This window comes from Eretmochelys imbricata, chromosome 23 (genome assembly GCF_965152235.1).
Source record: "Eretmochelys imbricata isolate rEreImb1 chromosome 23, rEreImb1.hap1, whole genome shotgun sequence".
NCBI lineage: Eukaryota > Metazoa > Chordata > Testudines > Cheloniidae > Eretmochelys > Eretmochelys imbricata.
In genome coordinates, this window is record NC_135594.1 from 15,334,847 (window position 1) to 15,395,794 (window position 60,948).

The 60,948-nt window shown below is 65.3% G+C and overlaps 4 protein-coding genes across 4 annotated transcripts; all 4 read left to right on the forward strand.

Moving 5' to 3' along the window:
- The first annotated feature begins 8,425 nt into the window (after window positions 1-8,425).
- On the forward strand, window positions 8,426-21,724 carry PLEKHA4 (pleckstrin homology domain containing A4). Its single transcript, XM_077840197.1, has 20 exons — window positions 8,426-8,633; window positions 8,932-9,036; window positions 9,805-9,877; window positions 10,046-10,143; window positions 10,960-11,075; window positions 11,327-11,596; window positions 12,102-12,303; window positions 12,492-12,557; window positions 12,631-12,729; window positions 12,902-12,973; window positions 13,644-13,724; window positions 14,370-14,519; window positions 15,959-16,057; window positions 16,887-16,992; window positions 17,148-17,260; window positions 17,489-17,639; window positions 17,738-17,835; window positions 18,157-18,318; window positions 18,681-18,876; window positions 20,223-21,724. The coding sequence occupies exons 1-20, from the start codon at window positions 8,508-8,510 to the stop codon at window positions 20,837-20,839; spliced, it is 3,000 nt and encodes a 999-aa protein (XP_077696323.1). The 5' UTR covers window positions 8,426-8,507; the 3' UTR covers window positions 20,840-21,724.
- Window positions 21,725-21,989: 265 nt separating this feature from the next.
- HSD17B14 (hydroxysteroid 17-beta dehydrogenase 14) lies at window positions 21,990-28,044 on the forward strand. Its single transcript, XM_077840277.1, has 9 exons — window positions 21,990-22,140; window positions 23,493-23,537; window positions 23,854-23,954; window positions 24,214-24,280; window positions 24,497-24,588; window positions 25,756-25,860; window positions 26,246-26,313; window positions 26,668-26,764; window positions 27,541-28,044. Exons 1-9 carry the CDS (start codon window positions 22,053-22,055, stop codon window positions 27,688-27,690), a joined length of 813 nt encoding a protein of 270 aa, XP_077696403.1. The 5' UTR covers window positions 21,990-22,052; the 3' UTR covers window positions 27,691-28,044.
- Window positions 28,045-30,108: 2,064 nt separating this feature from the next.
- Window positions 30,109-46,344, forward strand: BCAT2 (branched chain amino acid transaminase 2). Its single transcript, XM_077840163.1, has 11 exons — window positions 30,109-30,219; window positions 35,439-35,519; window positions 35,774-35,974; window positions 36,817-36,927; window positions 37,347-37,466; window positions 37,795-37,958; window positions 42,886-43,028; window positions 43,554-43,639; window positions 44,934-45,074; window positions 45,337-45,411; window positions 45,740-46,344. The coding sequence occupies exons 1-11, from the start codon at window positions 30,175-30,177 to the stop codon at window positions 45,776-45,778; spliced, it is 1,206 nt and encodes a 401-aa protein (XP_077696289.1). The 5' UTR covers window positions 30,109-30,174; the 3' UTR covers window positions 45,779-46,344.
- An 8,657-nt stretch (window positions 46,345-55,001) lies between these two features.
- On the forward strand, window positions 55,002-56,422 carry FGF21 (fibroblast growth factor 21). Its single transcript, XM_077840330.1, has 3 exons — window positions 55,002-55,242; window positions 55,559-55,662; window positions 56,120-56,422. Exons 1-3 carry the CDS (start codon window positions 55,002-55,004, stop codon window positions 56,420-56,422), a joined length of 648 nt encoding a protein of 215 aa, XP_077696456.1.
- Window positions 56,423-60,948: the final 4,526 nt, after the last annotated feature.

A 60,948-nucleotide genomic window follows, 5' to 3' on the forward strand; every position in this document is an offset into this window, starting at 1 on the left:
ATACACAACACAGTCACAATCCCACACACACACAACAGAGCAAATACACAACACAGTCACAATCCCCCCCACACACAACAGAGCAAATACACAACACAGTCACAATCCCCCCACACACAACAGAGCAAATACACAACACAGTCACAATCCCACACACACACAACAGAGCAAATACACAACACAGTCACAATCCCCCCCACACACATCAGAGCAAATACACAACACAGTCACAATCCCTCCCACACACAACAGAGCAAATACACAACACAGTCACAATCCCACACACACACAACAGAGCAAATACACAACACAGTCAGAATCCCCCCCACACACATCAGAGCAAATACACAACACAGTCACAATCCCCCACACACACATCAGAGCAAATACACAACACAGTCACAATCCCACACACACACAACAGAGCAAATACACAACACAGTCACAATCCCCCCCACACACATCAGAGCAAAAACACAACACAGTCACAATTCCACACACACAACAGAGCAAATACGCAACACAGTCACAATCCCCCCCACACACAACAGAGCAAATACACAACACAGTCACAATCCCCCCCACACACAACAGAGCAAATACACAACACAGTCACAATCCCCCCCACACACATCAGAGCAAATACACAACACAGTCACAATCCCACACACACACAACAGAGCAAATACACAACACAGTCACAATCCCCCCACACACATCAGAGCAAATACACAACACAGTCACAATCCCACACACACACATCAGAGCAAATACACAACAAAGTCACAATCCCACACACACACAACAGAGCAAATACACAACACAGTCACAATCCCACACACACACAACAGAGCAAATACACAACACAGTCACAATCCCCCCCACACACAACAGAGCAAATACACAACACAGTCACAATCCCCCACACACACAACAGAGCAAATACACAACACAGTCACAATCCCACACACACACAACAGAGCAAATACACAACACAGTCACAATCCCACACACACACAACAGAGCAAATACACAACACAGTCACAATCCCCCCACACACATCAGAGCAAATACACAACACAGTCACAATCCCCCCCACACACAACAGAGCAAATACACAACACAGTCACAATCCCCCCCACACACAACAAAGCAAATACACAACACAGTCACAATCCCCCCCACACACATCAGAGCAAATACACAACACAGTCACAATCCCCCCCACACACATCAGAGCAAATACACAACACAGTCACAATCCCCCCCACACACATCAGAGCAAATACACAACACAGTCACAATCCCCCCCACACACAACAGAGCAAATACACAACACAGTCACAAACCCCCCCACACACAACAGAGCAAATACACAACACAGTCACAATCCCCCCCACACACAACAAAGCAAATACACAACACAGTCACAATCCCCCCCACACACATCAGAGCAAATACACAACACAGTCACAATCCCACACACACACATCAGAGCAAATACACAACACAGTCACAATCCCACACACACACAACAGAGCAAATACACAACACAGTCACAATCCCCCCCACACACAACAGAGCAAATACACAACACAGTCACAAACCCCCCCACACACAACAGAGCAAATACACAACACAGTCACAATCCCACACACACACAACAGAGCAAATACACAACACAGTCACAATCCCCCCCACACACAACAGAGCAAATACACAACACAGTCACAATCCCCCCACACACATCAGAGCAAATACACAACACAGTCACAATCCCACACACACACATCAGAGCAAATACACAACAAAGTCACAATCCCACACACACACAACAGAGCAAATACACAACACAGTCACAATCCCCCCCACACACAACAGAGCAAATACACAACACAGTCACAATCCCCCACACACACAACAGAGCAAATACACAACACAGTCACAATCCCCCCCACACACATCAGAGCAAATACACAACACAGTCACAATCCCACACACACACATCAGAGCAAATACACAACACAGTCACAATCCCACACACACACAACAGAGCAAATACACAACACAGTCACAATCCCCCCCACACACAACAGAGCAAATACACAACACAGTCACAATCCCCCCCACACACAACAGAGCAAATACACAACACAGTCACAATCCCCCCCACACACATCAGAGCAAATACACAACACAGTCACAATCCCCCCCACACACATCAGAGTAAATACACAACACAGTCACAATCCCACACACACACAACAGAGCAAATACAGAACACAGTCACAATCCCACACACACACAACAGAGCAAATACGCAACACAGTCCCAATCCCACACACAGACAACGTGACAGAGCAAACTCACAACACGGTCGCAATTCAACACACACAACACAATGGTGCAAATACACAACACAGTCACAATACAATGCACGCACAACACATCAGTGCAAATGCACAACACAGTCACAATCCAACACAGCATGCACACAACTGTGCCCAGTGCACACACAACAGAACCACAACACCACATACACAATAGAGCCTGCACACAACCATACACCCATTGCACATACAACCCAATCAAAGTAACACAATCCCGACCGACACACAACACAGGCAGCGCAACCACAACACGGCAACTCAGCACAATCACAACCCGCTCCAGGAGCCCGCCCAGCATACTGACTACGCCCCACTCAACAATACAACACAAAGCCAACACACACACACAGAACACCACAACCTAGCAAAACCCAACACAAAGCACCACCAGGCAATATAACACCATCACACAATACAACACAACCGCTGGGACAGCACAGCGCCCCCGGGAACACAGCACAACCTGGGGGTGTTCAACACGCCACGCAGACACACAAACACACAGTGCAACACAACACCCTTTGGCGGAGCTGCACAAAAGGTGACAGCGCGAGTGGCACACAACACAACGGGCACAATCCTGCGCTCCAGGATACACCACAACACAACCACCGCGAAACGCAACACAGGACTAAACACTGTATGTGTGAGCCGGGGCGCCCGGGTTCTCTCCCCGGCTCTGGGAGGGGAGGGGGGTCTGGTGGTTAGAGCAGGGGGGGGCTGGGAGCCAGGACTCCTGGGTTCTCTCCCCGGCTCTGGGAGGGGAGTGGGGTCTAGTGGTTAGAGCAGGAGGGGCTGGGAGCCAGGACTCCTGGGTTCTCTCCCTGGCTCTGGAGGAGGGGAGTGGGGTCTAGTGGTTAGAGTAGGGGGGGCTGGGAGCCAGGACTCCTGGGTTCTCTCCCTGGCTCTGGAGGAGGGGAGTGGGGTCTAGTGGTTAGAGTAGGGGGGCTGGGAGCCAGGACTCCTGGGTTCTCTCCCTGGCTCTGGAGGAGGGGAGTGGGGTCGAGTGGTTAGAGTAGGGGGGGCTGGGCGCCAGGACTCCTGGGTTCTCTCCCTGGCTCTGGGAGGGGAGTGGGGTCTAGTGGTTAGAGCAGGGGGGGCTGGGAGCCAGGACTCCTGGGTTCTCTCCCTGGCTCTGGAGGAGGGGAGTGGGGTCTAGTGGTTAGAGTAGGGGGGCTGGGCGCCAGGACTCCTGGGTTCTCTCCCTGGCTCTGGAGGAGGGGAGTGGGGTCTAGTGGTTAGAGTAGGGGGGCTGGGCGCCAGGACTCCTGGGTTCTCTCCCTGGCTCTGGAGGAGGGGAGTGGGGTCTAGTGGTTAGAGCAGGGGGGGGGCTGGGCGCCAGGACTCCTGGGTTCTTTCTAGCTCTAGGTGACACAGGGGTCCCAATCCAGGCCTGGTGGGGGGTGGCTGGGGATCCCCGTGACACCCCTGCGCGATTGGGGTTTCCCTTGAAGTTCCAGGCCCCAGCGCACTTTCACTGTTAGATTTCACTTTCACTTTTCCGTCTTATTTTTCTTCCGTTTTAAAACCGGGGTGAATGTAGCTTTTCCTTTGTTTCCGGCTCAGGCAGAGGAAGTGGTGGTGGGTTTTTTTGGGGGGGCAGGAGGAGGGGGCTGGGAGCCAGGACTCCTGGGTTCTCTATGTGAGTCTTGTCACCGCCCTGTGCCTCAGTTTCCCTGTTTGTGAAATGGGATAAAGACCCCCCTAGGGACCCACCAGGGACATTAACAGCGTCCCCTTTATGGATCCCCACTACTCAGGACGGACTTCTCCTGGCAAGCCCCTCCCCCCAGCTGCAGCGTGCGGCGGGGGGTGTGCGGGGGGGGGTTAGCATGGCCAGACATGCAGCGCCCCCGGGAGCCACGGGCAGGTGCAGGGGCCGGGACGCCGCCCCGTTCTGAAGGCGTCCGGCCACATGGGGGCGCCAGATGCTCAGGCCAAGTGTGGGCGGGAGGGGGGGGGGCGGAAATGTCCCTGTGTCTTTGGGGCGCATGGGTCAGCCCCCCAACACACACCGCTCCATCTCCAGGCACCTCTCTGGGTTCCCAACCCCCGACTCTGACCCACCCCCTCCCAGAGCCAGAGAGAGAACCCAGGAGTCCTGGCTCCCAGCCCTTCCCCCTGCTCTAACCACCAGACCCCACTCCCCTCCCAGAGCCAGGGAGAGAACCCAGGAGTCCTGGCCCCCAGCCCGCCCTGCTCTGTGTCCCCGCCCGGCCCTGGCGAGGCTGTGGTGGGAGGGGAGGGGACGGAGGAGAAATTCTCTTTGTCCAGTTTCCTCCGGGGAGCCGGGCAGTTACTGGGGGCCGGGGGGCGAGAAACAGCTGAGAGCGGGAGGGGGTGTCTGGGGAGAGGTAGACAGAGGAGGTGTAGGGGGATAGGAAGAGGAGTGTGGGGGGACGGAAGGCTAGAGGGGTGTAGGGTGACAGGAAGAGGGGTGTAGGGGGGCGGATGGCTAGGGGGGTGTAGGTGGACAGGAAGAGGGGTGTAGGGGGACAGGAAAGCGAGGGGGCGTAGGGAGATAGGAAGAGGGGTGTAGGTGGACAGGAAGAGGGGTGTAGGGGGACAGGAAGGCTAGGGGGTGTAGGGAGATAGGAAGAGGGGTGTAGGGGGACAGGAAGAGGGGTGTAGGGGGACAGGAAGGCTAGGGGGTGTAGGGAGATAGGAAGAGGGGAGCAGGGAGACGGAAGGCTAGAGGGGTATAGGGGAACAGGAAGAGGGATGTAGGGGGACAGGAAGAGGGGTTTAGGGGGACGGATGGCTGGGGGGTGTAGGTGGACAGGAAGGCTAGGGGGTGTACGGGGATAGGAAGAGGGGTGCAGGGAGACGGAAGGCTAGAGGGGTATAGGGGGACAGGAAGAGGGGTGTAGGAGGACAGGAAGGCTAGAGGGGTGTAGGGTGACAGGAAGAGGGGTGTAGGGGGACGGATGGCTAGGGGGGTGTAGGTGGACAGGAAGGCTAGGGGGTGTAGGGAGATAGGAAGAGGGGTGCAGGGAGACGGAAGGCTAGAGGGGTATAGGGGGACAGGAAGAGGGGTGTAGGAGGACAGGAAGGCTAGAGGGGTGTAGGGTGACAGGAAGAAGGGTGTAGGGGGACGGATGGCTAGGGGGGTGTAGGTGGACAGGAAGGCTAGGGGGTGTAGGGAGATAGGAAGAGGGGTGCAGGGAGACGGAAGGCTAGAGGGGTATAGGGGGACAGGAAGAGGGGTGAGGATGGGGATGGACGGAAGGAAATAAGGGGAAAGGAAGGTGAAGTGAGGGGGAGGAGGGTGAACAAGAAGTGGGGAGGGGGCAGCCAGCCAGACGGGGGAAGGGCTCAGGGGGGCTGGGCTGGGGGGCCGAGCAAAGAAAGGGGCCGGGGGGGGGGGGAGAGAAGGAGCCGGGGTGGGGGAGTGAGGGAAGGAGACAGGCACAGAGGAAGTGAGCGATTGGGGCGGCGGGCGAGATTCCCCTGGCCCAGTGGGGTGTCTCTAAGATCCCCCCCGACACCCCGCTGAGCAGCCCGGACCCCTGTGTGCCCCACTGGGAGCCAGGTAAGAACTGCCCCCCAACCAGCCCCCCCAGCCCTGCCCTGTCCCTCCACAGCGCCCCTCCCCATCTGTCTGTCTGTCCATCCCTCCTGGTGTCTCAGGGTGGGGGGGCACAGAGAAGCTGGAATCAATGGGGGGGAGGGGGTTGTGTGTCTGCCCCCCACCCAGGCCCGTGGGCGCAGATTCCTTAGGGGGTGCGCATACCGCGCTCCACCCCGGGCACCAGCTGGCATGGGGCAGACAAGGGGGGGGAGCTCAGGCTGGGGGGGTCAGAGGGCAAAGGGAGGAGTGGGGGAATTTGAGGGGGGTGATTTTCCCCCCTTGGGGGGAGCCCCACACCTGTGGGGGAGATGGGGGGCAGGGCGGCTGGGGGTCACAGGGGCTCCAGCCAGGGCACTGAGCCAAGGAGGAGGGGTGGGGGGGGGCCCTCTGGGATGTGGGGGGAGGGGCGGGGTGGGGATGCAGCTGCCGTGGGGGGAGACCAGGGAGTTTTGTCCTGCTCTGAATTCCAGCTAAATACCTCGGGCCTGCTGGAGCCTGGCGCTGTGAGCTTCCCCACAGCAGTGCCCACAGCCAGAGACCCTGACGCTGTGAGCTTCCCTGCAGGAGTGTCCCAGCCAGAGACCCTGGCGCTGTGAGCCTCCCACAGCAGTGCCGCCAACCAGGGACCCTGGCTCTGTGAGCTTCCCCACATCAGTGCCCCAGCCAGGGACCCTGGCGCTGCGAGCTTCCCCGCATCGGTGCCCCAGCCAGGGACCCTGGCGCTGCGAGCTTCCCCGCATCAGTGCCCCAGCCAGGGACCCTGGTGCTGTGAGCTTCTCCCCAGCCAGGGACCCCAGTGCTGCGAGCTTCCCCACATCAGTGCCCCAGCCAGGGACCCTGGTGCTGCGAGCTTCCCCGCATCAGTGCCCCAGCCAGGGACCCTGGCGCTGCGAGCTTCCCCGCATCGGTGCCCCAGCCAGGGACCCTGGCGCTGCGAGCTTCCCCGCATCAGTGCCCCAGCCAGGGACCCTGGTGCTGTGAGCTTCTCCCCAGCCAGGGACCCCAGTGCTGCGAGCTTCCCTGCAGCAGTGCCCCAGGTGGGGACCCCCATGCTGTGAGCTTCTCCTCAGCCAGGGCCCCCAGTGCTGCGAGTTTCCTCACAGCAGCGCCCCACCTGTGGACCTCGGCGCTGCGAGCTCCCCCCCAGCAGTGCCCCAGCCGGGGACCCCGGCGCTGCGAGGTGTCCCAAGTCGGGGAATGGGTTAAATCCAGGCCCGTCGGGTCCGTGACCCCGGGGTGGGGCCGAGCCGTGTCGGATCAGGAATTCCTGGCTCCCTGCGCCCCCGCAGGCAGCTGGTCCCTGTGTCCCAGCCGGCGCCGCGGCCGGGGAGCCGGGAACAGAACAAGCGGCTGCGTTGGCCGGGTCCCCCGCCCCCGGCTGAGACCCCCGCCCCGGGGCCCGCTCGGGGGTGCGCTGGCCTCCGGCGCCTCAGCTCCCCACTTGATTGATCTGCAGTAAGGGGGAGCAGCAGGGCGTGTTTTGGAGGCGGGGGGGAGCCGTGTGTGGGTGCCGGGGGTCCTCGAGGGTTGGGTTACAGTGTGTGTGTGGGGGGGGGTTCTGGGTGCCGGGGGTCCTGGGGGCTGGTGTACAGTGGGTGCGGGGGACAGGACCGTGTCTGGGTATCGGGGGTCCCAGGGGCTGGGGTGTAGCGAGGGGGGCGTGTCTTGGTTCTGTGGATCCTGGGGGGCTGGGGTATATCGGGGGGACAGGGGCTGGGGTATAGCGGGGTGAGGGGAGGGACAGGACCCTGTCTGGCTATCGGGGGTCCTACGGGCTGGGGTGTAGCGGGGGGGGAATGTCTTGGTTCTGAGGGTCCTGAGGCGCTGGGTACAGGGGAGGGGACGAGGCCATGTCTGGGTACTAGGGGTCCCCAGGAGATGGGGTGTCGTGGGGGGATGGGGCCATGTCTCCATGACGGTGGGTCCCTGGCTGGGGGCACTGCTGTGGGGAAGCTCGCCGCTTTGCACTGGCATTGCCATGGGGCCTTGCTAGCCCTCGCTCTCACCCCCTAGCACAGCCCCCCCCATCCCAGTGCCCAGGCCAGGGACATGAATGGCTCCATTCATCCTCCAGCCCCCCCACCCCACCCCCGGGAATCTGGGGCCACTAGCTCAGGTCCTGCTTTGTTCTCCCACCCACGCGCCACCCTGGACCCTGGGCGCCGGGTCAGGGGAGATGCCAGCCTGTCTCCCTGCGCTGCGAGCTTCCCCGGAGCAGTGCCCCAGCCAGGGACCCCGGTGCTGTGAGCTTCCCCGCAGCGGTGCCCCAGCTGGAGATCCCGGTGCTGTGAGCTTCCCCACAGCAGTGCCCCAGATGGAGACCCCGGTGCTGTGAGCTTCCTCACAGCAGAGCTCCAGCTGGAGACCCAGGTGTTGCAAACTTCCCCATAGCAGTGCCCCAGCTGGAGACCCCAGTGCTGTGAACTTCCTGCAGCAGTACCTCCAGCTGGGGACTCCGGTGCTGTTAGCTTCCCTGCAGCAGTGCCCCAGCTGGAGACCCCAGTGCTGCGAACTACCCCACAGTAGTGCCCTGATGCCCCAGGCCCATGTTCTGTTCCAGGCGAAGGTTGGGCCGGCCAGGAGCCATGGCCGACGGGGAACGTCCCAGGAGCAGCCTGAGCCAGGCCAGCAGCGTCCTCACCATCTCCTCTGTCAGCCTGGGGGCCGCCAAGGTGTGTGGGGCGGGGCTGGGTCTCTGCCATTGGGGAGGGGCCTGTGGGCCAGGGGCTCTGACCCACCACCCCTTGCCCCCCACATCCACCCCCTCCTCTTCTCCTGCCCACAGCTCCCACCTTAACTCCCACTAACACCTACCCCCAGACCTGTGCCCCCTAGAGGGGAAAGGCCTCATGCCCCATTCCCTGCCCCCCTGAGCCAGCCAGTCCCTGCCCTGGGGCTGGATGGGAGCTGGCGCCCCCTAGCGGCTGGTGTGTTTGTGGGGTATTAAGCCTTTCTTGTCTGTCCCCGCAGCCGTCACGCTCCCTGCGGAGGGTTCACACCTTCGGGAAGAGGGAAAATTCGATCAAGCGGGACCCCAATGCCCCCGTTGTCATTCGGGGCTGGCTGTGCAAACAGGTATGGGATGGGCGAGCTGGGGGGCTGCCTTTGAGGTGGGGACAGAGGCTGGTAGATTGGGGCAGGGGGTGTTAGGCTGGGGAGGCAACAGGGCAGGGAGGTGATCGCTTTGGGGCGGTGATGGGGCAGAGGGGTCTGGGAATTTGGGGGGGAAGATAATTGAGGTGGGCATAGGGCAGGGACACTCAGTGGGGTGGGGGGATGGTGAGGTGGGGTGCTGGGGGAGGGGCTGTTAGTGTGGGTGAGCTGTTGGCATGGGGGAGGGGCTGTTAATGTGGGGGAATGGGGTCATGGGGGAGGGGCTGTTGGTTTTGGGGGGCTGTTGGGGGCAATTGGGGGCTGTTAGTGGGGGGGCTGTTGGGGGTCATGGGGGAGGGGCTGTTAATGTAGAGGATTGTTGGGGGCATGGGGGAGGGGCCGTTGGTTTTGGGGGGCTGTTGGGGGGCAAATGGGGGCTGTTAGTGGGGGGGCTGTTGGGGGTCATAGGGGAGGGGTTGGTTTTGGGGGACGATGTAGGGGGCTGGCTCTCTATGGGGCGAGCGGGCTGGAAACAGAGCCTGGGGGTTGGATGGGGTGCGGGGTAGGTTTGGGGGCAATGGGGTGGGGGCTGTTATTTGGGGGGTGGAATGCCATGGGGCTGGTGCTCTGGGGGGGGGCGGGCCCTGGAGAGGCAAGGGGAAAGGCTGGGCCCACTGGGGTCCCCCCAACCCCCGCCCCCTTTCGCTGGCTGAGCCCCTCACCAGGCTGTCGGGGTGGCTCTCGTTCCAGGACAGCTCCGGCCTGAAGCTCTGGAAGCGACGCTGGTTTGTGCTGGCCGATTTCTGCCTCTTCTACTATCGAGGTACCGGCCCCCCAGCCCACCCAGCAGGGGGTGCCGTGGGGAGCGGGGTGTAGGGGGGGGACAACGTCCTGGCTGCCCCAGCCCTGCCCTGCCCCAGCAGGGGGCACCGTGGGGAGCGGGGCAGGGAGCGGCTGCCCATTAATCACCCCTCCTTTTGGGGTCCCCCAGACAGCAGGGAGGAGGCGGTTTTGGGGAGCATCCCGCTCCCCAGCTACGAGATCCGGCCGCTGCCCGGGGAGGGGAAGAACCGGAGATTCACATTCAAGGTCAGTCCAGGGGGAGTCGATCTGGTCAGAGCCCCCGCCCTTCCCCAGCTACCCCATTTGGGGTCCCCCACTTGGAGACATCTGGACACCTGGGTTCTATTCCCCAGCTCTGGGAGGGGAGTGGAGGCTTGTGGTTAGAGCGGGGGGTGGGCTGGGAGCCAGGGAGTCCTGGGTTCTCTCCCTGGCTGTGGGAGGGGAGTGGAGGCTAGGGGGTTAGAGTGGGGGGTGGGGACGGGCTAGGAGCCAGGACTCCTGCGTTCTCTTCCTGGCTCTGGGAAGGGAGTGGGGGCTAGTGGTTAGAGCGGGAGGGGGCTGTGAGCCAGGACTCCTGGGGTCTCTCCTTGGCTCTGGGAGGGGAGTGGGAGTTGGGGGGTGGGGCAGGCTGGGAACCAGGACTCCTGGGTTCTCTTCCTGGCTCTGGGAAGGGAGTGGGGGCTAGTGGTTAGAGCGGGACGGGACGGGGCTGGGAGCCAGGACTCCTGGGTTCTCTTCCTGGCTCTGGGAAGGGAGTGGGGCCTAATGGTTAGAGCGGGAGGGGCTGGGAGCCAGGACTGCTGGGGTCTCTCCTCGGCTCTGGGAGGCAAGTGGTGGTGGTTGGGGGGGGCAGGCTGGGAGCCCGGACTCCTGGGTTCTCTCCCTGGCTCTGGGAGGGGAGTGGTGGTGGTTGGGGTGGGGGGGGCCCGGACTCCTGGGTTCTCTCCCTGGCTCTGGGAGGGGAATGGTGGCTAGGGGCTTAGAGCCGGGGGGGGGGTGTCTCTCTGGAGCCTACGGTCAGGGCCCCTCCCAGCTTACCGGCGCCCCCCATCTGTGCCCCAGGCCGAGCACCGGGGGATGCGGACGTACCTCTTCAGTGCTGACACCCAGGAGGACATGAACGGCTGGATCCGAGCCATGAGCCAGTCCGCTGCGGCCGAGAGTGACCCCAGCACCACGTAGGGGTGGGGGGGTCTCGTGGTTAGAGCTGGGGGGGGCTGGGATCCTGGACTCCTGGGTTCTCTCCCAGCTCTGGGGAGGGGAGTGGGGTCTCGTGGTTAGGGCTGAGGGGGGCTGGGAGCCAGGACTCCTGGGTTCTCTCCCAGCTCTGGGGAGGGGAGTGGGGTGTAGTGGTTAGGGCTGAGGGGGGCTGGGAGCCAGGACTCCTGGGTTCTGGAGTAAATATTCTCTGTCTCTCCCCCCATGGCAGCAGCCGCCCCCCGCAGCTGCTCAACCGGCCGGCGCCCCCCCAGGCCCGTCTCTTCGAGGACGTCCGGCCGCTCACGCCCGACCTGGGTCCCGCCAAGAGCGTCGAGTCCCTGGAAATCGCCCGGCTCTCCGCGCCCCACTCATCTACGGAAAGCCTGGCAGCGACGGGCCAGGGGGTGCAGGGCGAGGGGGGGCCCCTGCCCAGCGGCCCCGCCCCACCCCCCAGCCCGGTCAACGGGGAAGGGCTCGGGGGGGAGCCGTGGGGCCTAAGGTAAGAGGCTTGAGCCCTGGTCTCATCCAGAAGGGGGCGCTGTGGGGTTGGGGGGGGCAGGGGTACCTTGCCACCCGATTTAACCCTTTAATCTCTGCTCCTCTTCCCCCAGCTCTCTCTCGACCCGCATTCTGCGGGGCCAGGAGCCCTCGGCAGCCAAACGCCCCCATCCCGGCCCCCCCAGACCCTCCCCACCCCCCTGCCCCCCTGAGTCCGAACAGCCCCCTCTGGAGCCCCCCTCCCCCTGGGAGCCCTCCCCAGATGCCCAAAGCCACGTCCGCTCCTCCCGTTCCTACTCCCTTCCCCCCACCCCTGGCGAGCTCAGGGAGGTGCGGGGGGCTCAGGGGAGGGCATGGGCGTCCACCGGGGGGGTCCGAGCCCCTGAGCTGGCTGCGTCCTGTGAAGAGCTCCCCCTGCTGGTCCAGGCAGGGTCCAGCCTGTCCCGGCCCCACACCCCCGTGGGGAGGGTGGATATTGCCCCCGGGGGGGCCACGTGGGGCAGCAGAGCCATCCCTGGGCACCCCCAGACCCCCTGCGACCGCTACGACGTGCGGCCCTCCGAGGAGTCTTGTGCCCGGCCCCCCGGGCGCTACCCCCGCAGCCCCCACCCCAGCCACTGCCTGGCACGGCCCGGGACCCCGGCGGAGGAGAGCCCCCCGCAGACGGCCACGCTGGGACCTGCCCTGGGGAGACAGCCCCGGAGCCGGGTATGCTGGGGGGGTGGGGCTGGGCTGTGGGGAGCGGGGCAGGGGCTCAGCAGGGGGCGCTGGGCTCAGCAGGGGGCGGGGGCTCAGCAGGGGGCGCTGGGATGCAGGGGGCGGGTTGGGGGAGTTAGTAGGGGGCGCTGTCCCCCTAGCAGTCGGCACTGACCCCCTGCCTTCTCTCCCCCCTGCAGTTCACAGACTGGGTTTACCCCTCCCTGGGGGCCGCCCCACCCCGTGCCCGTCTCCACGGCCGACTGGTGAGTGACCCCCCCTTCCCCTGCCCCCCCTGTCCTCCCACTGCTGACCCTGTCCTCGCCCCTTTCTCCCTAGATCTCCCCACATTCAGCCTCCTCCGGCTACCTCCACCTGCCCCCGCTGCCCCCACTTGCCAGCCGCCCCCCAGGGAAGAGGACCTCACTGGGAGCTCCGGTATGTACCTCCCCGCCAAGTCTGTGCCTCAGTTTCCCCTTCCATCCCCTGATCAGCCGCCCTGTGGCTAGGCCGGCAGGATTCTGGCATGGGAGTGGGGAGGGAAACATGGGGGAGGGCCGGACGCCTGGGTTCTCTGCTCCTCACCCTTTCTTTCCTTTTTCTTCCCCAGCCCCGGACCGTGGCCCCTCGATCCCGGGACAGGACCCTGCTGGCACTGCCCAGAGCTGAAAGTGACACTGATGTGAGCGTGTGCGTCTGTGTCCTCTGCCCTCAAAGCACAGCATCACCCACACGCCCCGGACACCCCCAAATCCCCCCCAGCTCAGACCCGCAGGCCCATCTGCCCCAGTATCCTGTCCCCCCAGATCAGACCCGCAGGCCCATCTGCCCTGGTATCCTGCCCCCCTAGATCAGGCCCATCTGCCCCGGTATCCTGCCCCCCCAGATCAGACCCACGGGCCCATCTGCCCCGGTATCCTGCCCCCCCAGATCAGACCCACGGGCCCATCTGCCCCGGTATCCTGCCCCCCCAGATCAGACCCGCAGGCCCATCTGCCCTGGTATCCTGCCCCCCTAAATCAGGCCCATCTGCCTCGGTATCCTGCCCTCCAGATCAGACCCACGGGCCCATTTACCCTGGTATCCTGCCTCCTCCCCGGTTTTTACAGCTGAGCATTTTGGGGTATTTGGCCACAGCTTTGGGACACAAGATGCTCCCCGGGGTCCCTTCCGGCCCGAGAAGCCCCAAACCCAAACCCCCCCCGTCTGCCCCACGCCGGTAAATCCCCCCCCCCCCGCCCCGCTAGCAAGGGCATCGTGCTCTGGTTCGGCGCCACCGGGAGGCCGCAGCTGAAACAACCCGGTTTTCTCCCCCACCCCCAGGGTCTTTTTTCTTTTTCCTCCCACCCTAGATTCTCCTGACTAAACTCTGCGGCCAGGACAAGCTGCTTCGGGGACTGGATGAAGAGATGGGGCAGCTGCGGGCAGAGAAGGTAATTTCGTGCCCCCCCGCCCCGGCCTGGGCAAGGAGGCCCCGGATACCCAGCCCCCCAAAACCCCACCCCAGAGTAAGCTGCATCCCAGCGCCAGGCGAGGGGTCTCCAGGTACCCAGCCCCCCATGGCCCACCCCAGAGTCAGCCGCATCCCAGCGCAGGGCGAGGGGTCCCTATATACCCAGCCCCCGTGGCCCACCCCAGAGTCAGCTGCATCCCAGTGCCGGGCGAGGGGTCTCCAGGTACCCAGCCCCCGTGGCCCACCCCAGAGTCAGCCGCATCCCAGCGCAGGGCGAGGGGTCTCCAGGTACCCAGCCCCCGTGGCCCACCCCAGAGTCAGCCGCATCCCAGCGCAGGGCGAGGGGTCCCTATATACCCAGCCCCCAAACCCCACCGGTCAGGCTTGGCAATTGCTTCCACTGGGTGGTGCTGGGTGAAAACAGGGGCTGCCCCAGAGCAGTTGAGGGGGGGGGAGAAATGGTGCATTAACCCCTTGATTGCTGGGCTGTTCTTAAGGAGGTGACCCAGCAGAGGAAGGGGGCCCCAGGGGATTCACCCCATGTAGAAGACGGGGAGGGGGGAACTTCCCCCCCCCACTGGCCCCGCCTCGTGCCATCCAAGGGGTAACTGGTTGGACCCCCCAGGAGAGGCTGGAGAAGGCCCTGGAGCTGGCCCGGCACCAGCTGGATGAATGCCAAGGCCAGGAGCTGGCGGAGGAGAAAATCCGGTACCAGCAAAGGCGGCTGCAGGACGAGCTGGTGCAAGTGAGAGCCCGGCTCTGCGACCTGGCTCTGGTGAGTGCGCGGCCCCCGGCCCCACCCCAGAGGGGCCGCACCTCGGCGCCGGGTCCCCCTGTAACCAGCCCCCCGGCCCCACCCCAGAGGGGCCGCACCTCGGCGCCGGGTCCCCCTGTAACCAGCCCCCGGCCCCACCCCAGAGGGGCCGCACCTCGGCGCCGGGTCCCCCTGTAACCAGCCCCCGGCCCCACCCCAGAGGGGCCGCACCTCGGCGCCGGGTCCCCCTGTAACCAGCCCCCCGGCCCCACCCCAGAGGGGCCGCACCTCGGCGCCGGGTCCCCCTGTAACCAGCCCCCCGGCCCCACCCCAGAGGGGCCGCACCTCGGCGCCGGGTCCCCCTGTAACCAGCCCCCGGCCCCACCCCAGAGGGGCCGCACCTCGGCGCCGGGTCCCCCTGTAACCAGCCCCCCGGCCCCACCCCAGAGGGGCCGCACCTCGGCGCCGGGTCCCCCTGTAACCAGCCCCCGGCCCCACCCCAGAGGGGCCGCACCTCGGCGCCGGGTCCCCCTGTAACCAGCCCCCGGCCCCACCCCAGAGGGGCCGCACCTCGGCGCCGGGTCCCCCTGTAACCAGCCCCCCGGCCCCACCCCAGAGGGGCCGCACCTCGGCGCCGGGTCCCCCTGTAACCAGCCCCCGGCCCCACCCCAGAGGGGCCGCACCTCGGCGCCGGGTCCCCCTGTAACCAGCCCCCCGGCCCCACCCCAGAGGGGCCGCACCTCGGCGCCGGGTCCCCCTGTAACCAGCCCCCCGGCCCCACCCCAGAGGGGCCGCACCTCGGCGCCGGGTCCCCCTGTAACCAGCCCCCCGGCCCCACCCCAGAGGGGCCGCACCTCGGCGCCGGGTCCCCCTGTAACCAGCCCCCGGCCCCACCCCAGAGGGGCCGCACCTCGGCGCCGGGTCCCCCTGTAACCAGCCCCCGGCCCCACCCCAGAGGGGCCGCACCTCGGCGCCGGGTCCCCCTGTAACCAGCCCCCGGCCCCACCCCAGAGGGGTCGCGTCCCAGCCCTGTGTCCTCTATAACCAGCCCCCGGCCCCACCCCAGAGGGGCCGCACCTCGGCGCCGGGTCCCCCTGTAACCAGCCCCCCGGCCCCACCCCAGAGGGGCCGCACCTCGGCGCCGGGTCCCCCTGTAACCAGCCCCCCGGCCCCACCCCAGAGGGGCCGCACCTCGGCGCCGGGTCCCCCTGTAACCAGCCCCCCGGCCCCACCCCAGAGGGGCCATGTCCCAGCCCTGTGTCCCCCTGTAACCAGCCCCCGGCCCCACCCCAGAGGGGCCGCACCTCGGCGCCGGGTCCCCCTGTAACCAGCCCCCGGCCCCACCCCAGAGGGGCCATGTCCCAGCCCTGTGTCCTCTATAACCAGCCCCCGGCCCCACCCCAGAGGGGCCGCTTCCCAGCCCTGTGTCCTGTGTAAGCAGCTGTCAGTTTCCCGTTCAGGACAGCGAGAGGGCTTGGGGAGATTTCGCTGCCCTAGAGAACGAGCTGCGCAGGCTGCGGGAAACGCTGGCTCAGATCCGACAGCTCGGGCACCCCCAGGTACGTCACCCCACTAGGGTGCCTCCGTCTTGCTGCTGCGCTGAAGGGTTTGGCCTGTGGGACTCCCTGCCGCATGATCCTCCCGGGATGAATCGCTCAGCAAGCTCCGAAAGGAAACTGGGATTGTACAGGGGGCGCTGGGCTGCGGGGAGCAGGGCGGGGGGCTCAGCAGGGGGCGCTGGGCTGCGGGGAGCAGGGCGGGGGGCTCAGCAGGGGGCGCTGGGCTGCGGGGAGCGGGGCGGGGGGCTCAGCAGGGGGCGCTGGGCTGCGGGGAGCGGGGCGGGGGGCTCAGCAGGGGGCGCTGGGCTGCGGGGAGCGGGGCGGGGGGCTCAGCAGGGGCACTGGGCTGCGGGGAGCGGGGCGGGGGGCTCAGCAGGGGGCGCTGGGCTGCGGTGAGCGGGGCGGGGGGCTCAGCAGGGGGCGCTGGGCTGCGGGGAGCGGGGCGGGGGGCTCAGCAGGGGGCGCTGGGCTGCGGGGAGCAGGGCGGGGGGCTCAGCAGGGGCACTGGGCTGCGGGGAGCAGGTGAGGGGGCTCAGTCAGGGGCACTGGGCTGCGGGGAGCGGGGGCTGGGGGGCTCAGCAAGGGGGCCTGGGCTGCAGGGAGCAGGGCGGCTCAGTGGGGGGCGCTCGCCCCTCCCAGCTGTAGGGAAGTCAGAGCGCGGGCTAGGAAACAGAGAGCCTGGGAGAACCGCCTCATCTGTCTGGATCCAATGGACGTAGATGATATTCTGGGAGCAGGCGGGAGGCCGGGGTAGAGGGGCCCATAGTGGAGCTGGGGTCCAATGCTAATTATTGTGCCGTGACCTTTCCCCTCTGCCCTTTGCCCTCAGGAGCAGGGGGCCGCCCAGCAGGAGCTGTGGATGATCGATGACATCATTGCGGGGTTGGGAGCCAGCCCTGCCCCCTACCCCGCCCTGGACCCCAGGACGAGCCCAGGTGCTGGCCCCAATGTCCCAGGGTGGTGCTAGGGGGTGCTGTGCTGTGGGGGGGCAGGGTGGGGGGCCATCAGGGGGCACTCTGCTGTGGGGGGTGGGGGCTTAGCAGGAGGAGCCGGGCTGTGGGTCGCTGACGCTGTCTCGTCTCCTTTGCAGGCTTCTCTCTGGCTGCCTCCCCCATTCTGGAGCATGGCGGGGGCTCAGCCCGGAGCCACGTGCCCTTCCCGGGGCCGGATGCGGGAGGCCAGCACCACGAGCCGCCACTCAGGGTGAGGGGCCTGTTTTCTGGGGGTGGGCATCCAGTCCCTCACTCCCATCCCACAGCCCCCCACTAGCCCAGCCCTGCCCCCTACTCAGCTCTGCCAGTGCCCCTCACTCCCGACTCGCAGCCCCCCACTAGCCCAGCCCTGGGCCCCCCCTGCTGTGTCAGTGCCCCTCACTCCCGACCTGCAGCCCCCCGCTAGCCCAGCCCTGGGTTTCTCTCTGTTCCCCCGCAGGGGGTGCCAGCTGGTGGCAGGGAAGAGGGCCCAGCAACGAGGGGAGACGCCTTGGGCTCCCGGCCCGCCCAGAGTCCCTCTAGAAGAGGGGCCGGGTCCCCCGAGCTGGATGGAGGGAGCCCCCTGCAGGAGACAGATGTCGCGGCACCAGGTGCGGTTCCCCCCAAGTGCCCAGCCCGGCTGGGGCAGCATTCACCCTTCGTCTCCCTTCCCAGCCCCTCGTTGACCCCTGCTCCCCTTCCCTCACAGGTCTCAGCTCACCTCCAGCCACCCCCCACCTGCCCCGGAGCCCCAGCCCTGGCCCCCACGAGCCCCGGCAGCAGAGAACCGAGGAGCTGCCAGCCAAGGTAGCTGGGCTCCCCCCTTCCCCTGGGGGTCAGTGCATGGGAGCCCGGACACCTGGATCCTATCCCCAGCTCTGGAGGGGAGTGGGGTCTAATGGTCAGAGCAGGGAGGCTGAGAGCCAGGACGCCTGGGTTCTCTCCCTGGCTGTGGGAGGGGAGTGGGAGCGAGTGGTTAGAGCAGGGGAGGCCGGGAGCCAGGACGCCTGGGTTCTCCCAAAACCTGGCTCTGGGAGGGGATTATGGGTGAGTGGTTAGAGCGGGGGAGGGGGGACACCTGGGAGCCAGGACACCTGGGTTCTCTCCCTGCCATTCTCCCCCCCCCAGGCGATCACCATGGACCCCCCTGGTCCCCACCGGGCCCGCATGAGCGTCCAGGAGCAGCTGGAGCGGATGCGTCGGCACAAGGAAGGCCAGAGGCAGCTGGAGGGGGGCAGGCCGAACCCCTGGGGCTCCCGGCAGGGCTCTCTCCGGGCCAGGGCCAGCCGGGTGGGTACGCAGCCTGCGGGGGAGGGGCTGACCGGCTGCCAGGGGGTGGGGCAAATCCTGAGGCCACACCCACTGTGTCCCCCAGTAAACCTGGTCCCTGTGTCCCCCAGTAAAGCCCATATCTCACCCAGCCTGGGCAAAGCAGGACTCCTGGGTTCTCTCCCTCTGCAAGGGGAGGGGTGTGTGTCTGGGTTAGAGCGGGGCGGGGGAGGGACTGGGAGCCAGGACTCCCGGGTTAAAAGGTGGGTTCTGCTGTGGGGGGCAGTGCTGCCTAGCGGGGTGGGGTGGGTCTCCCCACAGCTCAGATTCCTGGAGGGAGCTTCCCCCGCGTTCACTTCCCCCTCCTAAAATTCCTCCTCCAGCTCCCTCTTCCGACTCACGCCCCCAACCTCGGGCCAGAGCCGACCCAGACCCACACGGAGCCACCGCTCAGGGGGGGCCATACCGGGGGGCCCTGGGGCCAGTCTCCCCCATCCCTCAAGAGAGACCGCCACAGGGTCATCACCCTGGCATACACGCTCGCCACCGAGGCCTCCGAGCGCAGCAAACTCATCACCGGTAATGGGGACTCCTAGGTTCTGTCCTGGCTCAGGGAGGGGACTGGGGTCTAGTGGTTAGAGCAGAGGGGGGCTGGACGCCAGGACTCCTGGGTTCTATCCCCCCCAGGGACCTCTCTTTCCCATCCCCCCTTCCCTCCCCACCCCCCCACTGCCATCCCAGCTGGGAAAATAGCTAAACAAGTGAAGTGAAAAATGGCTGGAATCTGGTTCAGCTGTTAGAGAAATTTCTGACTCCTGCTGGCAGGTCCCAGGGGTGGGAACAGGTGGGTGTGGTGGTGGGGGGGCCCCTGGGGCAGCCGGGGGCGGGCAGGATGGGATAGGCCATGTTTCTCTCTGTGTCTAATTCATTACAGCTCCCAGGAAACAGACAGAAACCTGAAGGGGTCCCCATGTATCCAGCCTCCGCTCCCCACCCCAGAGGTGGCCGCATCTCGGTGCCGGGCAAGGGGTCCCCGTATAACCAGCCCCCGCCCCCCACCCCAGTGGTGGCCTGTCATGGCGTCCCCAGGCGATGCTCTGGATCTGCTCCCCACGAAGCCAGGCAGGACCCTGGGGGAGTCTCCTCTCCTGGAGCAGCCTGTCTGCGGGGCAAACAGCTTCCCCGGCTCCACCTTCCTGGGGCTGATCCCGGAGCCTCCAGCCTCCCCTGTCCCTCCGGGTGCTTCCCCCAGCGAGTCCGCTCAGGCGGGGTCCTGGGGAAGCCAGAGGGTCCTGCCCCACAACTCCACAGTCAGACGTGACTCTCAGCCAGCCAGTAACACAGAAGGTTTATTAGACGACAGGAACATGGTCTAAACCAGAGCTAGTAGGTGCAGAGACCAGGACCCCTCAGCTGGGTCCATTTTGGGGGGCAGGGAGCCAGACAACCATGTCTGCCCTTCACTCCATGTCCCAGCCAGCCCCAAACTGAAACTCCCTCCAGCCCCTCCTCATCTGGGCTTTGTCCCTTTCCCGGGCCAGGAGGGCACCTGATTCCTTTGTTCTCCAACCCTTTAGCTCTCACCTTGCAGGGGGGAAGGGCCCAGGCCGTCAGGTGCCAGGAAACAGGGTGTCGGCCATTCTCTGTGTCCAGACCCCTGCACACACCTGCCCTCTAGGACTCTGCAATGATCATACACCCTTACCCCACCCCCTAGAGACTTAAGAACTGCCTAGGGGAAACTGAGGCACCCCCACAGTATTCAGAGGAAACATTAAGAACAGTCCCACTTAGTCACATGGCTGCATCTCGGTGCTGGGTGAGGGGGCCCCGTATAACCAGCCCCCATGCCCCACCCCAGAGGTGGCCGCATCTCGGTGCTGGGGGAGGGCGCTCGGTGACTCTGATCTCCTCTCTCTGTGCAGGGAAGACCCCGCCTGAACCCCACATGTCGGCCAATCCGGACCCCTCCCCAGAGCCGCTGGATGCAGTGACCAATCAGCACGTTCTGTGTACTCCCACTCTCCCCCAGGGGGACCCAGAGGCCAATCACGTTGAGGCGGAACCATGTGGCCCAGCCAATCGGAATGCAGCAGTTAGCGCCAATTCGGTGCAGCGGGTGGGAGCGGCCAATCAGGCGTCGTCTCTATTTCAAGCGGCCAATTGGGCGTTGTCTGTTCCTGAGCTTTCCAATTGGTTTTCACCCTCACCTGAAGCAGCCAATCAGGCAGCACACCTGTCAGAGGCAGCCAATCGAGCATCACCTCTGTCCGAGGTGCCTCATTGGCCAATTTGGGCAAAGGGGGTGCCCAATCAGACGTCAACCACACACAAGGCGTCCAATCGGGCGTCGCCTCCGCTCTGGGCCGCCCAAAAGGAATGTGGGGATTGGGCGCCGGAGCAAAGGATGGTGGGTAACAAGGACGTGGCCAATGGCGGGTGCCGGGGGCAGGGTGGGCGTGCCGCGCCCAGCCAGGTGGTGGCGTACCTGGGCGAGGGGAGCCAGCCAATCAGGATCACCCTGCTGCAGTCCAGCTTCTAACTCATTGGCTGAGAACCAGGGTCACGTCCCACCCCTTTTCCACGCCCCCGAGGGGTGGGCTCCAGGGCAGGTTGGGGGGTTGTATAGGGGGATGTGCCCAAAGATAGGGAGGGCTCACAGGTTTGGGGTCCCAGTCCCCCAACACCAGGGTCAAAGGTCGGAGAGGGGACGCCTTAACCCCATGTAGTGTCCCATCGTCTTGCTGCCCCCTCGTGGGCAGAGTGGGAAATGCAACCCCCTGGGACCTGGGGCCTCTGTGTGTCCCCCCAGCCCCAGCTCTGCCGGGGCCCCTCACTCCCGACCCGCAGCCCCCTGCTAGCCCAGCCCTGGGCTCCCCCCAGCCCTGCCGGTGCCCCTCACTCCCGACCCGCAGCCCCTGCTAGCCAGCCCTGGGCTCCCCCCAGCCCTGCCGGTGCCCCTCACTCCCGACCCGCAGCCCCTGCTAGCCCGGCCCTGCCGGTGCCCCTCACTCCCGACCCGCAGCCCCCTGCTAGCCCAGCCCTGGGCTCCCCCAAACTCCCACGCCGCTGACGCTGACAGTCAGGGCATCTTGTGAGCATCCAGAGGGAAGGGGGATTTGTGGGGACACCTGATCCTCCCCCGCCCACAGATTTAACAAACTGTCCCAACACAGCAGAAGACAGAGACCAGGGGACATGATAAAACGCGGCAGCCCCCCCGCGCCCCCCCCAGAGGGGGCCGTGTCCCAGCGCCGGGCGAGGGGTCCCCGGATACCCAGCCCCCGCGCCCCGCCCCGGAGGTGGCTGGGAACTCATCCTAGATTTCACCTGGCCCCTCTGGGGGTACGTCGGGGGGTTTCTTTTTTCTGGGTTATATTGAAGAGAAATGTCCTCAATAAATCTCATTTATTTAACCCTCGTTTAACCCCTAAATCTCAGCCTCTTTATTCCGGAGACAAATCCCACCCCCCTGCCTTTTCACATGGCTGGGGCAGAGCGGGCGCCCCCCGAGGGGAAAGGGCCCCGGGCCCCATTCGCCGCCCCCCTGAGCCAGCCAGACCCTGCCCTGGGGCCGGGAGGGAGCTGGCGCCCCCTCGAGGGGAAAGTCCCCCTGCCCCGCCCCCTTTCGGGAGAGGACTACATTTCCCAGGATGCCCCGTTCTCTCGCCCCCCCGCCCCCGAGTGGCCCATGTGCCCTCCGGGCTGCAGTTTCCCCTTTCTGGATCAGCTGCGGCCCGGGGGCGCCCCGCACCATGGCCTCGGGGCTGCGGTACCCGGGCAAGGTTGCCATAGTGACCGGGGGCAGCCGGGGCATCGGGGAAGCCGTCGTCAGGGAGTTCGGTGAGGAGGGGCGGGCTGCGGATAGGGGTCAGCGGGGGGCCCTGCAAGGGGGGGGCTGGGGAAGGGGCGCAGCGGGAGCTGGGGGTCTGGAGCAGCAGGGACCCCTGGGGATCTGTGGGGGGGGGCTTGGGGCGCTGCGGGGGTGGGAGCAGAGGCCTGCGGGGGGGCTGGGGATCAGGGCATGCGTTGGGGAGTCGGGATATTGCAGGATGGTGGATGTGGGGGTCGCAGAGTGTGTGGGGGGGCGCTACAGGGCTGGCGGGGGGGGGGAGACTGGAGCTCGGGCGGGGGATCGGAGACTCCAGGGCTGGGCTCCGTCTTGGATCTTCCTGGACTTTGTCCGTCTGTCCCGGGTCTGTCCGTCCGGCTGTTCACTGACCCTGAGAGTTGCGGGGCCGCGGGGGGGGCGGCAGGAATGAGATTTAGGTGCCTTGCGATGCGTGGGGCTGGCCAGCAGGGGGCAGCAGAGACCCATCGTCCCCCAGGAGCACTTCTGGGGGAAAGCTCGCAGCGCTTGTGGGGAGGGGAGAGTTCCTGGTTAGGGACACTGCTGCGGGGAAGCTCGCAACACTGGGGGGAGGGGGGAAGTTCCTGTTTGCGGGCACTGCTGCGGGGAAGCTTGCAGCGCTGGGGGGAGGGGAGAAGTTCCTGTCTGGGGGCATTGCTGGGGGGAAGCTCGCAGTGCTTGAGGGGAGGGGGGAGTTCCTGGTTAGGGGCACTGTTGTGGGGAAGCTCGAAGCACTGGGGGGAGGGGGGAAGTTCCTGTCTGCGGGCACTGCTGCAGGGAGGGGAGAAGTTCCTGTCTGGGGGCACTGCTGGGGGGAAGCTCCCAGTGCTTGGGCAGAGGGGGGAGTTCCTGGTTAGGGGCACTGTTGCAGGGAAGCTCGCAGCACTGGGGGGAGGGGGGAAGTTCCTGTCTGTGGGCACTGCTGCGGGGAGGGGAGAAGTTCCTGTCTGGGGGCACTGCTGGGGGGAAGCTCCCAGTGCTTGGGCAGAGGGGGGAGTTCCTGGTTAGGGGCACTGTTGCAGGGAAGCTCGCAGCATTGGGGGGAGGGGGGAAGTTCCTGTCTGGGGGCACTGCTGTGGGGAATCTCGCAGCGCTGGGGGGAGGGGAGAAGTTCCTGTCTGGGGGCACTGCTGTGGGGAATCCCGCAGCGCTGGGGGGAGGGGAGAAGTTCCTGTCTGGGGGCACTGCTGTGGGGAAGCTCACAGCACCAGGGCAGTGGTGGTGTTACTCGTGCTGGTGTTTTTGATCTTAACTTTATTCTCTCATGTCCCCCCCCCACTGCACCCCGCTATTTCTCCTCCCCCCCCGGCCCCTTCCTGGCCTCCTCTTTCCCCTGTCCCCACAGTTCGGCAGGGGGCTCATGTGGTCTTCTGCGCCCCCGAAGCTGAAGGTGAGAAATCACTCCCCTCTTTTCTGGGGACCCCCACAACCCATGTTGGGAGCTCTGGGGGGGACGGGGGCACTGGGCAGGGGATGTGGGGTGCTGGTTTGGGGGTGTGTGGATATTTCTCTCTCTCTGAGCCCCCCAAGTCTGTCCTCCCCCCTGTGACGGGTGCCCCCCCATTGTCTCCTGGATACCCCCTCTCCCCACCCTCTCTCTGCCTGCCCCCTCCTGGGATCCCACCTCCCCTGGTGTCCGGCCCCCTCCCCCTTGGTGTCTGTGCCCCCCACCCCTGGGCTGTCACTGTCCCCCCTTTCTCTTGCAGGGGCCGCCGGGCGGGCACTGGAGCAGGCGTTGCGGGAATCGGGGGGCCCCGGAGAGCCCCATTTCCAGCCCTGTGACATCACCAGCGAACAGGACATCCAGGTGGGCAGGGAAGCATGGGGGGGAATCTGCCCCAGTGGGGGGAGGGGGCAGATGCTGCAGGGGGGGCATTGCCCCCAGCCCTCCCACCCCATGCTTTCTGTAGGAGGATGGGCAGTGCTCGGGGTGGGGGTAACCTCAGCTTGGAGCCTAATGGGTCAAATTCCCCCACCTCTGTCTTGTCCCCCAACACCGCTCCCCTTCCTCCTACCCCCCGCTTCCCCCCTCCCTGCCCCCAACTCCCTCTCCCACCCCCCCGCAGGCGCTGATCGCGGTGACCTGGCAGCGTTACGGACGCATCGACTGCCTGGTGAACAACGCCGGACGCCGTGAGTCGCCCCGATCGTCAGGGGGTGGAGGGGGTGGGGGTCCCTAGGGCCATCCTGGAATGGGGGGAGGAACCCCTGAGCTGGGGGAAATTAGGGGGCACATGGGCCCCACCACCTCATTGGAAGGGGAAATGGGGATCCCCGGGTCTGAGCCGTGGTGGTGATGGGCTGTTTCAGGGGCCTGCATCCTGCTTTTCACCCCCACACCCTCCCCAGATCCCCCCGAAGAGCAAATCGACGACGTCACCTCCCAGCATTTCCGGGAACTTCTCGAGGTCAACCTGGTCGGCTACTTCCTGACAGCAAAGGTGAGAGACACACCTGCGCTCCACCCCAGAGCCAGCCGCATCCCAGCACCGGGGAGGGTCCCCATATAACCAGCCCCCTTGCTGCACCCCAGAGCCAGCCGCATCCCAGCACCAGGGAGGGTCCCCGTATAACCAGCCCCCCACACTGTCCCACAACCAGCTGCATCCCAGCGCCGGGGAGGGTCCCCATATAACCAGCCCCCTTGCTGCACCCCAGAGCCAGCCGCATCCCAGCACCTGGGAGGGTTCCCATATAACCAGCCCCCCACACTGTCCCAGAGCCAGCTGCATCCCAGCGCTGGGGAGGGTCCCCATATAACCAGCCCCCTTGCTGCACCCCAGAGCCAGCCGCATCCCAGCACCGGGGAGGGTCCCCATATAACCAGCCCCCCATGCTCCACCCCAGAGCCAGCAGCAGCCCTGCATCGGGGAGGGTCTCCGTATAACCAGCCCCCCGCGCTCCACCCCAGAGCCAGCCACATCCCAGTGCCGGGGAGGGTCCCCGTATAACCAGCCCCCTCGCTGCACCCCAGAGCCAGCCGCAGCCTTGCGTCGGGTAGGGTCCCCGTATAACCAGCCCCCACGCTCCACCCCAAAGCCAGATGCATCCCAGTGCTGGGGAGAGTTCCCATATAACGAGCCGCCGCACCCCACTCCAGAGCCAGCCACAAGGGAGGGGTCCCTGTGTACCCACTGGTGTTCCCTGCCCCAGAACCAGCTTCATCATAGCACCGGGGAGGGGTCCCTGTATATCCAGCCTCCACGCTGCCCCAGAGCCAGTCGCATCCCAGCGCCAGGGAGCAGGGCTGCCCAGAGGATTTGCTGAAGACCCTTCAGCGACGGGGGTCCTTCCGCTCGGGGTCTTCGGGGCACCTGGTGTGTTCGGCGGCACTGAAGGACCCCCCGCTGCTGAAGTGCTGCCGAAAACTCTCGTGGGGGCCCCTGTGGGGCCTGGGACCTGGGGCAAATTGCCCCACTTGCCCCCCCCCCCGGTGCCCTCTCCCAGGTGGCCCTGCCAGGGAGGGGTCCCCGTGTACCCAGCCCCTGTGTCTCCCCACAGCCAGCCGCATCTCAGCGCCAGGGAGGGGTCCCTGTATAACCAGCCCCCGTGCCCCACCCCAGAAGCGGCTGCATCTCCCCCACCTCTGTCTCCTCTCTCCGGTGCAGTTCGCCCTGCCCTATCTGCGGGAGACCCGGGGCAACATTATCAACATCTCCAGTCTCGTGGGCATCATTGGACAGAGCCAGGCTGTTCCCTACGTCGCCACCAAGGTACTGATAGAATCAGGGGGAGAACCCAGGAGTCCGGGCTCCCAGCCCCACCCCCGCAACTAGCCCCCACTTCCCTCCCAGAGCTGGGGAGAGAACCCAGGGGTCCTGGCTCCCACCCCCCACTCTAACCCACCCCCTCCCACAGCCAGGGAGAGAACCCAGGAGTGCTGGCTCCCAGCCCCCTCCCACTCTAACCACTAGCCCCCATTCCCCTTTCAGAGCCGGGGAGAGAACCCAGGAGTCCTGTGCCTCTAGCCAATGCTGATCAGGCATTTGGGGGCTGGGTCTATTCCGAGTGACCTCCCCCCTCCGGGGGGGCCCTAGTGTTTGGGCGGGGGGGGTGGTGGGAATTTTGAGAGTCCCTCAATCCAGAGTCTGTCCCCAGGGCGCAGTGACGGCGATGACGAAGGCCATGGCGGTGGATGAGAGCAGATACGGGGTGCGAGTTAACAGGTACCTTATGATCCCCAGCCCTCCCCCTCTCCACAACTTTAGGGCTGGGGGCACTGCTGTGGGGAAGCTCGCAGCATCTGGGACTGTGATTGGCTGGGGGCATTGTTGTGGGGAAGCTCGCAGCGCCCCCCGGGGGTGTCACAGGCTGGGGGGCACTGCTGCAGGAAAGCTCACAGCATCTGGGACAGTCACCAGCTGGGGGCACTGCTGCGGGGAAGCTTGCAGCATCTGGGACAGTCACTGCCTGGGGGCACTGCTGCGGGGAAGCTCGCAGCCCTGGTCTTGTGGTCAGGAAGGGGTGAAAATTTGAGGTCGGGGTCCATACCAAATGATTGCGGTTCCTCCCCCCACCAGTATCTCTCCTGGGAACATCTGGACCCCCATGTGGGAGGAGACAGCCGGGCAGACGGCCAATCCGGAGACCACAATCCAGGCTGGGAAGGATGCCCAGGCAAGTGCATTATGGGAAAAGCGTGTGGGGGAGGGGTTTGCCATAACCCAGGTTGGGGGAAGGGCTGGAGCAGGTGGAAAGGGGGTGTATCGGGGGGGGGGTGGGAGTGGGAAAGGAAACTGGAGAGCAGGAGGGGGTCCCAGTGGCGAGAGGGGAGGCAGTGGGGGGATCTCTGGGAGGGGCTGAGGGGACTTGAGGGGTTGGTGTAGGTGGGGCATCAGTAGGAGGGCAGGGGGGGCGGGGTTGATGGGGCAGTGGGAGGGCGGGGGGGATCTCAGTGTGGTGGGGGCATCTCAGTGGGGTGATCTCAGTGGGGAGCAGGGGGCCGGAGGGGGAATCTCAGTGGGAGGGCGGAGGAGTGGGGATGGGATTGATAGGACACTGGAGGGGCAGGGGGGATCTCAGTGGGGAGCAGGGGGCCAGAGGGGGATCTCAGTGGGAGGGCAGAGGAGGGGGGATGGGGCACTGGAGGGGCTGGGGGATCTCAGTGGGGTGGGGCTGAGGGGATCTCCGTGGGGAGCAGGGGGCCTGAGTGGGGCCGGGGTTGATGGGATACTGGAGGGGCAGGAGGGATCTCAGTGGGGAGCAGGAGGCCGGAGGGGGATCTCAGTGGGAGGGGGGCAGGGTGAGCGGCGGGGCCGGGAGGATCTCAGTGGGAGGGGGGCAGGGTGAGCAGCGGGGCCGGGAGGATCTCAGTGGGGAGCAGGGGGCCAGAGGGTGAGTGGGGGGCCCGAGGGCAGGGTCAGTGGCTGACACTCCCCCACCCCGCCCCCCAGCTGCTGGGCCGGATGGGCACGGTGGAGGAGTGCGCTCTGGCTGTGATGTACCTGGCTGCCGACGGCACCTTCTGCACTGGGATCGACCTGCTGCTGAGCGGTGGGGCCGAGCTGGCCTACGGCCCCAAGAGCCGGCTGGGCCCCAGCTAGGGGGCAGGGGGAGCCAGGACTCCTGGGTTCTCTCCCCCGCGCTGGCCCTGAGCATGCCTGTGGGGATTGTGCCTCCAAGGCAGAAAACGCTGCAGGTCATGTCCCTCCCTCTGCGCCCACAAGGCCCCACTCCCCTCCCCAACCTGGGGAGAGAACCCAGGAGTCCTGGTCCCCCCCGCTCTAACCACTAGCCCCCACTCCCCTCCAGAGGTTGAAGGTCTCTGTGGCATTCGTTGCGTCCATAGGGGGTTTTGGCAGCGAGGGGGCACCCCAATCTCCATTGTAGGGGTCTGGGCAGTGACAGGGGACCCCAGTCTCTGAGGGAGGGGTGTGGGCACCCATAGGGGACCCCAAGCTCACATGGTTAATAAAGGTGAGTTACAAACAAATATTGTTTTCATTGATTTTTATTTTAGGGGGGGACATGCCTCCTCACAGTCAGCCGCCTACAGCTGCGGTTCCTGGCCCGGGCTCTGCTGGTCTCACTCATTGGTGCTGGAGCCCTGTAGCTCCGTGGATATAAATTGCATATCTGCACAGGGCTCTATCCAAGAGTTTTAAAAGAGCTGGCCGAGGAGCTCACAGGCCTGTTAACATTGATTTTCAATATGTTTTGGGGCCCCGGGGAAGTGCCCGAAGCCTGGGAGAAAGCAAACCTTGGGCCAATATTTAAAAAGGGGAAACAGGAGGACCCGGGTAGTTATAGGCCTGTCGGCCCGACATTGATCCTCGGCAAGATCGTGGAGCAGCTGATACAGGACTCAATTAATGAAGGAGGGGAATGTAATTAATGCCGCACAACTTGGGTTTATGAACAATAGAGCCTGTCCAACTAATTTGGACCCTGGGACACATCAACCGGGGATCCCCGAGTGGGAGCAGAGGTGGTTTGGCCTCTGGATCTGGCCCGGGGGCGAATCCTGCACCCAGTGCTGGGGCCTGCAGCGCGAGGAGGCTGTGGCGAAAAGGCAGAGGCCGGAGAAGAGCGAGGGGGACGAGTGAAGGGTTAGAAAACCTGCTGGAGGGTGAGAGACGCCAGGAGCTCCAGCTCTGGTGCTGAGCGCAGAGATGGCTCGGGGGGGGACTCGATCCCCTGCTCTAGGGCCCTACGTGGGGAACGAATATTTCCTCCCGGGCTCCTCAAGCGGGCAGAGGAAGGTCGAACCCGACCCCCCGGCTGGACATCGGAGCGAGACAAACCCAGCTGGGAGAGGGGGCCGCCCGCTTTTAACCTGGAGGGGAATTAACCCTCGGACAAAGGCCTTGGAGGATTCTCGGGCGCTGGCCGTGTTGAAATCCAGCTTGGCCCCCGGCTACCCAGCCCCAGTACCCCACCCCAGAGGTGGCTGCATCGCCAGCCCCCCGAGGGCCTGACGGGGAAGATAATCGCTCAGTAAATCTAGTCCAGGTTCTGATCTGGGGGAGCCTGGTTCCCCTGGCTCATTAGGGGAGAGGGAGGCTGGGGGTTAATTAACACGGTCCCCCAGGTCAGTGGGTGGCTAAGCAGGTGCTTCTCATCCGGGGTAGCTGACCTGCCCTGGGGGGCTACATGTCACTGGGGGGGGGGGTGTAGTGGTGTGGCTGTGGGGGAGGGGGACCGGCCCAGCCTGGGAAAGGGAAATCTCAGGGAGTCCCATGAGCCAGCAATGAGATCGCCCTCTCCCTGCCCCCCAGCCAAGGGAATAGCAGCCCCCTGCTCCCCAGCCTGGGAAATAGACACCCCCTGTCCCCCAACTCCTCCTGAGCCTCCCAGCCTGGCAAATAGCAGCCCCCAGTTCCTCTCTGACCCCCTGGCTGGCGAATAGCTGCCCCCTGCCCCCCAGCTCCTCCCTGGCCCCCAGCGTGGCGAATAGCCACCCCTGCCCCCCAGCTCCTCTCTGCCCCCCAGCCTGGGGAATAGCAGCCCCCTGCTTGGGGAATAGCAGCCCCCTGTCCCCCAGCTCCTCCCTGCCCCCCCAGCCTGGCGAATAGCAACCCACTGCCCCCCAGCTGCTCCCTGGCCCCCAGCCTGGGGAATAGTAGCCCCCTGTCCCCCCCCAGCCCGGGGTATAAACACCCCCTCCCCCCCAGCTCCTCCCTGCCCCCCAGCCCGGGGAATAGCAGTCCCCCGCCCCCCAGCTCCCACCTTGCCCCGGTGCCAGGTCCCGGGCGGATCAGCCCAGGGCTGGGTGAGGAGGCGGGGCGGAGCCAGCCCCATGCCTAGGGGGGAGCTGCCCTCCCATTGGCTACAGCGGGGGGTGTGGGGAGTGGGAACAGGTGTGATTGGACGGGTCCCCCCCGCCCCCCAACTTATTTTGTGGGGGGGGGGACCAGGTTCCTCTGCAAAACCGGGGGGGGGCGTTGCACCCCCGCCCCTCCCCCTGCCCTACTCCGCCCCCCCCCTTCCCTCGTCAGTCCGCCCCCCCGGTGCCGGGCGGGGGAGGGGCGGAACCTTCCATCCGCCGCCGTGGCCGGGCCCGGGCCCATTACTCGGCGGCACCGGGCATGGCAGCGGCGGGGGTTCGGGCCCGGATCGGGGCCGTCGGAAGGGTGAGTCCGGCCCCTCCTCCCCCGGTGCCCCCCACTCCCGACCCGCAGCCCCCCCCCCAGCCCTGCCGGTGCCCCCCACTCCCGACCCGCAGCCCCCTCCCCCAGCCCTGCCGGTGCCGCCCACTCCCGACCCGCAGCCCCCCCCCCCAGCCCTGCCGGTGCCCCCCACTCCCGACCCGCAGCCCCCCCCCCCAGCCCTGCCGGTGCCCCCCACTCCCGACCCGCAGCCCCCCCCCCCAGCCCTGCCGGTGCCCCCCACTCCCGACCCGCAGACCCCCCCCCCCAGCCCTGCCGGTGCCCCCCACTCCCGACCCGCAGACCCCCCCCCCAGCCCTGCCGGTGCCCCCCACTCCCGACCCGCAGACCCCCCCCCCCAGCCCTGCCCGGTGCCCCCCACTCCCGACCCGCAGCCCCCCCCCCCCAGCCCTGCCGGTGCCCCCCACTCCCGACCCGCAGCCCCCCCCCCCCAGCCCTGCCGGTGCCCCCCACTCCCGACCCGCAGCCCCCCCCCCCCAGCCCTGCCGGTGCCCCCCACTCCCGACCCGCAGCCCCCCCCCCCCCAGCCCTGCCGGTGCCCCCCACTCCCGACCCGCAGCCCCCCCCCCCCAGCCCTGCCGGTGCCCCCCACTCCCGACCCGCAGCCCCCCCCCCCCAGCCCTGCCGGTGCCCCCCACTCCCGACCCGCAGCCCCCCCCCCCAGCCCTGCCGGTGCCCCCCACTCCCGACCCGCAGCCCCCCCCCCCCAGCCCTGCCGGTGCCCCCCACTCCCGACCCGCAGCCCCCCCCCCCCAGCCCTGCCGGTGCCCCCCACTCCCGACCCGCAGCCCCCCCCCCCCAGCCCTGCCGGTGCCCCCCACTCCCGACCCGCAGCCCCCCCCCCCCCAGCCCTGCCGGTGCCCCCCACTCCCGACCCGCAGCCCCCCCCCCCCAGCCCTGCCGGTGCCCCCCACTCCCGACCCGCAGCCCCCCCCCCCCAGCCCTGCCGGTGCCCCCCACTCCCGACCCGCAGCCCCCCCCCCCAGCCCTGCCGGTGCCCCCCACTCCCGACCCGCAGCCCGCAGCCCGCCCCCCACTCCCGACCCGCAGCCCCCTGCCTAGCCCGGGCCTAGGCTCCGCCGTCCCCCTCTCACCTGAGCGACTCTCTCACCTTGAACGTTTTGTTTCCGCCTCTCAAGGACCCTGCGGGGGGGGGGGCTGGCGCGATTCCTGGGGGCGGGAGAGGAGCCCGGGGGCTGGGGAGAGTGACCTGAAGTCAGGGTGACCAGACAGCAAATGTGAAAAATCGGGACGGGGGGTGGGGGTAATAGGATCCTACAGAGGAACAAGACCCTAAAGTCGGGACATCTGGTCACCCTCCCGGAACTTGCCCCATTTCCACTGGCCCGGGCTAGTCCACCCCTGGGCAGCCAGCGAGGCCGGTAGAGCCGGGGGTGGGGGGGATGCGAGCCGGGTTTAGTTCCCAGCTCGGCCACGGGCAAGTCTCTGCCATGCCTCAGTTTCCCCACTTGTACAACGGGAAGGGTGGTATAGCAGGGGCACTGGCGGGGCTGCAGGTCGGGAGTGAGGGGCACCGGCAGACCTGGGGAGGGAGCCCAGGGCTGGGCTAGCAGGGGGCTGCGGGTCAGGAGTGAGGGTAACTGGCAGGGCTGGGGAGGGGCAGGGCTGGGCTAGAAGGGGGCTGTGGGTCGGGAGTGAAGGTAACTGGCAGGGCTGGGCTAGCAGGGGGCTGCGGGTCGGGAGTGAGGGGCACTGGCAGGGCTGGGCTAGCAGGGGGCTGCTGGTCGGGAGTGAGGGTAACTGGCAGGGCTGGGGAGGGGCAGGGCTGGGCTAGCAGGGGGCTGCGGGTCGGGAGTGAGGGGCACTGGCAGGGCTGGGCTAGCAGGGGGCTGCTGGTCGGGAGTGAGGGTAACTGGCAGGGCTGGGGAGGGGCAGGGCTGGGCTAGCAGGGGGCTGTGGGTCGGGAGTGAGGGGCACTGGCAGGGCTGGGGAGGGGCAGGGCTGGGCTAGCAGGGGGCTGTGGGTCGGGAGTGAGGGTAACTGGCAGGGCTGGGGAGGGGCAGGGCTGGGCTGGCAGGGGGCTGTGGGTCGGGAGTGAGGGTAACTGGCAGGGCTGGGGAGGGGCAGGGCTGGGCTAGCAGGGGGCTGTGGGTTGGGAGTGAGGGGCACTGGCAGGGCTGGGGAGGGGCAGGGCTGGGCTAGCAGGGGGCTGTGGGTTGGGAGTGAGGGTAACTGGCAGGGCTGGGGAGGGGCAGGGCTGGGCTAGCAGGGGGCTGTGGGTCGGGAGTGAGGGGCACTGGCAGGGCTGGGCTAGCAGGGGGCTGTGGGTCGGGAGTGAGGGTAACTGGCAGGGCTGGGGAGGGGCAGGGCTGGGCTAGCAGGGGGCTGTGGGTCGGGAGTGAGGGGCACCAGAACCTCCCAATGCACCGGCCTTGAGTCGGGGGTGCAGTGATTGGACGCTCTGGTGATACCCCCCCTTTCAGAGCATAGTTGGGCGAATGTGGGTTTCCTCGTGCCCCAGTTCCCCAGCAGAACCGGGCCCCGGGCTGGCTGAGCTGGGCTGCAGGGCTCGTTCAGGCCGTGGGCGTGCGGGCCGCTAACGAGGCCGGCCGCGGTCACGTGGCAAAGGGGTGAACAGGGCCGCACGCTCAGGCTCCAGAGCTGGACTCTCTGCCTGGGGAAGGTCAGGAGGGAACCGGGAACCGGGTCGTCCCCAAAAGGGGCCACTAGGGGGCGCTGCTTGTAATGGCTGGCTGTGCGGCTGGATGGGCCCCTTGGTCTGAGCTAATAAGGCAGCCCCTGAGTGTTTCAGCGGGGGGCCCCCTGTGCTCGCCCCTCGCCCCCCAGCCCTGCCGGTGCCCCTCACTCCCGACCCGGGAGTGGCTCCCCGGCACCCGGATGATTTGTTGCCTAGCTGCCCCTGAGCGGGGCTGAGCCCTTCCCGCTCATCTCACGTGTGGCTGGGCTGGTTTGCCAGCCCCAGTGCTGGCTGGGGGTGGGGGGCAGGGGCTGGGTGTGTCGGCGGCTCCGGGCTGCGCTGTCCTGGCTGCCCCATGGAGACGCGCTGGGGGCTGGCACGGAGCCAGGCCCCCGGGGGCCTGGTGGCGCCTCTGGTACCTGGCAGGAGCGGCCAAGGGCACAGAAATATCGTCCTCCCCCAGGGCATGCTGGGAAAGTGTCTGTGGGGGGGGTGTAAGCTGGTGCACCTAAGCTCCAGGGCAGGGCGTGGTTGTAGGGGGTGGGGGGCGGTGCCCCATAGCACTAGGCAGGGGTGCAGCTGGGTGGGGGGGCAGGGAGGGTGGCGCCCCCTAGCACCTGGCTGGGGGGAGGGTCTTTGTCTAGCTCAGGGAGGCCCCCCCAGCCCTGCATTCCAGGTCCTGCTTTGTCTGCAACTCCCTGCCTGGGCCCCAGCCTATCCCTTCCCTTCCCGGAGCTGGGGAGAGAACCCAGGAGTCCTGGCTCCCAGCCCCCCCCCCCCCCCGCTCTAATCACTAGACCCCACTCCCCTTTCAGAGCTGGGGAGAGAACCCAGGAGTGCTCCCAGCCCCCCCCCCAATCACTAGACCCCACTCCCCTTCCAGAGCTGGGGAGAGAACCCAGGAGTCCTGGCTCCCAGCCCCCCACCCCGCTCTAATCACTAGACCTCACTCCCCTCCCAGAGCTGGGGAGAGAACCCAGGAATCCTGGCTCCCAGCCCCCCCCTCCCCGCTCTAATCACTAGACCCCACTCCCCTTCCAGAGCTGGGGAGAGAACCCAGGAGTCCTGGCTCCCAGCCCCCCACCCCGCTCTAATCACTAGACCTCACTCCCCTCCCAGAGCTGGGGAGAGAACCCAGGAATCCTGGCTCCCAGCCCCCCCCTCCCCGCTCTAATCACTAGACCCCACTCCCCTTCCAGAGCTGGGGAGAGAACCCAGGAGTGCTCCCAGCCCCCCCCCGCTCTAATCACTAGACCTCACTCCCCTCCCAGAGCTGGGGAGAGAACCCAGGAGTCCTGGCTCCCAGCCCCCCCCCCCCCCCGCTCTAATCACTAGACCCCACTGCCCTTCCAGAGCTGGGGAGAGAACCCAGGAGTCCTGGCTCCCAGCCCCCCCCCCCCCCAAGTTTTTATCCCTTTCTTCCCCTTTCTCTCCACCTTGCATGGAAATAAACTAACCCCCCCCCCCCGCCTGTATTCCCACATCCCTCCCCAGTCCCCATGTTCCACTCCCACTACTGACAACCCCCCCTCCCACCCCACGCCGTGAACCCAGCTGTCCAGGGCTGGGGGTGCGGGGCAGAATTTACTACTTTATTGTGAGCCCACATGTTGGGGGGGCTGACTGAGCATGGGGGGAGCATGTGGTGGAGGGGGTGTTGGCTGCAAACCCCTCTGTGTGGGGAGGGAATTGACCAGTTTACCGTAAATGCTGCAGTAGGGGTTTGCGGGGTGGGTTGCGAACCCAGGAGTCCGGTGGGGGGAGGGATTTACCATGAGCCCACACACTGGAGGTTCTTGGGGGGCCGGCCGCGAACCCAGGAGTCCGGGGCGGAATCTACCAGGAACCCACGCCTGTGATTTGGGGGTGGGGGCACTGACACTGAACCCTGGCCTCCAGGGCTGCGGGGAAGGAACTTACCGGGGACCCAGGCGTCCGGCTGGCTTGCACCCCGGCATGCTGTGGGGGGGGGGAGCGAAGGCCCCGGGCTCTCTGCTGTGTGGCCCCCGGCTCCGTGTCTCCTGCCTGGAGACCAGCATGGCTCCGTGGGGAGCGAAGTCCAGTTGGGCGGGGTGGGGTGGGGTGGGGGAAACGCGGAGGGGAGGGGGACGGATGCGGCTGATCCTGCTGGTGGGGGCAGGTTCCCACGCCCAGCACTGCCAACTGAATCCCCAGTGAGGGGCCCTTTCTGGGGGAGCCTGGCCTGGTGCCCATAGTGCCCCCTGCCTGGGGGAGGGGTCCTTCCTTGGGGACCTTGTGGGGCGCCCCTGGGGTGGGGCCCTGGCCCCACCCCACCACGGAGCCAGGTTACACATTAACCCTGTGTTTGCTCAGATGGCATGAAACAGGGTCCGAGAGTGATGGGGGTGGCGGGGGGCCCAGCAGGGGGCGCTCTCTGCAGCAGGGAAGGCTGGCCCCGTGCCCGCGCTAGGGGGCGCTCTCCAGCCTGCACCCCTGTAAATGGGGGCTCCCTGGGCCCCTGCCCCCCCCCACGCCCCCAGCCACTCCTCCCTCTGTCCTGCAGGTTTTGCCGGGTCGATTCTGTGCTGCCCTGGACCGGCTGCTGCCCCTCGGCCCCCGGAGACCCATCAGCACCTTCTTCAAGGTTAGTGCCAACGCGGACGCCTGGGTTCTCTGCCTGGCGCGGGGAGGGCAGGGGAGGAGGGTCTAATGGTTAGAGTGGGGCGGTGGGGGCTGGGAATTTGGATGCCTAGGTTCTCTGTCGGGGGTGGGGGGATGGTACAGAGGTTAGAGCAGGGGGCTGGGAGCCAGGACTCCTGGGTTCTCTCCCCGGCTCTGGGAGGGGAGTAGGGTCTAGTGGTTAGAGCCGGGAGCCAGGATGCCTGGGTTCTTTTCCAGGCCTCGGACCTGCAGGTGGAGTTGACCAATGAGCCGAAGCCCAAGCCGGAGGCGGGACAGCTGCAGTTCGGGAAGCATTTCACCGACCACATGCTCACGGTGGAGTGGGACCGGGACCGGGGCTGGGGCCAGCCCCACATCAAACCCTTCCAGAACCTGAGCCTGCACCCGGCCTCTTCCGCCCTGCACTACGCTGTGGAGGTGAGTCGGGGCGCCCTACTCCCAGCCCCTGCTACCCCAGAGGGCGGCGTCCCAGCTCAGGCAAGGGGGCCCTGGATAATCAGCCCCCGACCCCCAGCGTCCCAGCCGGGTGAGGGGTGCCCAGACCCTCCCCCACCCCGGAGCCAGCCGCGTCCCAGCCGGGTGAGGGGTTCCCAGACCCTCCCCCACCCCGGAGCCAGCCGCGTCCCAGCCCGGTGAGGGGTGCCCAGATACCTCCCCCACCCCCAGAGCCAGCCGCATCCCAGCCCGGGCGAGGGGGCCCCAGATACCTTCCCCACCCCCAGAGCCAGCTGCGTCCCAGCCGGGTGAGGGGTTCCCAGACCCTCCCCCACCCCCAGAGCCAGCCGCGTCCCAGCCGGGTGAGGGGTGCCCAGACCCTCCCCCACCCCGGAGCCAGCCGCGTCCCAGCCCGGTGAAGGGTGCCCAGATACCTCCCCCACCCCCAGAGCCAGCCGCGTCCCAGCCCGGGCGAGGGGGCCCCAGATACCTCCCCCACCCCCAGAGCCAGCCGCATCCCAGCCCGGGCGAGGGGGCCCCAGATACCTCCCCCACCCCCAGAGCCAGCCGCGTCCCAGCCCGGGCGAGGGGGCCCCAGATACCTCCCCCACCCCCAGAGCCAGCCGCGTCCCAGCCCGGGCGAGGGGGCCCCAGATACCTCCCCCACCCCCAGAGCCAGCCGCGTCCCAGCCCGGGCGAGGGGGCCCCAGATACCTTCCCCACCCCCAGAGCCAGCTGCGTCCCAGCCCGGGCGAGGGGGCCCCAGACCCTGCCCCAGAGGGGCCGCGTCCCAGCCCCCGGCTGACGGTGCTGGCTCTCCCCAGCTCTTCGAGGGGATGAAGGCTTTCCGGGGCCAGGATCAGCGAGTCCGTCTCTTCCGCCCGCTGATGAACATGGAGCGTATGTGCCGCTCGGCCGCCCGGGCCAGCCTGCCGGTGAGTGACCCCCCCTCCCCAGGCCTCCTGCATGGGGCCCTCGCTGACCAGGCCCCTGGCCACCGGTTATCCCCCCCATGCTGCTTGGGTGAACTTCAAGGGGGCTGAGAGCCAGGACTCCTGGGTTCTCTTTTTGGAAGGGAGTGGGGTCTAGTGGTTACCGCTGCGGGGGCGGGGTTGGGAGCCAGGACGCCTGGGTTCTCTGTCAGGCTCTGGGAAGGGAGTGGGGTCTAGTGGTTAGAGCCGGGGGGGTGGGGGGTTGGGAGCCAGGACTCCTGGGCTCCCTCTGTGGCTTCGGGAGGGGAGTGGGGTCTAGTGGTTACAGCTGAGGGGGGGAGGGGTTGGGAGCCAGGACTCCTGGGTTCTGTCTTGGCCCTGGGGGCTGCCCCCTCTCTCCAGCACTGCCCTCTCTCCCTCAGCCCTTCGACCAGCTGCAGCTCCTGGACTGCATCCGCCGGCTCGTGGCCCTCGACCAGGACTGGGTGCCGCACTCGGACAGCGCCAGTCTCTACATCCGCCCAACCTTCATTGGCACCGAGGTGCGGAGCCCCGAGGGGCGCCCCGACTTCCGCCATCCCCACGGGACACATCCCGCCTGCCTCCGACCTTGCGGCATCCGGGCCCCCAGATCTGTCTCCTGCCTGCGCCCCCCCAGTCCCCCAGATGTGTCTCCCGCCTCTGTCCCCAGATCTGTCTCCCACCTGCATCCCCCTAATCTGCTCCTTCCCCTGCACCCCGACTCTGGGCTCCCCTGGCTTCTTGCTCCTCAACCTTTTGAAGCCCCCCCCCCCCACTGCTGCAGGGGCTCTGGTGTGGGGTGCGGCCATGGGGTGCGGGGTTCTGACACTTTATTCCGCCCCCCCGCAGCCATCGCTGGGGGTGTCCCGTCCCGGCCACGCCCTCCTCTTCGTCATCCTGTCTCCAGTGGGGGCCTACTTCGCCACCGGCCCCATGGGCGCCGTGGGCCTGCTGGCCGAGCCACGCTACGTCCGCGCCTGGCTGGGGGGCGTCGGCGACTACAAGATGGGGGGGTGAGTATGAGCTTCCAGGCCCCAGCCTGCCGCTGGGGGGTGGTGCCCTCCGGACCCCAGCCATGCCCCCCTCCACCCCACCAGCCACTAGGCAGTGCTGTCCCCTGCCCCCAGTTGTGTCCCCTCTCCCCCCTGCCAGCCGCTAGGGGGTGCTGTCCCCTGTCCCCGACCTTGTCCCCCTTGTCATGGAGTCCCCGGGCGATGCTCTGGATCTGCTCCCCATGAAGCCAGGCAGGACTCTGGGGAAGTCTCCTCTCTGGGAGCAGCCTGTCTGCAGGACACACAGCTCCCCCGGCTCCACCTTCCTGGTCTGACCTCGGAGCATTCAGCCTCCTCTGCCCCTCCAGGCACTTCCCCCAGCGAGTCCGCTCAGGCGGGGTTCTGGGGAAGCCAGAGGGTCCTGCCCCCCGACTCCGCAGTCAGACGTGACTCTCAGCCAGCCAGTAAAGCAGAAGGTTTATTAGACGACAGGAACATGGTCTAACACAGAGCTTGTAGGTGCAGAGAACAGGACCCCTCAGGTGGGTCCATTTTGGGGGGCAGGGAGCCAGACAACCCCGTCTGCCCTTCACTCCATGTCCCCAGCCAGCCCCAAACTGAAACCCCCTCCAGCCCCTCCTCCTCTAGGCTTTGTCCCTTTCCCCAGGAGGTCACCTGATCCCTTTGTTCTCCAACCCTTTAGCTCTCACCTTCCGGGGGGAAGGGACAGGCCATCAGTGGCCAGGAAACAAGGTTTTGGCCATTCTCTGTGTCCAGACCCCTGCACACACCTGCCCTCTAGGGCTCTGCAATGATCATACACCCTTACCCCACCCCCTGGAGACTTAAGAACTGCCTAGGGGAAACTGAGGCACCCCCACACTATTCAGAGGAACCATTAAGAACAGTCCTACTTTGTCACATCTCTCCCTCCTTCGAGATCGAACTGAGCGGGGTCACTTTAGCCGGTGACCTGGGGAAGTTCGAAGCCACAAGCGTTCCCATGGATGCCCCAGCACCTCTCCCATTCCTTGGTAGGAGTTACACCAGGCCCTTCCAGTTTCACGCCCTCCCTTAGGTCGGGGGTGGTCGATTGCACTCGCAGGCCGCATGTGGGAAGGTTTATGCGGCCCGTGCCCTTTGGCCACCCCAAAACCCCAGGGGGTCAAACTGGGATTGGGTTTTCTCCCCAACAAGCTGGCCAAACACAGCCACCTGGTTATAGGACTATTTAACTTTCTTAACTGCTTTCACTCCATCTGAGACCTTCTCAAAGCTATCGACACTGGGTCTTTCAACAGGAAAGTCAGTGGATCCATTCACAGCAGAAAATTTCTGGCTGCTAGGAACTGAAACTTTCTTGATTAAATCACTTTCACACCCTTCAGTTGCAATAAACTGCTTGCAAAGACTCCCTGAGGATTCCTTTCCCTAGGGGCTTTTCTATGCAACAATTCACCCCTCCCAGAAATTCTGCTCTTACCCTCTTCACCGAGGGCTTGCTCTAGAGGAACACTTTCCTGAGCAACAACAGACTCTTTCTGGGTCTCCCTTACATCCAGAATCACCTCTGGCCCATCCGGTGGATTCCTACACAATCCCCTTTCAGGCAAACTGACAGACTTCCTAGAGAAAATGTCAGAAGCCTTCTCCTTCCCTTCTCCACACACAAGTTCAGGAATCTTTTCCTTCTTGCTACAGGTTTCCACACCCTCAGTAGGTAACACAATCACATCACCTTCATGCTCTCCTTGTGCCCTGGCTAGGATCTCACTCTGATCAGACAGAGTTGCTGCACCCTTTCCCAACAACACACTAGCAACAGGCAAAATACAAGCACCAAAATTGTCTGGACTCTGGGATTTTACATAGACCCTAACTGGATGTGACCTAGTTACAGCGCCATTCTCCCGAGCAGACACAAACTTAGGGCCCTTCCCTTCCTGGGCTTTAGTTGAATCCAGAACCAGCTCTGAGACAACTGCACGACCCTCAACCACCACAGGCTGCAAGGCCCCTTCTGTCTGCTCCACAGACAAAGAAGAGCCGGACACACTTTCTCCTTTCCCAGACACCCAGCTTGGGATCTCATTCCCCTTGTCCCAGCACACAAGGCTGGTCACAGTCAACTGCTTGGAGATCAGGGTAGCTCCCTCCATGGGCAAGTCAATACCCCTGACAGACACGAGCACGTTTCCTTCCCTGTCCCAATTCTCCACCCAGCTAACAGGTAAGGTCCAGGGACACTCATCTTCCACTCTCCTCGCCTTCCCACCCTGCTGACTAGACACAGCCATCAGCTCACAAGGCTGCCTAGGCTCATCCAGACTGTCCTTACCAAGCACCTTGCCACTCCCCACAGATCCCCTGCCCTGCCTGTGTCTCCCCCCACTCAGCTGGGGTCTCAGCTCCCACTGTGCTCAGCGCTGCCCTTGCTGTCCCAGTGGGGGTAGGCAGCGAGCTCCCTGCTTTCCTCACTGCATCAGAGCCAGCCTGAGCCCCCCGCTCCGGTGGGTGTGCAAGGGGGCAGGGAGCATCTCTCTGTCCCACCCAGCCCAAGTGGTCTAGTTACAGGCAGGCAGGTAGCCTGAGCCTAGCAGCTCCTCCCAGCTGCCAGCCAGGTCATCTGCATTTTCACTGACCATTTCCCTCTCCACCGATTGGTTCCCTGGATTCAAATTCAAACCCTTGGCCATTACAGGAGCAGGGCCTGGATCCTGTCCCAAAGAGACACAGTCACCCCACAACAGGGTCTCGCAGCTGATATCCCGGAGAACCCCAACGTCCAGCCAGCCCCACCCCTCCTGGGTCTGCACAGAGATCTGGGCCATAGGCAGGGCGAGGGGCTTCGTCCCTGGGACCCTCACCCAGCTCACACGGCCCCTCAGCCTCGGAGGCTGCACCACCCGGGGCCTGACACCAGTTCTCTCTGTCCCCGGATCTCGCCACCCCAGGAATGTCTCCCCATTGACCATCACCTTCCGCTCCCACTGGGGGTCTGAGGGGCCCAAGTCCAGGAGACTCCACACAGACATATAGGTTGGGGTCAGGAGTGGGAGCCTGTCCACCACCCCACCCATCTGGCTGACGGAGTCTGTGGCCTTGGGACCCAGCAAGGGAGCTAGACACTGAGGCTTTTCTGCAGGGTCCCCCTGGTTCAAATCACCAGCCTGCTCAAAGGCAGTGAGGTGGGCATCCACATCCCCCACTCCTTAACCAGGGGCAGCAATTTAGTCTCGAGGTTCCCTGCGGAACTGGCCCCCCAGGGTCTATCCCCACTCACCCCGGGGAGGTCTCCTAGGCCTCTCCGCTCCCCCACCGCCAGTTCATGCTGCTGCTGCTTCTGCAGCTCTTTCTCGGGCTCTCGCTGTCTCTCGCAGTCCTCTTGCTCTCTTGAACTCAGCTCCAATCCCGACCGTCTCCAATCCCCCGATGGGGAACCTGATCGTGAAGACCCTCGTCTGGTCGGGGACAGGAGTCTTGGGGATGCCTGGCTCCCACTCCAGCTGCTCCCAGATCCTGCTATAGCCCCATTTGGGGTCAGGAATCTGTTCCTTAGAGTGATCATCCTCCTCCAGCTGCACGATGAATTGTGCTTTGGTGAACTTTCCACAATGCTCAACCCTCTCTTTCTGCACAGGGTTACAATGTCCTTCTTAAGGAGACGGTGACAGGCCGTCACTCCGCTCTTCCCAAGTTGTTGTGGACTCACAGGCCTGTGTGCTCTCAGCTCCCCACAGTTTCCAGGGAGAACCCCTCGTGTGCCAGCCCTTCTCGAGGTCACCACCTCTCTCCCAGGGTCGAGCGGCAGACTCCTCCGCCCCTGGGACCGCTCGCTGCAATCCCCAGGGGGACCCTGTTACTGCAAAAGTCCTTCTCTCTCCCAGGGCCAAGCCGCAGGCTCCTCTGCCCCTGAGACTGCTCACCGCAGTCCCCTGGGAGACCCCATTACTGCACAGTCCTTCTCGCTGGTCACACACTCCCAGGGTTTAACTGCCCCCTGAAACCGTCTCTCTCTGAATCCTCAGCATGCCTCTTCCTCGTCAGTCCCCCTTCGTTTTACTGCTCCCCCGTCACTTACTGCAGGAAGTGCCATCCGTGGGGTGCAGTACATCCCACCCCTGACACCAGTTGTCACGGAGTCCCTGGGCGATGCTCTGGATCTGCTCCCCATGAAGCCAGGCAGGACTCTGGGGAAGTCTCCTTTCTGTGAGCAGCCTGTCTGCAGGACACACAGCTCACACGGCTTCCACCTTCCTGGTCTGACCTCGGAGCATTCAGCCTCCTCTGCCCCTCCATGCGCTTCCCACAGCGAGTCCGCTCAGGCGGGCTCCTGGGGAAGCCAGAGGGTCCTGCCCCCCGACTCCGCAGTCAGACGTGACTCTCAGCCAGCCAGTAAAACAGAAGGTTTATTAGACGACAGGAACATGGTCTAACACAGAGCTCGTAGGTGCAGAGAACAGGACCCCTCAGCTGGGTCCATTTTGGGGGGCAGGGAGCCAGACAACCACGTCTGCCCTTCACTCCATGTCCCAGCCAGCCCCAAACTGAAACTCCCCCCAGCCCCTCCTCCTCTGGGCTTTGTCCCTTTCCCGGGCCAGGAGGTCACCGGATTCCTTTGTTCTCCAACCCTTTAGCTCTCACCTCCCAGGGGGGAAGGGCCCAGGCCATCAATGGCCAGGAAACAGGGTGTTGCCATTCTCTGTGTCCAGCCCCCTGCACACACCTGCCCTCTAGGGCTCTGCAGTGATCATACACCCTTACCCCACCCCCTAGAGACTTAAGAACTGCCTAGGGGAAACTGAGGCACCCCCACACTATTCAGAGGAAACATTAAGGACAGTCCCATTTCGTCACACCCCTGTCGCCCGCCAGTCACTAGGGGGCACTGCCCTCCCCTCCCCCGCCGTGCCCCACTCTCTGAGGGTGCTGCCCTCTGCGTCTGCAGGAACTATGCCCCCACCATCCTGGTGCAGGACGAGGCGGTGCGGGCCGGGTGCCAGCAGGCCCTGTGGCTCTATGGGGACGATCACCAGATCACCGAGGTCGGCACCATGAACATCTTCCTCTTCTGGACAGACCCACAGGGCGGTGAGAGCCGGAGCCTCCTGCCACAGGCGAGGGGGGTCCCCCTGTACCCCTTCCCCGTCCCAGGGGGGTCCCCCATCCCCAACTCCTGTGCCTCGTCCCGGGGGGTCCCCCTATACCCATCCCCTGCATCCTGCCCCTCCCATGTCCCCTCCCAGGGGTGTCCCCATATACCCATGCCCTGCCCTACAGGGATCCTTGAGTGCCCCCCTCCCCACCCTGTGCCAGGGCAGTTCCCCCTATACCCTTTCCCCGCCCCCCATCCCAGGGGGATCCCCAAGTGCCCCGCCCCTGCGCCCTGTCTCGGAGGGGCTGTCTCTCGGTGGTGCCCCAGGAGGGCTCCCAAGATCCCTGCCCCCCTGCCCCATCCCAGGAGGATCCCCCTATACCCATCCCCTGCCCCACAGAGATCCCTGAATGCTCAGAGGGGCTGCATCCCAGCACCGGGCTGGGAGGTCCCTGTATACCCAGCCCCCGCCCCACCCCAGGGCCAGGCTGGGGGGGTGTGACGGGATTTTTCTTTTCCAGACCTGGAGCTGGTGACCCCCCCATTGAACGGCATCATTCTGCCCGGGGTGACCCGGCAGAGCCTGCTGGACTTAGGGCGCAAGTGGGTGAGTGGGGGGGGCAGATCCGGGCTGGGGGGGAGCCTCTCTTTTCTCCCCCCCTCTCGCTCCCAGACTGGCGATGGGGCCTGGGAGGCGATCGAAGGGGGGCCCGCGTGAGCTCTGCCCCAGCAATTCCCGGGGGGGCCGGTCTCTAGCCACTGTGTTGGGTTGGCGGGGGGCAGAGGAGGTGGAAGCTGGGAAGCTCTGAGGGGCTGGTTTGCGGCCAAGGTGGGCCTGGGAGGGGCTCAGTGGCCCCTAAAGGGGAGTCGCCAGCTCAGGGGCTGGAGCAGAGTAGGGGGGGCGGCTGGGGAACCCTCACTTGGGCAAACCCCTGCCAGGGCTGGGGTAGGGGTTGGGGGCCCCAGCTGACCTCTCAGGCACCTTCAGCTTGGGTGGGGTTTAATTCTGCCCCCCGCCCCCCTGGGGTGAGCTGGTCAGTTTGCTCCTTGGGGTGACCCCCCCCAGCACAGGACCCCAGCTCCCCAGGCTGGGGGGAGCCCCACGTCATGGGGTCCCCGGGCGATGCTCTGGATCTGCTCCCCATGAAGCCAGGCAGGACTCTGGGGAGTCTCCTCTCTGGGAGCAGATTGCCTGCGGGGCAAACAGCTCCCCCGGCTTCCACCTTCCTGGGGCTGACCCCGGAGCCTCCAGCCTCCTCTGCCCCTTCAGGAGCTTCCCCCAGCGAGTCCGCCCAGGCGGGGTCCTGGGGAAGCCAGAGGATCCTGCCCCCCGACTCCGCAGTCAGACGTGACTCTCAGCCGGCCAGTAAAACAGAGGTTTATTAGACAACGGGAACATGGTCTAACACAGAACTTGTAGGTGCAGAGAATCGGACCCCTCAGCTGGGTCAGTTTTGGGGGGCAGTTAGCCAGACAACCCCGTCTGCCCTTCACTCCATGTCTCCAGCCAGCCCCAAACTAAAACTCCCTCCGGCCCCCTTCCCTCCTCTGGGCTTTGTCCCTTTCCCGGGCCAGGAGGTCACCTGATTCCTTTGTTCTCCAGCCCTTTAGCTCTCACCTTGCAGGGGGGAAGGGCCCAGGCCATCAGTGGCCAGGAAACAGGGTGTTGGCCAGTCTCTGTGTCCAGACCCCTGCACACACCTGCCCTCTAGGGCTCTGCAAGGATCATACACCCTTACTCCATCACCTAGATACTTAAGAACTGCCTAGGGGAAACTGAGGCACCCCCACACTATTCAGAGAAAACATTAAGAACAGTCCCACTTCGTCACAGCCCCATCTCCCCAGCCTGGCACCAGGGGGTGCTGCCTTCATCCCCCTGACTCTCCCCTCCTGCACAGGGTGAGTTCAAGGTGTCGGAGCGCAGCATCACCATGGCCGACCTCATCCGGGGGCTGCAGGAGAAGCGGGTCCGGGAGGTGTTCGGCTCGGGCACGGCCTGCGTCGTCTCGCCCGTGAGCCACATCCTGTACCAGGGCAAGGTGAGATGCCGGGGTGATGGGCCCGCCGGCCGAGCTGGGTGTGTCGGGGGGAGAGGGCAGGGGGAACCGGGCTTGATGGGGGGAGCCGGATCCGATGGGGGCTGGAGGGGGGAACTGGGCTTGATGGGGGGAGCTGGATCCGATGGGGGCTGGAGGGGGGGGACCGGGCTTGATGGGGGGAGCCGGATCCGATGGGGGCTGGAGGGGGGGACCGGGCTTGATGGGGGGGAGCCGGATCCGATCGGGTCTCGTCTCCTTCCAGACCTATCCCGTCCCCACCATGGAAAACGGCCCCGAGCTGGCCAAGCGGTTCTGGAAGGAGCTGACGGACATCCAGGTACTGGCCCGCTGGGGGGCTGGGGTTAGTGCAGGGCGGTGGGGGGCGGTGGGGAGGGGGTCAGAGCCCCAGGGATGGCGTTTCAGGTGTATGGAAAAGATCTGGCCCCAGGACAGGGACTGGCTGGTGGGGTGGGGAATGGGGCGCGGGCCTGTCCCCCTAGGGGGCGCCGGCTCCCACCCGGCCCAGGGCAGGGACTGGCTGGCTCAGCCCGGTTCCAAGGGGCCGGTTCCCACCCCCACCCCACGCGGGCTGTGGAAGGGGTGTCTGTGCCGAGCTCCCACCCATTGTGACCCCCCCCCCCCCGTCTCTGTCTGTCTCCTTGCAGTACGGCCGTGTGCCCAGCGACTGGGTGCTGCCCGTCTGAGCCGGACCGGACCTCGCCCCCCTATTGATAACGGGGGGGGGGGCTTTGGTTTTTAACACTCCCCCAGAGCGACCCCCCAGCTGCCCCCCGTGCTCCCCCCCCATGACTGAGACAGATCCCTGGAGCAGAACCAAACTTGCCCCACCCCTGGGATCCCCCCCTGCCCAGTGCCCCCGTCCCCTCCCACCCTGGGGCCGGTCAGATCGGGACTGGGCCAACCCCCCTCCCCCCCCCCACACCAGCATAGCTGGGCCAGTGCAAGACCTGCTGGGTAATCCCGGGAGCAGTGCATTGTGGGAGACCGGATTGACCAGTTGAAATGCCTTCTGGGTAAACGATCCTGTCCTGCAATTTCTACCCCCCCCCCCCCCCCCGCCCGGCGCCAGCAGCTGGAGGGTGTGCTGAGACCGCCCGAGGTAGCCCGCCTCCGCTGGGCCTGTTCTGGGCTCCCCCAGGCTCTCAGGCCAGTCTGTGTCCCCGGGGCCAGGCCCACGGGCCCCCCGTTGCTGCCTGCAGGGGGTCGAAATGCCCGGCGCTGACCCAAAAAGCTTTTCTATTAAACTAAATGAAACCAACCCACTGGGTCCAGAGTCTGTGTCGGGGGATGGGGGACAGCGGGTGCTACAGGATCCCCCCCGCCCCCCCACCGAGATCAGGGCCCCCTGGCGCCGGGCGCTGCACAGATCCCCCCCGACTGAGATCAGGGCCCCCTGGCGCCGGGCGCTGCACAGATCCCCCCCGACTGAGATCAGGGCCCCCTGGCGCCGGGCGCTGCACAGATCCCCCCCGACTGAGATCAGGGCCCCCTGGCGCCGGGCGCTGCACAGATCCCTCCCGACTGAGATCAGGGCCCCCTGGCGCCGGGCGCTGCACAGATCCCCCCTCCGCCCCCCGACTGAGATCAGGGCCCCCTGGCGCCGGGCGCTGCACAGATCCCCCCCGACTGAGATCAGGGCCCCCTGGCGCCGGGTGCTGCACAGATCCCCCCCCGACTGAGATCAGGGCCCCCTGGCGCCGGGCGCTGCACAGATCCCCCCTCCGCCCCCCGACTGAGATCAGGGCCCCCTGGCGCCGGGCGCTGCACAGATCCCCCCCGACTGAGATCAGGGCCCCCTGGCGCCGGGTGCTGCACAGATCCCCCCCCGACTGAGATCAGGGCCCCCTGGCGCCGGGCGCTGCACAGATCCCCCACCCCCCGACCGAGATCAGGGCCCCGTGGCGCCGGGCGCTGCACAGATCCCCCCCCCCGCCCCCCAACTGAGATCAGGGCCCCGTGGCGCCGGGCGCTGCATGGGAATCGTGATCATAGGGCAGGAGGGGTTAGAGAGGAACTGGGCTGAAGGAAGGGATTGAGGGGGGAGTTGGGGGTTGGAGGGGGAGAGGAGCTGGCCTATAGCTCAGTGGGGGGGCGGGCATTGCCCCATTCCCCTCCTCCCCCAGCATTGCTCAGCCCCTGTGGCCCAGGGCCCAGCTCTCCTGTGGGGCCCGGGGGTCTGGCTGATGCCCTATGAGCTGAGCGGTGCTGGCCCAGCGGATCTCACCCCTGCGACATCTGGGCTACGTCAGGGCCGGGCTGGGCCGAGCCGAGCTGGGAGGTCTTATAGCCGCAGGCTAGGGGGAGCTGTGTAAACACCAAGCCAGAAGAAAAGGGACTGGCCCAGCCAGAGCCCCAGGACCCCAAACAGCCCCCGGCGGGGAGGGGGGGAGGGATGGACACAGAGCCTTTCCCCTCTAGGGGGGTCCCACCCACCCCCAGGGCAGGGACTGGCTGGCTCAGGGGGGCTGGGAATGGGGCCCGGGGCCTTTCCCCTCTAGGGGGGTCCCATCCGGCCCAAGGGCAGGGACTGGCTGGCTCAGGGGGGTGGGGAATGGGGCCTTTCCTCTCTCCCCATGGTGGCTGAGCTGGTGGGGTCCTCTCTTCTGATGGAGCCCCCTACTTCCCGATCTGCCACCGCCCCCCTCACTGGGGCCGCCTTCCCTTCACCGCTCCTGGCCTCCCTCCTCCAGCTTTTCTTTTGTCTTGTCCTTTTCTTTTGTTTCTTGGGGCCGGGATCCTCCCCTGCCCCTCGCTTTTGCTCATTCAGCTTTCAAGTGCCTCTTTCTTTCGTGGTTTTCTCTTTCTGTGTCTCTCTCACGGAGTCCCGGGGCGATGCTCTGGACCTGCTCCCCATGAAGCCAGGCAGGACTCTGGGGGAATCTCCTCTCTGGGAGCAGCCTGTCTGCAGGACACACAGCTCCCCCGGCTCCACCTTCCTGGGTCTGACCCCAGAGCCTCCAGCCTCCCCTGTCCCTCCGGGCGCGTCCCCCAGCGAGTCCACTCAGGCGGGGTCCTGGGGAAGCCAGAGGGTCCTGCCCCCAAACTCCGCAGTCAGACGTGACTCTCAGCCAGCCAGTAAAACAGAAGGTTTATTAGACGACAGGAACATGGTCTAACACAGAGCTTGTAGGTGCAGAGAACCGGACCCCTCAGCCGGGTCCATTTTGGGGGGCAGGGAGCCAGACAACCCCGTCTGCCCTTCACTCCATGTCTCCAGCCAGCCCCAAACTGACTCTCTCCAGCCCCCCCAGCCATTCCTCTGGGCTTTGTCCCTTTCCCGGGCCAGGAAGGCACCTGATCCCTTTGTTCTCCAACCCTTTAGCTCTCACCTTGCAGGGGGGAAGGGCCCAGGCCATCAATGGCCAGGAAACAGGGTGTCGGCCATTCTCTGTGTCCAGCCCCCTGCACACACCTGCCCTCTAGGGCTCTGCAAGGATCATACACCCTTACCCCACCCCCTAGAGACTTAAGAACTGCCTAGGGGAAACTGAGGCACCCCCACACTATTCAGAGGAAACATTAAGAACAGTCCCGCTTCGTCACAGTCTCCATTCATTCTTCCTAGTTTTCATTTTTCCAAGTTTTTCGTTTGTTCTCGGGTTTGTTCTAGGTTTTCATTCCGTCTCTGGTTCTTTCTCGTGTTCCACAAATTCTTCTTAGCTTTTCATTTGTTCGTTCCAGTTTTTCATTCATTTTTTCCTGGTTTTTCATTCGTTTTTCCTCATTTTCTATTTGTTCTCTGGTTCTTTCTAGCTTTTCATTCATTCTTCCCAGTGTTCATTCATTTTTCCTTGTTTTTTATTCATTCTCCGGTGCTTTCTAGTGTTTCACAAATTCTTTCTAGCTTTTCATTTGTTCCATCCAGTTTTTCATTTATTCTTCCTGGCTTTTCATTCGTTTTTCCTCATTTTTTATTCGGTCTCTGGTTCTTTCTAGTGTTTCACAAATTCTTCTTAGCTTTTCATTCGTTCTTTCCAGTTTTTCATTCATTCTTCTCCCCTTTTAATTTGTTCTTTCGTTCTTTCGAGTTTTTCACTTTTCCCTTCTCACTTTTTACTGATGGGTACTTTCCATTTCTTCCTTTGTTCCCTCTGTGCCCCCAGCCCCTTTTACATCACCCCCTCTGCTGGTCTGTGGCCAGGGTCAGCTGCCTGCCCCTCCACCCTTCCCGCCCACCCCACCCCCCCGCATCAGCCCCATCGGGGGCAGGAATGGTGTAAATATTTAGATTGGAGCCACCTGCAGGCCGGGCTGAGCCATCCATCACCCCCTCGCCCCCGCCAGCTGTACCCAGCCCTGGCCTGACGCAGGCTCGGATGCGGGGGATCGGAAGTGCATCCTGGAACGTACTTTGTATAGGGTGGGGAGGTGGATATTTGGGATGGATGGAGGGTGTCGTCATGGGGGGTGACCGGTTTCCGCATGAGCTGGGCCCGGCGGCAGCCGGCAGACAACACAGGAGTCCTGGCTCCCAGCCCCCTTCTCTACCCACTAGACCCCACTCCCTTCCCCTCCCCAAGCCAGGAGACAACCCAGGTGTCCTTGCTCCTGGCCCTTGTTTCTTGGGCCGGGTGAAGGGGTCCCCCTATAAAGAGCCCCTGCCCGCAGCTGCAGGGCACATGACAGCACATTCCTTTCGGATGAGATCGAAATTGCAAGTCATCAAAGCTGGGGGGAGGGAGGCTGGGGACATGGGCTGGGGAGCCCGGGGGGCCCTGGGGATGCGGGCTGGGGCGGGCCTGGCTTGGGGGTCCCCTGGGGATGTGGGTTGGGGGGGCCCTGGCTTGGGGGGCCTTGGGGATACTGGCTGGGGGGGTCTCTTGGGACAAGCTGGGGGGAGGGGCTGGATGCTCAGCCGCAGGCAAGTGCGAAGTTGCATCAGGGGCCAGCTTGGCTCAGGCAGCGGGGGGCAGCTGGGGTCATGTTTTCCCTGGCACTGCGCCCATGTGTATCAGGCAAAGTCCCAGCGAAGCTGAACCCCCCCCCCCCCGCTCGGTCCCCCCGATGACACACAAATACCAACCTGGTCTGGGTGAGCCACGGCCCGGCCTGAGTGCTGAGCCTGTGGGTACAGATGAGTCTGCAGAAAACGGTGCGGGCACCGCCTGTCTTCAGGCCCCAGCCTGGGCCTGTAGTGCCAGGGGTGGGCACGGCTGGGGCGTCGGGACCCGGTGTGGGGCCCGTAATGCCAGGGGTGGGCATGACAGGGCTGGGACATTGGGACCCGGTGTGGGGCCCGTAGTGCCAGGGGTGGGCATGGCAGGGGCGTCGGGACCCGATGTGGGGCCCGTAATGCCAGGGGTGGGCATGGCAGGGCTGGGGCGTCGGGACCCGGTGTGGGGCTTGTTATGCCAGGGGTGGGCATGGCAGGGCTGGGGCGTCGGGACCCGGTGTGGGGCCCGTAGTGCCAGGGGTGGGCATGGCAGGGCTGGGGCGTCGGGACCCGGTGTGGGGCTTGTTATACCAGGGGTGGGCATGGCAGGGCTGGGGCTTCGGGACCCGGTGTGGGGCCCGTAATGCCAGGGGTGGGCATGGCAGGGCTGGGGTGTCAGGAGCCAGTGTGGGGCCCGTAATGCCAGGGGTGGGCATGGCAGGGCTGGGGCGTCGGGACCCGGTGTGGGGCCCGTAGTGCCAGGGGTGGGCATGGCAGGGCTGGGGCGTCGGGACCCGGTGTGGGGCTTGTTATACCAGGGGTGGGCATGGCAGGGCTGGGGCTTCGGGACCCGGTGTGGGGCCCGTAATGCCAGGGGTGGGCATGGCAGGGCTGGGGTGTCAGGAGCCAGTGTGGGGCCCGTAATGCCAGGGGTGGGCATGGCAGGGCTGGGACACTGGGACCCAGTGTGGGGCTTGTTATGCCAGGGGTGGGCATGGCAGGGCTGGGGCGTCGGGACCCGGTGTGGGGCCCGTAGTGCCAGGGGTGGGCATGGCAGGGCTGGGGCGTCGGGACCCGGTGTGGGGCCCGTAGTGCCAGGGGTGGGCATGGCAGGGCTGGGGCGTCGGGACCCGGTGTGGGGCTTGTTATACCAGGGGTGGGCATGGCAGGGCTGGGGCTTCGGGACCTGGTGTGGGGCCCGTAATGCCAGGGGTGGGCATGGCAGGGCTGGGGTGTCAGGAGCCAGTGTGGGGCCCATAATGCCAGGGGTGGGCATGGCAGGGCTGGGGCGTCGGGACCCGGTGTGGGGCCCGTAGTGCCAGGGGTGGGCATGGCAGGGCTGGGGCGTCAGGACCCGGTGTGGGGCCCGTAATGCCAGGGGTGGGCATGGCAGGGCTGGGGCATTGGGACCCAGTGTGGGGCCCGTAATGCCAGAGGTGGGCAGGGCAGGGGCATTGGGACCCAGTGTGGGGCTTGTTATGCCAGGGGTGGGCATGGCAGGGCTGGGGCGTCAGGACCCACTGTGGGGGCCGTAGTGCTGGACGTGGGCATGGCATGGCTGGGGCACTGGGACCCAGCGTAGGCCCACAGTGCCAGGGATGGGCATGGCAGGGCTGGGGCGTCGGGACCCGGCGTGGGGCCCGTAATGCCAGGGGTGGGCATGGCAGGGCTGGGGCATTGGGACCCAGTGTGGGGCCCGTAATGCCAGGGGTGGGCATGGCAGGGCTGGGGCATTGGGACCTGGTTTGGGGCCTGTAATGCCGGGGTGGGCATGGCAGGGCTGGGGCATCAGGACCCGCTGTGGGGGCCGTAGTGCTGGACGTGGGCATGGCATGGCTGGGGCACCGGGACCCAGCTTAAGGCCCACAGTGCCAGGGATGGGCATGGCAGGGCTGGGGCGTCGGGACCCGGCGTGGGGCCCTTAGTGCCAGGGGTGGGCCCTTGGCACAGTGCCCAAAGGGGAAGGTGGTGTGGGTCCATGGAGGCCAAGCCAGCTGCACGACTTGCACCAGGAAGGGATGGGAGCTGCCCATGCCAGACCTGGGAACTGGGCACAATCGGGCGCATCCCTGCAGCCCAGCCTTTGGCCTACTGGGCGCCCCCCTGCCTGGCCATGAGGCAAAGCCAAATATTTATATTTTCATCGGCTCTGTTTACTGTTTGAGAGCCAGGAGATGAACCTTCAGAGAACCCAGGAGTCCTGGCTCCCAGCCCCCCCAGCTCTAACCCACTAGAGCCCACTCCCCTCCCAGAGCCAGGGATAAGGACCCAGGAGTCCTGGCTCCCAGCCCCCCTACGCCCCCGCAATCACCAGACACCATGTTCCACAATAAACGAATCCTGTTAGCTGTATACACGCAACCGGATGTTGTGAGGTTTTGCAGATGTTCTGAGTAGCTGCTTCAACACGCACAGCGCAGGGCCCGGCCCCTCCAGCAGGGGGCGCCAGGGACACACACACAGCGCAGGGCCCGGCCCCTCCTGTAGGGGGCTCCAGAGACACACACACAGCGCAGGGCCCGGCCCCTCCAGCAGGGGGCGCCAGGGACACACACACAGCGCAGGGCCCAGCCCCTCCTGTAGGGGGCGCCAGGGACACACACACAGCGCAGGGCCCAGCCCCTCCTGTAGGGGGCTCCAGAGACACACACACAGCGCAGGGCCCGGCCCCTCCAGCAGGGGGCGCCAGGGACACACACACAGCGCAGGGCCCAGCCCCTCCTGCAGGGGGCTCCAGGGACACACACACAGCGCAGGACCCCGCCCCCTCCAGCAGGGGGCGCCAGGGACACACACACAGCGCAGGGCCCAGCCCCTCCTGTAGGGGGCTCCAGAGACACACACACAGCGCAGGGCCCGGTCCCTCCTGTAGGGGGCGCCAGGGACACACACAGCGCAGGGCCCGGCCCCTCCAGCAGGGGGCGCCAGGGACACACACACAGCGCAGGGCCCGGCCCCTCCAGCAGGGGGCGCCAGGGACACACACAGCGCAGGGCCCGGCCCCTCCAGCAGGGGGCGCCAGGGACACACACACAGCGCAGGGCCCGGCCCCTCCAGCAGGGGGCGCCAGGGACACACACACAGCGCAGGGCCCGGCCCCTCCTGCAGGGGGCTCCAGGGACACACACACAGCGCAGGGCCCGGCCCCTCCAGCAGGGGGCGCCAGGGACACACACACAGCGCAGGGCCCGGCCCCTCCAGCAGGGGACGCCAGGGACACACGCAGCGCAGGGCCCGGCCCCTCCAGCAGGGGACGCCAGGGACACACGCAGCGCAGGGCCTGGCCCCTCCAGCAGGGGGTGCCAGGGACACACACAGCGCAGGGCCCGGCCCCTCCAGCAGGGGGTGCCAGGGACACACACACAGCGCAGGGCCCGGCCCCTCCAGCAGGGGGTGCCAGGGACACACACACAGCGCAGGGCCCGGCCCCTCCAGCAGGGGGCGCCAGGGACACACACAGGCTGCTCCAGCCCGGCCTGTTCTGCGTGAGCACTTTCGGGCCCAAAGTCCCAAGTCCCCGGGGATGAAATCATTGTGCCTACGTGCCCTGGTGGTGGGCATGGCCGCAGGCCTGAATGAGCGACTGGGGCAAAGGGGATGGTAGTGAGCAAACCCAGGAATCCTGACTCTCCCCTCCCCCCCACTCTAACCACTCGATCCCCCACCCCCTTCCCGAGCCAGGGAGAGAACCCAGGTGTCCTGGCTCCCCGACGCACGCTCCCATTCTCTGAACACTGGACCGCATTGTTCCCCTTCCCTCAAAGAGCTCTGGTCCCACAGGGATGGGTGGTGGTGTGAACCCCGAAAAACAGTGGGGGGGCAGTGTGGATGGATAGCTGGCAGCAGGGGTGTCTGGAGCTAGGGGAGGAATGGTGGTAGATGGTATCTGGGTGTCGGGGCGCCCAGGAGGGATTGGGGGGGTTAGGGTGTTGGGGGACCCTGGAGGAAGGGAGGGAAGGGGGGAATGCAGACGCTGGAGAGATGGGGAGATGGGGACCCTTGGGGGGGGTTTGGGGGGATCCCAGAGGGATGGGGAGGCTGGTGACCGTGGGGGGAGGGCAGAACAGGAGTGCAGGGGACCCTGAAGGGGGGATTGGGGGGATCCTGGAGGGATGTTGGGGATGGGAGGGTGGGGGGGCTGGAGACCCTGAAGGGAGGGCTGGGGACCCCGGAGGGATGGAGGCATGGGGACGTCTGGGGGAGGGAAGGACGGAATGGCTGGGGACCCTGGAGGGGGGATATTGGGGATTCCCGGGGCGGGCTAGGGACCTGGAGGGAAGGCAGAACGGGAGTGCAGGGGACCCTGAAGGATTGGGGGGATCCTGGGGGGGTGGGGAGCCCAGAGGGATGGGAACTGGAGACCCTGAAGGGAGAGCTGGGGGCATGGGGACCCCGGGGGGGGCGGGAAGGACAGAGGGGCTGGGGATCCTGGAGGGGGGTGTTGAGGGATCCTGGTGGGGGCGGGGGGCCTGGGGACCCTGGAGGGATGGTAGTTGGGAGTGAGGGTGCCGGGGGACCCGGGGGCACTGGGGTCCCTGGGGGATGGGGACCCCGGATAGGAGGATGGGGGCCTGGGGAACCCAGGGGGATGGGGGATGGGGGACCCCGGCCGCTCCTCCCCCCCTTCCTTTCCCCGAGTTGCATCAGGTTCCTTTTATGTGGCCGCGGCTGGCCGGACGCTCCGCGAGTCAGTGACCAGAGCGGTCCCATGACTCAGGCCCGCGGGGCGGGGGGGACCCTGCCCGGGGGGATAAATAGGTGCCCAGGGGACCCGCCGGGCTCAGAAAAACAGGAGCAGCCAGAGACGGGACCCCCTCGCACGTCCCCCTCACTGACCTGCCAAGGAAACACAACTCACCCCCACTGGACTGCCTGCTGCGGCTTGGAGCATTGCTACTGTCGGACTCCTGGGTTCTCTCGCCGGCTCTCGGAGAGGAGTGAGGTCTAGTGGTTAGAGCAGGCGGGGGCGCCAGGACGCCTGGGTTCTCTCCCTGGTTTGGGCTCAGATCCGGCACTGCCTGTCAGCCCTCGGCATGTGGGGTAGCTCGACCCCCGTCCCAGCGGTGTCCTGGCTGCTGCTGGCTGCCCTGATGTGGGGGACCCGGCCCCCCGCTCCCTCCCAGGCCGCCCCCCTGCAGAACTCCAGCCCCCTGTACCAGTTCGACGGGCAGGTTCGGCTCCGACACCTGTACACAGCTAACACCCACACGCAGCTGTACCTGGAGATCACCCCGCAGGGCGAGGTGCGCGGGGCCCCCGACCAGACCCCCTACAGTGAGTACTGGTGGGTGATGGCGATGGGCGGGGGGAGGGCAGTTGCGAACCAGGACTCCTGGGTTCTCTCCCTGGCTCTGGGAAGGTCTAGTGGTTAGAACGGGGGAGGGCTGGGAGCCAGGACTCCTGGGTTCTGTCACAGGCTCTGGGAGGGGAGTGGGGTTGAGTGGTTAGAGTGTGGCGGGGGCTGGGAGCCAAGACTCCTGCCTGGCTCTGGGAGGGGAGTGGGGTCTAGTTGGTTAGAGCAGAGGAGCGGGGCTAGGAGCCCGGACGCCTGGGTTCCCTTGCTGACTTTGCTCTGCCTCGGGTGCTGCAGGTCTGATGGAGATTAAGGCGGTGAAGCCTGGTGTGATCCGGATGCAAGGGATGAAAACGCTCCTGTTTCTGTGCATGGATCCCAGCGGGCATCTGCATGGGGCGGTGAGTGGAACCCCGGCAGCAGGGGGCAGGGTTAGGGTCTGGGGGCGTTAGCTAGATGGGAGAGGGGGACACACAGCCAACCAAAGGGCCCCTCCAGCCCTGCATCTCTCCCCCTCCCTGCCATCCTGCCTCCGCGAGGGGAGGGGGGGTCTAGTGGTTAGAGCAAGGGGGGCTGGGAGTCAGGACTCCTGGGTTCTCTCCCCAGCTCTTGGAGGGGAGTGGGGTCTAGTGGTTAGATGGGGGGGGGCTGTGTCACGGCACAGGCTGGGAGCCAGGACACTTGGGTTCTCTCCCCGGCTCTGGGAGGGGAGTGGTTCTAGTGGTTAGAGTGGGGGGAGCCAGGACACTTGGGTTCTCTCCCCGGCTCTGGGAGGGGAGTGAGGTCTAATGCTTAGAGCAGGGAGGGGCCTCAGACACAGCTGCTCACCTGCACCCCTATAATCTCCCTCCCCCGCAGAGCTCATACTCGGAGGCTTGTAATTTCCGGGAGAAGGTTCAGCGCGATGGGTACAACCTCTACTTCTCTGAGACCCGCAACATCCCTGTCAGCCTGAGGCCTGCGGAGGGGCCCCCTGGGGCCCGGGGGCACCCGGCCCCCCGTCTCTTCCACTTCCTGCCCATGGTCAGCCGGGTGCCGGTGGAGCCCGTCCTGCTGGAATACGACTTCTACGGCGACCCGCCACTGGATGTGGAGTCCTCCGACCCACTCAGCATGATGGGCCGCCTCTCCCGGGTCCTGAGCCCCAGCTACATCTTCTGAGAGCCGGGACTCCTGGGTCCCCTGCCCGGCTCAGGGAGGGGAGCGGGGTCTAGTGGTTAGAGCAGGGGGCGCTGGGAGGCAGGACTCCTGGGTTCTCTCCCTGGCTCCGGGACTGATTTCCCCTGGACTGGGACCTATGGACGCCAGCGCTGAGTAGACTGATGCAGACAGCGGTCCGTGAGACGCAGCACCATCGGTCCTACGGGCCGATTCCCACCAGCCATATTTGGTTCCAATTTTTTTACATATTTAATAACTTATTTATTAGCCAGATGGGTTTATTTATTGAGCGGGTTCTTGGAATCCGTGGCTGGCTGGGGCGGGCGGGCAAGGGGATTCCTGCTATTTATTGGGGCATCGTTCCAGGACTGGCTATTTATTGCGGGGTCCGTGGCGGCTTCGTGGCCAATGGCTTGAGAATAAAGAACTGGTGTGAGCCAAACCCGCCCTGGGTGACCTGGTCTCTGTGGGGGGAGGGGTACGATTTCTGGGTTGATACAAAGTCCGGGGCTGGAAAAGGGAGTTTGGGGAAGGACGAACCGGTGGAAATGAGGCCGGGGGCATGACCGAAAGCGAGTCCGGGGACCCAACTGGTGCAGTGTGGCACAGCGCCCCCTAGTGCCACCCAGCGGCCCCTGCTGAGCCCCCCCACCCTGCTCCCTGCAGCCCAGCGCCCCCCTGACCACGAGGGGAGAGCGCCTCCTGCTGATCCTGTCTTCTCCCTACACGCAGCAGCCAGCTGGGAGAGCGCGGGACACTTACACACATGCTGCTGCCTCCGTATTGCCCCAGCCGCCCCACTCGGCCGCGTGGGGTGCGGGGGGGGGGGTGGGGGGGAGGCGACAGGCCGACGGCCCGGGAGGGCCCAGAGAGCTGAGAGCCGCCTGTGAGCAGATTCCCTGCTTCGTAACAGCGAGAGCCTGGGGAGCGAGAGGTGGAGGCTATGGGGCTATCTAGTGGGGGCTATGGGGTTAGATGGGGGGCTAGGGGGCTAGCTAGTGGGGGCTACGGTGTTAGATGGGGATAGCTAGTGGGGGCTATGGGGATAGTTAGAGGGGGCTATGGAGATAGATGTGGGGCCATGGGGATAGTTAGAGGGGGGTATGGGGCTATCTGGGGGGCTATGGGGTAGCTAGTGGGGGCTATGGGGTTAGATGGGGGCTATGGGGATAGTTAGAGGGGGCTATGGGGCTAGATGGGAGCTATGGGGCTAGCTAGAGGGGGCTATGGGGTGAGCTAGAGGGGGCTATGGGGATAATAAGAGGTTACGGGGATAGAGGGGGGCTATGGGGATAGCTGGGGGGCTATGGGGATAGATGGGGGTATGGGTATAGCTAGCTGGGGGCTATGGGGATAGATGGGGCTATGGGGGTAGCTAACTGGGGGCTAGGGGGTATTTGGGGTGGCTATGGGGGTAGCTAGATGACAGATGACTGCAGGGGATAGCTGGGTAGAGCTTGGTCACCTTGGCCACTAGGGGTCAGTGTCCCCCACTGCATGGCACCCCCTGCCCGGCTGCCCGGGGCCCATCTGGGTTCTGAGCCAAGGGGGTGGCTATGTAGGGGGCTGAGAAGCAGCTGCTAGGCAAGACCTCGATGCCCCCCCCCTTTGTGCGGGGCTCCCCACAGCGAGGTTACCAGCTGGTCTTGAACTCAGCTCCCATAGAGTCACCCCCATCCTGGGTGGAAAATGGGGTCAGGGCCAGGTTAGCAGGGGGCTGTGGGTCAGGAGTGAGGGGCACTGGCAGGGCTGGGGGGGTGGGAGTGGGAGGGGTATCAGTGCTAGGATGGGGGTGGAGTTTTGTTCAAAGCTCCTCCTTCGCAATTCCTCACAAGCATCGGGGCCAGCCCTGCCGGCCATAGGGAAGAGCCCCCTGTGAGCCGCCCAACCCCTGCTGCAGCCCAGCACCCCCTAGCGCTGCTCTGGGTCTGGGCATGTCCCTGTCCATCTCTCATGGAGATCCCCCAGCCCTCAGACAGTCCCAGCGTCACCCCTCTCCCTGATAATGCAGCGCTGGGCGTCTGGGGCCCGACTGTCTCACTGCTGACCCATAATCAGATGCCAGAGTGGGGAGAGTGGAGCCAGACTAGGGGGCAGGCAAGCAGAGTGTGGGACATGGGGCCTTTTCCCTTTCTGGCTGCACCTATTCAAGCCCGCCCAATTCTCAACTCCAACACACTAGATCCCCGAGCCAGGGATAGAACCCAGGAGTCCTGGCTCCCCCTCCTCCCGCTCTAACCATTCAACACTGGGGAAGGGGACGGTCCCATCACTTGGGAAGTTCCTATGAGAAGACCACTTGTAGGTCATTGGCTTCTTGTGACGAAGTGGGACTGTTCTTAATGTTTCCTCTGAATAGTGTGGGGGTGCCTCAGTTTCCCCTAGGCAGTTCTTAAGTATCTAGGTGGTGCGATAAGGGTGTATGATCATTGCAGAGCCCTAGAGGGCATGCGTGTGCAGGAGTCTGGACACAGAGAATGGCCGACACTCTGTTTCCTGGCAACTGATGGCCTGGGCCCTTCCCCGCTGCAAGGTGAGAGCTAAAGGGTTGGAGAACAAAGGAATCCGGTGCCCTCCTGGCCCGCGAAAAGGGACAAAGCCCAGAGGAGGGGGTTGGGGGGCTGGAGGAAGTGTCAGTTTGGGGCTGGCTGGAGACATGGAGTGAAGGGCAGACGTGGTTGTCTGGCTCACTGCCCCCCAAAATGGACCCAGCTGAGGGGTCCTGTTCTCTGCACCTGCAAGCTTTGGTTTAGACCATGTTCCTGTCGTCTAATAAACCTCTGTTTTACTGGCTGGCTGAGAGTCCCGTCTGACTGTGGAGTTAGGGGGCAGGACCCTCTGGCTTCCCCAGGACCCTGCCTGGGCGGACTCGCTGGGGGAAGCGCACAGAGGGGCAGAGGATGCTGAATGCTCCGAGGTCAGACCCAGGAAGGTGGAGCCGGGGGAGCTGTGTGTCCTGAAGACAGTCTGCTCCCAGAGAAGAGACTTCCCCAGAGTCCTGACTGGCTTCATGGGGAGCAGTTCCAGAGCATCGCCCAGGGACTCCGTGACACTTCTCCATATGCCACGCATCCTGGCCAGGGGATCTTAGGCATCCAATCCCAGACTGACTGGACCAATTACAGTGGGTGGATCCTGCTGGCAACCCAGCCAGGTACCGGTTGGCCTCCTCCTTGATGTGGTTGTGGAAGGAGAATTCCTGGAGGTAGAAGGTCCAGGACCAGGGGTAGCCCATGAGCCAGACATATCTGCTTGTGGAGGCACCTGTCCTTCTCCGACATCCAGCTGTGTAGCCTGTTGTCTTCCCCTGGGACCCTCTGGACCACGTCGCCGGAGAGCACGGCCAGGATGATGCGGAAGAGCGACACCAGCTCCTGGTGCCTCTCCGGGAGAATGTAGGCCTGGGGCTCATTCACCTTGGCCAGGGCGTAGAGGGTGGCATGTTCCTCCCTTTGGTTCCCCCGGTGCCCAAAGGAGTTGACAGTCCACATGCCTTGTTCCATTTTGGTAGCTGTGATGGATGGATGGGAGCATTGGGTGGAAGGATGGATGAATGAGAACAATGGGTGCAGGGATGGATGGAATGGAAGGTGGGCTGGGTGGAGGGATGGATGGATGGATGAGGACATTGGGTGAAGGGATGGATGAATGAATGAGGACGTTGGGTGGAGGGATGGATGGATGGATGAGGACATTGGGTGAAGGGATGGATGACTGGATGAGGATGTTGGGTGGAGGGATGGATGGATGGATGAGGATGTTGGGTGGAGGGATGGATGGATGGATGGATGAGGCTGTTGGGTGGAGGGATGGATAGATGAGGACGTTGGGTGGAGGGATGGCCGGTTGAGGACATTGGATGGATGGCTAGATGGATGGATGGATGAGGACATTGGGTGGAGGGATGGGTGGATGGATGAGGATGTTAGATGGATGGATGGATGGAGGGGTAAAGGGCTGGGGGTGGGGATGGATGGATGAAGAGACAGACAGATGGATGGATAGATGGATAGAGGGCTGGGGATGGTGAGAGATGGGTGGATGGGAATGGGGACAGGTGGATGGCCGCTGGAGGAGTCGGTATCTTTGCTCAGAGAGGGGCCAGGACAGTTTCTAGGTGGGGAATCTCCCTCCCTTTCACCTTGGTGAGGTGGGATTTGGGACCAGGCTGCTTCCTCCTGCTCCCATCTGGGTTCCCTGGGGTGGCTCCAGCTGCAAATATTTGCTGCAAATATATAACAGTGGTGGCAACAGTGATCTATACGGTTACAGATTATGTTAATAATGTCACACACCCCTTCCCCTGAGGCCCCGTCCCAGGCCCCACCCCTTCCTCCTGAGGCCCCACCCCCTGTTCGCTCCGCCTTCCTTCTCCCTCCATCGATCACTGCTTTGCCTCTCCCTGGGTGGGTCGAGGGGGACTCACCTGCAGAGCTGGGCTTGGGAGCTGCCGCCCTTCCGATGTGGCTGTGCTGGCAAGTGGGGCTTGCTAATACCCTGGGGGGAGCTCTGGGGGGCTTGGGTAC

Coding starts and splice junctions, on each gene's coding strand:
- PLEKHA4 (XM_077840197.1), top strand. CDS start 8,508: ATGTTCTGTTCCAGGCGAAGGTTGGGCCGGCCAGGAGCCATGGCCGAC. Junction 11,076..11,326: donor GAGAGTGACCCCAGCACCAC/GTAGGGGTGGGG, acceptor CCCCCATGGCAG/CAGCCGCCCCCCGCAGCTGC. Junction 12,974..13,643: donor GAGCTGAAAGTGACACTGAT/GTGAGCGTGTGC, acceptor CTCCCACCCTAG/ATTCTCCTGACTAAACTCTG.
- HSD17B14 (XM_077840277.1), top strand. CDS start 22,053: ATGGCCTCGGGGCTGCGGTACCCGGGCAAGGTTGCCATAGTGACCGGG. Junction 23,538..23,853: donor CTGCGCCCCCGAAGCTGAAG/GTGAGAAATCAC, acceptor TTTCTCTTGCAG/GGGCCGCCGGGCGGGCACTG. Junction 23,955..24,213: donor CCAGCGAACAGGACATCCAG/GTGGGCAGGGAA, acceptor ACCCCCCCGCAG/GCGCTGATCGCGGTGACCTG.
- BCAT2 (XM_077840163.1), top strand. CDS start 30,175: ATGGCAGCGGCGGGGGTTCGGGCCCGGATCGGGGCCGTCGGAAGG. Junction 45,075..45,336: donor ACATCCTGTACCAGGGCAAG/GTGAGATGCCGG, acceptor GTCTCCTTCCAG/ACCTATCCCGTCCCCACCAT. Junction 45,412..45,739: donor AGGAGCTGACGGACATCCAG/GTACTGGCCCGC, acceptor GTCTCCTTGCAG/TACGGCCGTGTGCCCAGCGA.
- FGF21 (XM_077840330.1), top strand. CDS start 55,002: ATGTGGGGTAGCTCGACCCCCGTCCCAGCGGTGTCCTGGCTGCTGCTG. Junction 55,243..55,558: donor CCCCGACCAGACCCCCTACA/GTGAGTACTGGT, acceptor CGGGTGCTGCAG/GTCTGATGGAGATTAAGGCG. Junction 55,663..56,119: donor GCGGGCATCTGCATGGGGCG/GTGAGTGGAACC, acceptor CCTCCCCCGCAG/AGCTCATACTCGGAGGCTTG.